Below are 72,089 nucleotides of genomic sequence, written 5' to 3'. Positions count from 1 at the left end.
GAACCTCCACGGATTTCTCAAGCCCCACTTATTCCACAGGGCCCTCAGGCTTCTCAGGCCATAATTACTGCACCAGTTGCCACTCCAACTGCACAGCCAGCCAGAGGTGGAGGTCGGGCAGGTAGAGTTTGCCCTAGAGGGGGAGGTCAGGCCAGATATTATGCCCTTCCTGCTAGGACAGAGACCGTTGCATCCGATTCTGTTAGCATAGGTATTATTTTGGTCTGTCATAGAGATGCATCAGTCTTATTTGATCCAGGCTCCACTTATTCTTATGTGTCATCTTATTTTGCCCCGTATTTGAGTGTATCACGTGATTCCTTGAGTTTTTCTGTTTATGTATCTACACCCGTGGGTGAATCTATTATTGTGAACCATGTGTATCGGTCGTGTTTAATTGTTATCAGTGGTTTTGAGACCAGAGCTGATCTATTATAACTCAGTATGGTCGATTTCGATATTATTTTGGGCATGGACTGGTTGTCGACCTATCACGCTATTCTTGATTGTTACGCCAAGACGGTGATGTTGGCTATGCTAGGTCTACCGCGGCTATAGTGGATAGGTACCTCGGATCATATTCCTAGCAGGGTTGTTTCATTTCTTAAAGCTCAACGAATGGTTGAGAAGGGGTGTGATGCGTATCTGGCCCATGTGAGAGATGTTAGTATTGATACTCCTATTGTGGAGTCAGTTCCTGTAGTAAGGCATTTTCCTGATGTATTCACAGCAGATCTTCCTGGTATGCCACCCGACAAGGATATTGACTTTGGCATTGATTTATTACCGGGTACTTAGCCCATTTCTATTCCACCATATCGTATGGCCCCAATAGAGTTGAAAGAATTAAAAGAACAGCTATAGGAATTACTTGATAAAGGCTTCATTCGGCCATGTGTATCGCCTTGGGGTGCTCCTATCTTATTTGTGAAGAAGAAGGATGGTTCTATGCGGATATGTATTGATTACCGCCATCTGAACAAAGTTACAGTGAAGAACATGTATCCATTGCCACGTATTGATGACCTATTTGATTAGTTTCATGGTGCCAGGGTGTTCTCTAAGATCGACTTGTGTTCAGGCTATAATCAGTTGAAGATTCGAGAGCCAGATATCCCGAAGACTGCTTTCAAGACTCAATACGGTCATTACGAGATCATTGTGATGTCTTTTGGGCTGACCAATGCCCCAACAACACTTATGCACTTAATGAATAATGTATTTCAGTCCAATCTCGATTCTTTCGTCATTGTGTTTATTGACGACATTCTAGTGTATTTTCGGAGTCGAGAAGATCATGAACAACACGTGAGGACTGTGCTTCAGACTTTGAGAGAAAAGAAGTTATATGCAAAATTTTCTAAGTGTGAATTCTGGCTTGATTCAGTGGGATTTTTGGGTCATATAGTTTCATGCGAGGGGATCAAGGTAGATCCAAAGAAGATTGAAGCAGTGCAGAGTTGGTCCAGACCGTCCTCAGCTACGGAGATCCGGAGTTTCCTTGGTTTGGCAGGGTATTATCGCCGATTTGTAGAGTGTTTCTCTTCTATTGCTGCATCTATGACCAAATTGACCTAGAAGGGTGCTCCATTCAGGTGGACCGAGGAATGTGAGGAGAGCTTCCAAAAGCTCAAGACAGCTTTGACTACAACCTTAGTATTGGTATTACCTACAGGTTTGGGGTCTTATACTGTGTATTGTGATGCATCGCGTATTGGTCTCGGCGCAGTGTTGATGCAAGACGGTAGGGTGATTGCCTACTTGTCCAGACAGTTAAAGGTACATGAGAAGAATTATCCGGTCTACGACCTTGAGTTAGTAGCTATTGTTCATGCCTTGAAGATTTGGCGGCATTATTTGTATGGTGTCCATTGTGAGGTCTACACCGATCACCGGAGTCTACAACATCTGTTTAAATAGAAGGATCTTAATTTGCGGCAGCGGAGATGGTTGAAGTTGCTTAAGGATTATGATATCACCATTCTCTATCATCCCAGGAAGGCCAATGTAGTGGCCGATGCCTTGAGTTGTAAGGCGGAAAGTTTGGGCAGCTTAGCATATTTACCGGTAGTAGAGAGACATTTAGCCTTGGATGTCCAGGCCTTGGCCAATCAATTTGCTAGATTGGATGTTTCTGAGCCGAGTCGAGTTTTGGCTTGTATGGTTTCCCAGTCTTCTCTATATGATCGTATCAGGGAGCATTAGTACGATGACCCCCATCTGCTTGTCCTCAAGGACACAATTCAGTACGGTGATGCCAAGGAAGTCACTATTGGAGATGACGATGTATTACTGATGCATGGTAGGCTATGTTTGCCTAATGTAGATGGTTTGCGTGAGTTGTTTCTTTAGGAGGCTCACAATTCGCAGTACTCCATTCATCCGGGTGCTGCAAAGATGTATCAGGACTTGAGACAATGCTATTGGTGGAGGCGGATGAAGAAATACACAGTGGAGTATGTTGCTCGGTGTCTAAATTGTCACAAGTGAAATATGAGCATCAACGATCGAGTAGATTGCTTCAGAAGTTGGAGATTCCAGAATGAAAATGGGAGCGAATCACTATGGATTTCATTGTTGGACTTTCATGGACTCAGCGGAAGTTTGATGCAGTTTGGGTGATTGTGGATATGTTGACCAAGTCAACTCATTTCGTTCATGTGATGATTACCTACTCTTCCGAGCAATTGGCTCGAATCTATATTTGCGAGATTGTCAAACTTAACGGCGTACCGGTACCTATCATCTCCGACCGGGGTACACAGTTTACCTCACGGTTTTGGAGGTCTATACAGCGAGAGTTGGGTACTCGTGTGGAGTTGAGTACAACATTTCACCCTCAAACATACGGGCAGTCCGAATGCACTATTCAGATACTGGAGGATATGCTTCGTGCGTGTGTGATAGATTTTGGGGGCGCTTGGGACCAGTTCTTACCACTTGCGGAGTTTGCTTACAACAACAGTTACCATTCAAGCATTCAGATGGCTCCGTATGAGGCCTTGTATGGTAGGCGATGCCGGTCTCCAGTGGGTTGGTTCGAACCGGGCGAGGTTAGACTATTGGGTACAGACTTTGTTCAGGATGCCTTGTAAAAAGTTAAGTTGATTCAGGATCGACTTAGTACAGCCCAATCTAGACAGAAGAGTTATGCGGATCGGAAGGTTCGTGATGTTGCATTCATGGTTGGTGAGCGGGCCCTGCTTCGGGTTTCGCCTATGAAGGGGGTGATAAGGTTCGGGAAGAAGGTCAAGTTGAGCCCTAAGTATATTGGACCTTTTGAGATTCTTGAGAGAGTTGGAGAGGTGGCTTACAAACTTGCACTACTACCTAGTCTCTCTACAGTTCATCCGGTATTCCATGTTTCTATGCTTCGGAAATATCACGACGATCCATCTCATGTGTTAGACTTCAGTTCGGTTCAGTTGGACAAGGATCTATCTTATGTTGAGGAACCAGTGGCTATTTTAGATAGGCAGGTTCGAAAGTTGAGGTCAAAGAATATTGCTTTCGTGAAGGTTCAGTGGAGGGGTCATCCGGTCGAGGAGGTGATTTGGGAGACCGAGCATGATATGCGCATCTATTATCCACACTTATTCACCAGCTCAGGTACTTTTTCTAACTCTGTTCGAAGACTAATGTTTGTTTTAGATGTGGAGAATGTGATGACCCAAAATGTCATATTTAAAGTTAATAATTAATTATATATTCTAAGACATCGAAAAGCACTATTTATCATTACTCGACTTGCGTGCGCAGTCCGTAAAATTTTCCGAAAAGTTTTTATGTGAAAACGGAGTAAAATATGAATTAGAACTTTAAAACTCAGCTGAGTTGAATTTGGTCAACATTTTGAGAAAACGGACTCGGATCAGTGTTTTGACAATTCCTGCAGGTCTGTATCGTGATTTGGGACTTGGGCGTATGCCCGGAATCAAATCCCGAGGTCCCTAGCCCGAGATATGAAATTTTGATAAAAAATTAAAAGTTTAAGTTCAAATAATGATCGAATATCGAATTATATGAAAACAACCCCGGAATAGAATTTTGATAATTTCAACAGCTCTGTATGGTAATTTTGGACTTAGGAGCGTGATCAAAATTTTATTTGGAAGTTCGTAGTGAAATTAGGCTTGAAATGGCTAAAACATGAATTTAAGTTTGAAAGTTTCACCGGGGAGTTGACTTTTTGATATTGGAGTCGGAATCCAGTTCCGAAAATTTTCATAGCTACGTTATGTCATTTATGACTTATGTGCAAAATTTGAGGTCAATCGGACTTGATTTGATAGGTTTCTACATCGAATGTAGAAGTTAGAAATTTGAAGTTTCATTATGCTTGAATTGGAACATGATTCATGATTTTAGCGTCGTTTTATATGATTTGAGGTTTAAAATAAGTTCGTATGAGGTTTTAGGACTTGTTGGTATATTTGGTTGAGGTCCCGAGGGCCTCGGGTGAGTTTCGGATGGGTAACAGATCAAAAATTAGACTTAAAAAGCTGCTGTAATTTTCTTCGGCTGTAACTGCACAAATCGAGCCCAAAAATCGAGGCCAGGGACGAGGCTCAAGATCGAAAGCCCAGCTCGAGGGCCATGATCGAAGGCAGGATTGAATGCCCAGCTCGAGGGCCGTGATTGAATGCCCAGCTCGAGGGCCATGATCGAAGGCAAGGCTAGAGGGTTAGGGATCGAGGCCCAAGATCGAGGGCTATGACCGAGGCCAGGATCGAGGGCCATAAAGATCGAAGCCATGATCGATACTCAGGATCGATGGCTGCCTCGACAGTTTATAAAACTGAGGATTTCGTCCCTAGTTGCCATTTTTGACGAACTTGAGTTTGAGCAGAAGCGATTTTTGGCAGATTTTCAAGGAGAAACATTTGGGTAAGTGATTCTAACTCGAATTTGGTCAATATACACGAATATATCATTGTTTTCACCATTTAATTAGTGTATTGAGATGGAAATTTGGAAAAATATTTAGAAATCTCATAAAAATGAATTTTTGAGATTTCGGTGTCGATTCAGAGTCAGATTTGAGTGAAACTGGTATGGTTGGACTCGTAATTGAATGGGTTGTCGGATTTTGTAAGTTTCGCCGGATTCCAAGAGGTGGCCCCTACGGGAAATGTTTAGCTAATTTCGGATTTTATTGGAAAATATAGTATTTTCTTATGAAATTGATTCCTATAATTTTTGTTGATTGTATCGAATTAATTAAGACTAGATACGAGTCGATCGGAGTCGAAAAACCGAAAAAAAAGGCATACTACTTGGTTAAATTGGAGCAAGTCGAGGTAAGTGACTTGTCTAATTTTGTGTGGGGGAAATTTCCCCTAAGATTGATAATTGTAATGTGTAGAAAGTCGTGTACACGAGGTGACGAGTATGTACACGGGCTAAAATATGAAAGATTATGCTTTTAAATTGTGTAAATCGTTGTTGCACATTAATTAAATTATTTTATTTTGTTACATTCTTCATTATTGATTTAATGTTTATATTGTAAATTGGTTGACTTTTTCCTGCTAATTGTTTTATCTGTTTAGTTGCAACTTGGTTTCTTTTATTCTGTGCTTTATTTGAAGTTGATTTTCTTTAAATTAAATATTATTAATATGAAGCCATTGACATTTTTAAATTTGGTATTGAAGCAACGTATTAAAAAATTTTGAAATATTATTTTGCTGAATTATTTATTCCTGAATATTTTTGTAAGATTTTCGTACTCATCGTGATGGAGCCGTGAGCTCTTTATTGTGGAAAATATTATTGATAATTTATTTTGGCATGATCTGTGAGCTATTTATTGTGGAAAACATATTATTGATGATTTATTTTGGCATGAGCCATGAGCTCTTTATTGTGGAAGAACATTGTGGTTGAATTATTTTGGCAAGTTAAATTATTTGAGCACTTGAGGTGCAAATTGTGATATATTGTGATATTGATATGCATGCGGTAGTATAAGGTCTGGGTATTGAAACGCATGCGGTGAGATAAGGGTGGCTTGATACGCGTGGCTAGTAGGGGGAACTACTAGAAGTCATGTGGTGTGATAAGGATGGCTAAAACGCGGGATACTATTTCGGAAAAAATATTTTCTTTAAAATAAATTGTGAAGGCTCCCGCTGTGAGATAAGAAAATGAGATATTGTGAATTTATTTATGATTTGGGACTACGAAGCGGTAACTTGTGAGTACCCTTGTTGATATTGATTTATGGTCACAATTGCCTTTGATTAATTGTTGTGATTTTCTTAAAATTGAAAGGAATTCTGTTTTGATTTCACGAGATATTATTTGCCATTATTTTGTGTAATTAAATGGTGACATGATACTTGATTCATTTCCATTGTCATTTTATTTTATTATATTGTTAAACATTTTACCATACCATTATTATTTTCCAGTAGGGCCTGACCTGACCTCGTCACTACTCTACCGAGGTTAGGCTTGACACTTACTGGGTACCGCTGTGGTGTACTCACACTATGCTTCTGCACATCTTTTTGTGTAGATCTAGGTACTTCTTACCAGCCCAGATATCAGTAAATTAATTGTACGAGGAGACTTCGAGGTATATGTGCCAGCGTCCGCAGACTCCGGAGTCCCCTTCTATTCTTGTTATGTTGCTTCCTTATTTTCTTTAGACTGTGTTATATAGAGACATTGAGGGTAAATTCTTAGAAGCTTGTGACTTATTTCTACCGGATTTTGAGAGTTGAAATTGTTTGAATTGTAGTTTATTTATTTCATATATTTACTATTATTCCGCATTGATAGGCTTACCTAGTCTTAGAGATTATGTGCCATCGCGACATCCTACGGAGGAAATTTGAGGTCGCGACATAGTACGTCTTGAAAGGTATTGCTTTTGTTGCAATTCAACGATAATTTTTCTTTTTTTACTCCTCGAGCTTTGAGATTGAGATATTGCGTAATATCAATTTACTTATATTGTAGGTCAATTTAACGTATTACTATCGGAGGAATGTAGTTTTCTAGAAAAAAACTGCAACATTGAGGGATTCTTAGTAAACTTGGTGACAAAATAAAAAGTGGCTAGCGTAATATTTTGGTAGTACGCGCATTTCGATTGAATTAAACTATGTCACTGCATTAGCAAATAGAGTAATTCTTTTTTATATGTTCAATCCTTATTATTGGTTTAAGTGTTTCTTTTCAATTTTCTTTTAAATAAATTATTAAATATTTAATTGACTTCTATGACTTTACTGACATATTGGTATTAGAACACTCGTGCACACATGATTGATTTCAGGTACTCGCAATGGGCATTGATATTGAATTTGCAAATGAATATGTGCTAATTAATATTTTAAGAATACAAGAAAAAATTATTAAAAATACAAGTAGATAATATAATAAATTTCTAAAAGATTATTTATGTATACTAGAATAAATTTAAGTTTACTATATTTGATTGAGATAATTTGAGGACTTTTATGTGAAAAGTTCTTCTTTTATTAAGTTAACTAAATAAGATGAACAATCATAGAAACTTACACTTTTTTCTGTTACTGTTATTTTATAACACAATATAATTTTTAATATAATAATTATATGATTTTAAAATTTTTACTTATTTAAACGGGGTACACTCGCAAAGCACGAAGACCCTTAGCTAAATGTTGTTCGTCTTTTTTACCCTTTAAACATAGAGTTTATACCGGATAAAAAAGTTATTTAATAATTTTTCCCTAATATTTAGGACATTAAAAATAACTAAAATCGTAATTACTAAATCCTTCCTTATTTGAACTATGTAAAAAAGTCCTACAATTTAGGACTTTAAAATTAATTAAAATTTTAATTTATAAATATTCTTTCCTTATTTAAAGTATGTTATTACAAACTATATTTACGAATCTTCATATTAAGACTTTGAAGTAAATTAAGATATTTATTCAAAAGAAGCTTTATCTATCATATATTTATATTTTTCAATATTAGGAATACAATTATATTCCTTAACAAAATAATATCGTGACATACAATTGTCACGATCCGAAATTCTCACATTCGGATCGTGATGGCGCCTAACATTTCACTTGCTAGGCAAGCCAATGTTAGAATAACATTATCCATTTTTAAAATAATTTTAAGTTTATTAATAACAAGGAAGCAAATGCGGAAGCAATTTTGAAATAATCCATAATAATAACGATGTCTAAATACCATCCCAAAATTGGTGTTACAAGTGCACGAGCTTCTAGAATAAATACAAATAAAGGTCTGAATAATATAAAGTTGTCTGGAAATAAACACACAGCTAAAGTACAATAGACGGGGACTTCAGAACTGCGGACGCCATGCAGTTATACCTCAAGTCTCCTCTGATAGCTGAAATCCGAGCAAGTCTATGGTACGTCGCTGGGACCAACTCCAAAATCTGCACAAGAAGTGCAGAGTGTAGTATCAGTACAACCGACCCCATGTACTGGTAAGTGCTGAGCCTAACCTCGACGAAGTAGTGACGAGGCTAAGGCGGTTCACTTACATTAACATGTACGCAATATTTGTAACAACAACAATAATAGGAATAAATCAGGTAATTCATTTATAATAATTGAAGACAACTCAGCAGTCATAACCAATTATCATTTTTATTATTTCTATTGCAGCGTGCAACCCGCTCTCACAATATATTCACATTCAATCAAGTCTGTTGCGGCGTGCAATCCGATCATCCAATATTGACTTTTTAATAAGTTTGTTGCGGCGTGCAACCCGATCCTCCAATATTGACTTTTAATAAGTCTGTTGCGGCGTGCAACCCGATCCTCCAATATTGACTTTTTAATAAGTCTGTTGCGGCGTGCAACTCGATCCTCCAATATTGACTTTTTAATAAGTCTGTTGCGGCGTGCAACCAGATCCTCCAATATTGACTTTTAATAAGTCTGTTGCAGCGTGCAACCCGATCCTCCAATATATTCATTATAATCAATCCTGTTGCGGCATGCAACCCGCTCCTCCAATATATTTATTTACCAATCAATTCTTATAGAAGAAATTCCCCAATAAACGCAACAATTAACATAAAATCATAAGACAACAAGTATACAATAATTATGATTTAATTATGAAGCAAACAATGACAAATAGCAATTTATTATGAAAATCAGGAAGCAAATAGGCAGTTTAATATTTAATATGCTAAATGTCAAATGATAATTAAGGCACATAATTCAAATAACATGTAACAATTAATGCAGGAATTCAAGAATTAATATTTGACAAAAAATAAGAGAGAAATAATTATTATAATATTTAATTTATGATTAAAAACAATTTATGATTTTTCAAGTAAGTAGGCAAACAATTAATTTGACGACGTATACACACTCGTCACCTCGTCTATACGTCGTTCACATGCAATTCACATAACAAATAATTTAAGGGTTTTGTTTCCTCAAGTCAAGGTTAACCCCGACACTTACCTCGCCTTGCAAATTTCAATCAATTATTCAACCACAGCTTTTCCTTTTAAATTTGCCCCCGAAAATTTCAAATCTATTCACAAACAATTCAATATATTCAATACTAATAATAGGAATTAATTCCATATGAATTTAATAATTTTCCGGATAAAAATCCGAAATTCATTAAAATATTCGACAGTGGGACCCACATCTCAAATCTAGAAAAAACTCGCGTAATCCGAATACCCGTTCCGATACGAGTTCAACCATACCAAATTTGTCCAATTCCGATATCAAATGGACCTTCAAATCTAAATTTTTCGTTTTTGAAAAGTTTTACAAAAATTTCAATTTTTTTCATCTAAATCCGAAATAAATGATGAATATAGACATGGATTTGTGAAATATAATCACTTTATGATAAAGAACACTTACCCAGTTCAAAGTCGTGAAAATTTCCCTTGAAATCGCCCAAATCCGAGACTCAAAACTCAAAAATGAGTAAAAATAGCTAAGACCCGATTTTAAGTATTCTGCCCAGTATTTTGGCATCTGCGGTGCCTGGGCTCGCACATGCGAGCTCGCATCTGCGAAAAGGGGCTGCCAGGCGAGGTTCCGCATCTGCGGACAAAATATCGCATCTGCGACGTCCGCTTCTGCGCAAAAGGGCCACACCTGCGAAGGTCGCATCTGCGATGGAAGTCTCGCTTATGCGAGCTCGCACCTACGGTCAAAATTCCGCATGTGCGATTATACCAGAACCCAAATTTCAGATTTTTGCTTAAGTCCAATTCTTGTTCCGATTTTAATCTGTTTCACTCTCGGTGTACTCGGGACCCCGCTAGAATATACCAACAAGTCCCGTAACATAATACGGACTGACTCGGGGTCTAAAATCACATCAAACAACACTGAAATTATAATTCACACCCCGATTCGAACTTTGAGTTTTAAACTTTTAATTTGCAAATCTCGTGCCAAAACATATTAAATGAATCCGGAATGACTTAAAATTTGGCACACAAGTCATAAATGACATAACGGAGCTGTTCAAATTTCCAGAATCGGAATCCGGTTCCGATATCAAAAAGTCAACCCCGTGGTCAAACTTGGAATATTTAGCCTTTAAATTGCTAGTTCCGTTAAATGGTCATAACTTGAGCTAGGGACCTCCAAATTAAATTTCGGGCATACGCCCAAGTCCCAAATCACGATACGGAGCTACCGGAATTTTCAAAATACTGATCCGGATCCGTTTGCTCAAAATATTGACCAAAGTCAACTTAGTTGAGTTTTAAAGCTCTATTTCCCATTTTAATTCATTTTTCACATGAAAACTTTCCGTAAAATTTTACTGACTGTGCACGCAAGTCGAGGAATGATAAATAATACTTTTCGAGGTCTTAGAACACATAGTTACTTATTAAATTTAAAGATGATATTTTGGGTCATCACAACAATATTCTAGAGCAAAAATTAAGATCCAAAAAAGTCATACGAAATCTAAAAGGATTTACATAATCCGAAAGTATTCCTACTCAATTATATTCCTACTCAATCTTTTTTTAAGAACTTTTTTTTATAATTATGCAAATCCTGGATAAATTTATATATATATTTATCTCTCTCTCTCTCGTAACTAAATTCATAAGTACATTTTTGGTTGGACAAAATAGTAAATACAAATACAATTTAATTTTTTCAAAAAACAAAGCTGCCATATGACAAAAAATGAAAAAAGAAAGAAGAGAATAAGTGGAAACTCCTTCAATAACTATATCCCTAACAAAGAGCGATTATCGTTGGTTTACAAAAGGAAAAGAATACTTAATATCCCTATTAAGGAAATTCAAAATTGTCTTAGGTTCAAAAGGAAAAAAGAATAAAAGAACAAGAAGAAAACTTAAATGCAATATATTTATAAAATATCTTTATAGGAAACCGTTAGTTAATATCTCACTTTTTAGTTTGCTCTCTATGGTAACTAAGGTTTAGTTTCCTTGTTGGTCAATATATTCATCAACTTAATTTTATTTTTAGTGAACTTCTTAAATTAGGATTTTAAAAACGTTATTTGCTGAAATTGCGAAGGAAGAATGATAATTTTTGAATTTTAAATGATGAAATTATAAAATTTGAACAACTCTTTGACTGAACACATTGACGAATTATTGAGAACTTCTATGGAGCAGTTTCTTCTTTTATTGAGTTAAGTACATTGGATCAACATTTATCATTTTTAGGAAAATAAACTTTTATTTTATAGCTTAGACACAATATTTCAATATAATATCTATACAACTTTTTAGAATTATTTTATCCATTGAGATAGTGTACACGCGCAACGCGCATATTGTAAGACTAGTATTATATTAAAAACACGAAGGCTCTTAGCGAAGAGTCGTTCGCCTTTTTACCCTTTAAAAATACAGTTCACACTAGACAAAATAGTTATTTAACTATTTTCCTAATATTTAGGACTTAAAATATAGTTTGTATTAGACAAAATAGTCATTTAACTATTTTTTTAATATTTAGGACTTCAAAATCACCTAAATTTTCTACATTATTTTTTTTCCTTATTTAAACTATATAATACCATATTTGTAAAACAAATACTAGCAAATTCAAAGTAGGAAAGTAGCGGGTACTTAGAACTCCTATAAGGTTTAGGAGTGTTGTCTTTGTTATGGAATTATTTCCGGTTTATTCTTTAGAATTTTATTATTTTAGTAAAATAAAAGAAAATTATCTAAAGGAGAGTTACGTAGAAAGCAAATTAAATTCCGTGAAGTTAGAAGTTAGAACTCCTTATTCTCTTTTTCTTAAATATAAGATGTTACTCTTGTAGTGTGAATGTTTCAAAGGTTATCACTATCAACTTTACAAAAAATAATTTAAAATAATTAAAGGATACACATGCGTTGAAATTCACCAATAAAAAATAGATTTAATTTAAAATTCTAAACTATTGAAGTTTCCTATACATCATAAATCAAACCTAATAAGAAAATATCTATAAATAAGTTTACAAAAGACATGAATACAATTTTTAAAACAATTTATAATTATATTATAGTAATAATAAACTATAATATATTTTAAATTTTTTGTTAAACTTATACATGTTAAAGCATCTAAAAACTTAAGCCAAACATAATTTCTTTATTTATTGAGCTAGCTAAATTGGAACAACATTTAACAATTTTAAGAATATTTCTTTAACGTTTATTATATAAATTAGATTAGACAACAACATAGTTTGATAATATTTACGTAATTTCTCAAAAACTATGTACTCATTAATATAGGTAAACGTACAACATGTACCGATGGGTTATTAGATATCCTTTAGCTCAAAACGTACAACATTATTTTCTTGGACTTTTATTGTATAACTCAAAACACATTTTTTTAAAATAATATTTATGTGATTTCTTAAAATCTTTTACTCATTGACACAGGTACACGCGCTACGGTGCGACTAAGAAACCCTTATCGAAATATCATTTGTCTTTTTTATCCCTTTAAAATAGGTTTCAAATTGGATAAATTATAATTGTAAATTAATTATTTTTCTAATATTTAAAAATTTCACATCAACTAATAATATTAGTTATTAAAATGTTCCTTATTTGAAATTATGCAAAGTACCTAATATGTAGGAACTTTTTTCACCTAAGGAATTTATATTGTTAATTGTTTTTATTCTAGTTAGATTATCCAAGACTAGACGTGTGCATGAATTTTCATTCTTTCGTCCTAATTTTTTTTAACAGTAAAAAAATAATAGCAATAATGATAATAATAATTATTACATAATATTTGAAAACGCCGATCAATATTAAACAAATCACTAACAAAATATTTAAGTGGTTCGCACGAGTCAAGTATATTAATAATTTTAAAAACACAAAAATTCAGAAAGTGAAATATCAAATTAATTTTTTCTAATCTTTGATTATATAATTTAGATAACAATATTATTATAATTAATTATTTGAAATTGGATGAGCTAGTATGAAGAATGTGAATCAACAAAAAATAATTATATCCTTTAATGTTGCGAACACATAATTAAGCCTTTGTGTAATGACCCGTCCGGTCATTTCGAGAGTTATAGCCTCATATCCCCCATTTTTATTTTCTTTATGCTCTTAAGCTATATTATGATATACCGGGTTAGTTGGTTCGTGTCCGGAGTGGTTTCGGAGTGGAATGAGACACTCAGTCTCTTATTTAGAACCTTAAGTTGGAAAAATCAACTGGATATTGACCTATGTGTAAACGATCTCGGATTTGAATTCTGATGGTTCTGTTAGCTCCGTTAGGTGATTTTGGACTTAGAAGTGCGTCCGAAATATGATTTGGAGGTTCGTGGTAGAATTAGGCTTGAATTGGCGAAATTGAAAATTTGGCGATTTTCGGTCGGCACTGAAAAATTTGATATCGGGGTCGGGATGGAATTTCGGAAGTTGGAGTAAGTTCGTAGTGTCATTTGTGACGTGTGTCCAAAATTTGAGGTCATTTGGTGTTTCGATGTTGTTTTGAGTGATTCAAAGGTTCGACTAAGTTTGTATGTTGATATATGACTTGTAGGTATTTTTGTTGAGGTTCCGGAGGCCTCGGGTGTGTTTTGAGTGAGTTTTGAGCGAGTCTGGGCATTACCGAAACTGAGGCATGGTTTTGGTGCTTAAAATTTCGCTGAGGGCGGCAAAATTTCGCAGAGGGCGGAGGAGGGGGCGCGAGCTGCGTAAATTTGGTCGCGGAGGCGCTAAATTGGAAATTTAGCGATTTTCGGTAGGCAGTGAAAAATTTATATCGAGGTCGAAATGACATTCCAAAAGTTGGAATAGGTTCGTAGTGTTATTTGTGACGTGTGTACAAAATTTGAGGTCATTCAGACGTGGTTTGGTTAGTTTCGGCATCGGATGCCGAATTTGGAAATTTAGAAGTTCTTAGGCTTGAATTCGAGGGTAATTTGGTATTTCGATGTTGTTTTGAGTGATTCGAAGGTTTGACTAAGATTGTATGTTGATATATGACTTGTAGGTATTTTTTGTTGAGGTTCCGGAGGCCTCGGGTGAGTTTTGAGCGAGTCTGGGCATTACCGGAACTGAGGCATGGTTTTGGTGCTTAAAATTTCGCTGAGGACGGCAAAATTTCGCAGAGGGCGGAGGAGGGGGCGCGTACCGCGTAAATTTGGTCGCGAAGGCGCTAAATTGGAAATTTAGCGATTTTTGGTCGGCAGTGGAAAATTTGATATCGGGGTCGGAATGAAATTCCGGAAGTTGGAGTAGGTTCGTAGTGTCATTTGTGACGTGTGTGCAAAATTTGAGGTCATTCAGACGTGGTTTGGTTGGTTTCGGCATCGGATGCTGAATTTGAAAATTTAGAAGTTCTTAGGCTTGAATCCGAGAGTAATTTGGTGTTTCAATGTTGTTTTGAGTGATTCGAAGGTTCGACTAAGTTTTTATGTTGATATATGACTTGTAGGTATTTTTTGTTGAGGTTCCGGAGGCCTCGGGTGAGTTTTGAGCGAGTCTGGGCACTACCGGAACTGAGGCATGGTTTTGGTGCTTAAAATTTCGTTGAGGGCGGCAAAATTTCGCAGAGGGCGGAGGAGGGGGCACAGACCGCGTAAATTTAGTCGCGGAGGCGCTAAATTAGAAATTTAGCGATTTTCGGTCGCCAGTGGAAAATTTGATATCGGGGTCGGAATGGAATTCCGGAAGTTGGAGTAAGTTCGTAGTGTCATTTGTGACGTGTGTGCAAAATTTGAGGTCATTCAGACGTGGTTTGGTTGGTTTTGGCATCAGATGTCGAATTTAGAAATTTAGAAGTTCTTAGGCTTGAATCCGAGGGTAATTTGGTGTTTCGATGTTGTTTTGAGTGATTCGAAGGTTTGACTAAGTTTGTATGTTGATATATGACTTGTAGGTATTTTTTGTTGAGGTTCCGGAGGCCTCGGGTGTGTTTCGGGTGAGTTTTGAGCGAGTCTGGGCATTACCGGAATCGAGGCATGGTTTTGGTACTTAAAATTTCGCTGAGGGTGAAAAAATTTCGCTGAGGGCGGAGGAGGGGGCGCGGACCGCGTAAATTTGGTCTCGGAGGCGCTCCAGTGCAGATCTGCAGATTCGTTGGTCCGAATTCGGAAGCCTATATCTTTTGATCTACAAAGAAGTTTGAGATGATTCAAAAATAAAAGTTGTACTCCTTCGTGTCTAGTTTCCATAAAGTTAAAGAAATCATCATTTGGACATCTGTAGCGAAACTTATGGACAAAACACTAAAGTATGTCACTACAACCACCATAAGCGCCCCGCAAGGGTTGGATTTTCGCGGCCGCGCCTGGATTTTTGCGGTCAGCGTAGTGGAGATTAGATAGTGCACTATATAAACGGGGTTTAGGATATCATTTCACATTTTAGACCTAGGGAGCTCGGTTTGTGGCGATTTTTTGAGGGTTTTTCAAGAAATTTATCGGGGTAAGTGATTCTAACTCGGATTTGGTTAATGTACATGAATATATCACTAATTTCATCATTTTATTAGTACTTTGGGGTGGAAAATTGGGGAAAATAGTATAAACTTCATAAAATGGGTTTTGAGAGTTGAATGTCGATTCGAAGTCGGATTTTGACAAATTTAGTATGGTTGGACTCATAAGGGAATGGGTTTCCTAGTTTTGTAAATTTTATCGGATTTCGAGACGTGGGCCCTTGGGCCTAGTTTGAGCCAATTTTGGTTTTGGGGCTAATTTGATAGTTTTTTTTGTGGAATTTATTTTATTAACGTATATTGATGGTATTGTAATGATTGTGAATAGATTCGGAGCATTTGGAGGCCGCGTCGAGAGGCAAGAGCATTTTGGGGTAGAGATTTGACCGGTTTGAGATAAGTAACGATTGTAAATCTAGTCCTGAGGGTATGAAACCCCGGATTTTTGTATCATTCTACTATTTTGAGGTGACGCACATGCTAGGTAAAGGGCGTGTGGGCGTGCACTGTTGAGGATTATGACTTGGTCCGTCCTGTAGCACTGTAAAGTTGCATATTTTGTGGAAATTATATGATACTTATATGTTTTAGAAAGAGTTTCTGTAAGTTGGACTGAATGCCATGTTTGGGCCTTGTGTCAGTGCTGTTTGGACCCTTAGGGGCCTTTTCTTACTATCTACTCACTGTTTTCGATTAAAAATCTATACTCAGTCATGGTTATACTTGTTTACTGCATAACTCATTTTTATGACTCTATTTTGATGCATATAAATGTTGTTTTGGGCCGAATGCCCTGTTTTTACTGAAATGCCCGAGTGGCTTGAGAGGTTTATGACTGAGTGAGGCCGAAGGCCTGATTTGTGAGGATATTTATGGGATCGAGCTGCACGCCGCATAATGTTTGATATAGGTCGAGCCTGAGTGATTTATGCCATGATTTGGCTTGATATAGCACTTGGGCTGAAGGAGCCCCTCCGGGATCTATACACACACCCAGTGAGCGTAGGTACCTACTGACTGCGAGTGCCGAGTGCCGAGGGTTGAGTGACTGTGAGGCATGAGTGATTGTGAGGTATGCCCGAGTGGCACGAGTGACTGCGAGGCTTACCCGAGGGGCTGTTTATGATTTCATCATTTTTGCTCACCTTTGCATTGAGCCTTGTTTGAAAAACTGTTGAAAAATATATTTAAATAATTTTTACTGGAACCAGGTTTAAACGAGATGATTTGATTCAAACACTGATTCTCAAATCATGCTGTACTTTATTGGATTTTTGTGATATGAACTTGATATGCTTTATTGCTCGTCACTACTGCTCAGTCTTTATTTATTGTTGTTACTTACTGAGTTAGCGTACTCACATTACTCCTTGCACCTTGTGTGCAGATCCAGGTGTAGCTGGATAAGGTAGCGGTTGTTGATTATTCTGGTTGCAGATTTTCTCGGGGATAGGAAGGTAGTTGTTTGGCGACTGCAACCCCTGCTCTTCTCCCTCTTATCTTCCTTTAGTTATATTTAGCTATTTTCCAGACTATGTTAGTCTTGATATTGTGAGACAAATGGTAGTAGATGCTCATGACTAGTGACACCCCGATGTCGGGCTTTTCTTTTCCGCACTTTTTGTTTTGATTTTAACTCATTTACGAAGTATTTTTTATGTTAAATAGCATTGAAATTATCTTTGAAATAAAAATATCGGTTTGTTTTGGAAATGAGTCGTCTTGCCTAGTTCCACAATAGGCGCCATCACGACATGGATTAGTTTGGGTCGTGACAGATTGGTATCAGAGCCTAAGTTACATAAGTCTCACGAGTCATGAGCGGGTTTAGTAGAATGTTGCAGATTGGTAAGGAGACGTCTCTATTTATTTTTCGAGAGGCTGCAGAACCTTTAGGAAACTCCACATTCTTGAATTCTTGTCGTGCAAATCTGTTGATTCTAGTAAATAAGCATCTATTGTTTCATTCTCTCACAGATGGTGAGGACTCGTGCTACCGGTCAGGAGGGCCAGCCGCTAACACCACCAGCCAGGTCCGCGAGAGGCTGATGTCGTGGTAGAGGCCGTAGTAGGGGAAGAGGTGCAGCTCGTACCACAGCTGGGGCAATACCTACAGATCCACCAGTTGTCCCAGATCAGGACCAGGTTCCAGTTGTTAATGCACCAGCTCAGGCACCACTTGTGCCTATTGTGATTCCAGGCCTTCAGGAGGCCCTAACTCATATTCTGACAGCGTGTACCGGCCTTGCTCAAGCGGTCTCTATCTCGATGGCCGCAACCACTTCTCAGGCCAGGGGAGGCACTCAGACTCCCGTCGCTCGCACCCGAGCAGGTTCTTCAAGGACTTCAGACATCGGAGGTACCACCAGCCTAGCCGGTTGTCGCTGCACAGGATTTATGTGGTTCCTGTTGTACCTAAGGATGATCAGTGTAGGTTGAAGAGGTTTGGGAGACTCCAGCCACCACCTTTCAGTGGCACAAAGAGAGAGGATGCTCAGGATTTCTTGAATATATGTTAGAGGATACTTCGTACCGCTGGTATTTTGGAGACTTGTGGGGTCTCATTCACTACTTTTCAGTTCTCCGGGGCTGCACTCAGATGATGGGAGACTTACGAGAGGCGTAGGCCTGTTGGCGCAACACCCCTTACTTGGCAGCAGTTCTCTGTGGTCTTTTTGGAGAAGTTCGTGCCTCGATCCCGTAGAGAGGAGCTGCGCAGACAGTTTGAGTGGCTTCGCCAGGGTGATATGTCTATGACACAGTATGAGATGCGGTTCTCTGAGTTGGCCCGTCATGCTATCTGGTTGGTTCCCACGGACAGGGAGAAGATCATGAGGTTTATTGATGGTCTCACTTATCAGCTACAATTGCTCATGACCAGAGAGAGGGTTTCGGGTGCTACTTTTGATGAGGTTGTCGACATTGCTCGAAAGATTGAGATGGTTCGCGGTCAGTAGAGGGTTGAGAGGGAGGCCAAGAGGCCTCGTGGTCAGGGTGGAATCAGCGATGCTCCTTTGGGGGGTCAGTTCCAGCATGGTATAGGTCGTCATTTCAGACAGACTCAGTTAGCTCGGCTATTTCACCGTGGTGTATCATCTGGCCATGGTTCTCACAATTCTCATCAGGGCCACTTATCACTTAGTGCCCTTCCAACTCAGAGTTCGTCCCGTGCTCTCCCTGTTCAGGGCTCTTCCATGCCAGATTCTTCTACCAGTTATCCCGGTGCTAGGGGTTCCCTTCAATTCCCGCCACCAGCACCAGGGAGTTGTTTTGAGTGTGGGGAGTTTGGGCATATGTGGAGGCATTGTCCTCATCGTCATGGAGGTCTATCTCAGCAAAGGAGTCAGTCCTTCGACTTCAGCAGCAGTTACTTCACCACCCGCCCAGTCAGCTCGGGGTAGAGGTCAGTCAGCTAGGGGTCGCCCTAGAGGGGGAGGCGGATTAGGGGGTGGCCAGGCCCATTTCCATGTCCTCCCTGCCAAACCAGACACTATTGCTTTAGATGCTATGATTACATGTATTGTCTTAGTTTGTCACCGAGATGTCTCAGTATTATTTGACCCCGGTTCCACGTATTCATATGTTTCCTCGTGGATATGCCCCGTGAGTGTCTAGTTTCTTCTGTTCATATATATACTCATGTGGGCGATACTATTACTGTGGACCGCGTATATTGGTCATGTGTGGTGACTATTGAGGTCTGGAGACCCAAGTGGACCTTTTGCTGCTCAGTATGGTTGACTTTGATGTGATATTGGGTATGGATTGGTTATCTCCATATCATGTTGTTCTAGATTGTCACGCCAAGACGGTGACGTTGGTTATGCCGGGACTTCCGAGGGTTGAGTGGAGCGGTTCTGTAGATTATGTACCAAGTAGGGTGATTTCATATTTGAAGGCTAAGCGTATGGTTAAAAAGGGTTGCATATCTTATTTGGCTTTTGTGAGGGGTGTTAGTGTAGAGACTCCTGTCATTGATTCTGTTCTGGTGGTATGCGATTTTCCGGATGTGTTTCCTGTAGAGCTGTCGGGCATGCCACCTAACAGGGATATTGACTTCGGTATTGATTTGGTGTTGGAAACTCAGCCCATTTCTATTCCAATGTATCGTATGGCATCGGAGGAGTTGAAGGAATTGAAAGAACAACTTCAGGAACTCCTTGATAAGGGGTTTATTCGTCCTAGTGTGTCACCTTGGGGTGCACTAGTTCTATTTGTGAAGAAGAAGGACGGTTTCATGACAATGTGTATTGATTACAGGCTGTTGAACAAGATCATAGTCAAGAACAAGTATCCTTTGACTCATATTGATGATTTGTTTGACCAGCTTCAGGGAGCGAGGGTGTTCTCCAAGATTGATTTGAGGTCCAGTTATCACCAACTGAAGATTCGGGATTCAAATATTCTTAAGACAGCTTTCAGGACCCGATATGGCCATTATGAGTTCTTAGTGATGTCTTTTGGGTTTACCAATACCCCAACATCGTTCATGCATTTGATGAATAGTGTATTTCATCCCTATCTGGACTCATTCGTTGTGGTATTCATTGATGACATCCTGGTGTACTCTCGTAGCCAGAAGGAGCACGCTCAGCATTTGAAGATTGTATTACAGAGATTGAGGGTGGAGAATCTTTATGTAAAGTTCTCCAAATGTGAGTTTTGGCTCGGTTCAGTAGCATTCTTGGGGCACGTGGTGTCCAGTGAGGGTATTCAGGTGGATCCGAAGAAGATAGAGGCGGTGCAGAGTTGGCCTAGACCGTCCTCAGCCACAGAGATTAGGAGCTTTCTTGGTTTGGCCGGTTACTACCGTCGCTTTATGGAGGGATTTTCATCTATTGCTTCGCCCTTGACCAGATTGACCCAAAAGGGTGCTCCATTCAGGTGGTCGGATGAGTGTGAGGAGAGCTTTCAGAAGCTCAAGACTGCTTTGACCACAGCTCCAGTGTTAGTTCTACTATCAGCTTCAGGTTCTTACACCGTGTATTGTGATGCCTCGAAGATAGGCATTGGTTGTGTTTTGATGTAGGAGGGTAGGGTGATTGCCTATGCCTCGCGCCAATTAAAGGCCCATGAGAAGAACTATCATGTCTGTGATCTTGAGTTAGCAACCATTGTTCACGCCTTGAAGATTTGGCGTCATTATTTGTATGGGGTTTATTTGTGAGATCTATACTGATCATTAGAGGCTGCAACATCTGTTCAAGCATAAGGATCTTAATTTGCATCAACGGAGATGGTTGGAGCTTCTTAAGGACTATGATATCACTATTCTGTACCATCCTGTAAAGGCCAATGTGGTGGCTGATGCTTTGAGTCGCCGGGCAGAGAGTTTGGGGAGTTTAGCATATCTTCCAGCAGCAGAGAGACCTTTGGCATTGGATGTTCAGGCCTTAGCGGGCCAGTTTGTCAGATTGGATATTTCGGAGCCTAGTCGGGTATTGGCGTGCGTGGTCTCCAGGTCTTCTCTTTATGACCATATTAGGTAGCATTAGTATGATGACCCTCACTTGATCGTTCTTCAGAATAGGGATCGGAGAGGTGATGCTAGGGATGTGACTATTGGTGATGATGGCGTGTTGAGGATGCAGGGCCTGATATGTGTGCCTAATGTAGATGGGCTTCGAGAGTTGATTCTTGCAGAGGTCCACAGCTCGCGATATTCCATCCATCCGGGTGCCGCGAAGATGTACCAGGATTTGAGACAACACTATTGGTGGAGGCGGATGAAGAAGGATATAGTTGGGTTTGTAGCTCGGTGTCTCAAATGTCAGCAGGTTAAGTATGAGTATCAGAGACCGGGCGGCTTGCTTTAGAGATTAGACATTCCGGAGTGGAAGTGGAAGCGGATCACCTTGGACTTTGTAGTTGGGCTCCCATAGACTTCGAGGAAGTTCGATGCTATTTGGGTTATTGTAGATCGGCTGACCAAGTCCGCGCACTTCATTCTAGTTGGTACTACTTACTCTTCAGAGCGGTTGGCTGAGATTTACATCCAATAGATTGTTCGCCTGCATGGTGTCCTAGTTTCCATCATTTCAGATAGGGGCACTCAGTTTACATCGCAGTTTTGGAGGGCAGTGCAGCGAGAGTTGGGTACTCAAGTTGAGTTGAGCACAACTTTTCACCCTCAGACGGACGAGCAGTCCGAGCGCACTATTCAGATATTGGAGGGCATTTTGCACGCTTGTGTCATTGACTTTGGGGGTTCATGGGACCAGTTTCTGCCACTCATGGAGTTTGCATATAACAACAATTATCAGTCGAGTATTCAGGTGGCTCCGTACGAGGCTTTATATGAGAGGAGGTGTAGATCTTCGGTTGGATGGTTTGAGCCGGGTGAAGCTAGGCTCTTGGGTACAGACTTGGTCCAGAATGCATTAGATAAGGTGAAATTGATTCAGGAGCGACTTCGCACGGCGCAGTCTAGGCAGAAGAGTTATGCGGATAGGAAGGTCCATGATGTATCTTTCATGGTTGGGGAGAAGGTTTTGCTGAAGGTATCACCCATGGAGGGCGTTATGAGATTTGGGAAGAGGGGCAAGTTGAGACCCCGGTTCATTGGGCCTTTTGAGGTGCTTCGGAGGATTGGGGAGGTGGATTATAAGCTTGCCTCGCCACCCAGCTTGTCGAGTGTGCACCTAGTGTTTCATGTTTCCATGCTCCGGAAGTATATTGGAGATTCGTCCCATGTTTTGGACTTCAGCACGGTGCAGCTGGAGGGTGATATGACTTATGTTGTGGAGCCGGTGGCTATTTTGGGTCGGCATGTTCGAAGGTTGAGGTCAAAGGATATAGCTTCAGTGAAGGGGCAGTGGAGAGGTCAGCCTATGGAGGAGGCCACCTGGGAGACGGAGCGGGAGATGCGGAGCAGATATCCACGCCTATTCGAGACTCCAGGTATATTTCTAGACCCGTTCGAGGACGAACGGTTGTTTAAGAGGGAGAGGATGTAACGACCCGGCCGGTCGTTTCGGGAGTTATAGCCCCGTTTTCCCCATTTCTATTTCCTTTATTCTCTTAAGCTATATTATGATATACCGGGTTAGTTGGTTCGGGTCCGGATTGATTTCGGAGTGGAATGAGACACTTAGTCTCTTATTTAGAACCTTATGTTAGAAAAGTCAACCAGATGTTGACCTATGTGTAAACGATCTCGAATTTGAATTCTGATGGTTCTGTTAGCTCAGTTAGGTGATTTTGAACTTAGGAGTGCGTCCGAAATGTGATTTGGAGGTTCGTGGTAAAAAATAGGCTTGAATTGGCGAAATTGGAAATTTAGCAATTTTCGGTCGGCAGTGAAAAATTTGATATCGGGGTCAGAATGGAATTCCGGAAGTTGGAGTAGGTTCGTAGTGTCATATGTGACGTGTGTGCAAAATTTGAGGTCATTCAGACGTGGTTTGGTTGGTTTCGGCATCGGATGCCGAATTTGGAAATTTAAAAGTTCTTAGGCTTGAATCCGAGGGTAATTTGGTGTTTCGATGTTGTTTTGAGTAATTTGAAGGTTCGACTAAGTTTGTATGTTGATATATGACTTGTAGGTATTTTTTGTTGAGGTTCCGGAGGCCTCGGGTGTGTTTCGGGTGAGTTTTGAGCGAGTCTGGGCATTACTGGAACTGAGGCATGGTTTTGGTGCTTAAAATTTCGCTGAGGGCGGCAAAATTTTGCAGAGGGCGGAGGAGGGGGCGCAGACCGCGTAAATTTGGTCGCGGAGGCGCTCCAGTGCAGATCTGCAGATTCGTTGGTCCGAATTTGGAAGCCTATATCTTTTGATCTACAAGGAAGTTTGAGATGATTAAAAAACAAAAGTTGTACCCCTTCGTGTCTATTTTCCATAAAGTTAAAGAAATCATCATTTGGACATCTGTAGAGAAAGTTATGGACAAAATACTAAAGTATGTCACTACAGCCACCAGAAGCGCGGACAACACTACTTTTTCGCTACCGCAAGGGTTGGATTTTCGCGGCCGTGCCTGGATTTTTGCGGTCAGCGTAGTGGAGATTAGATAGTGCACTATATAAATGGGGTTTAGGACATTATTTCACATTTTGGACCTAGGAAGCTCGGTTTGTGGCGATTTTTTGAGGGTTTTTCAAGAAATTCATCGAGGTAAGTGATTTTAACTCGGATTTGGTTAATGTACATGAATATATCACTAATTTCATCATTTGATTAGTACTTTGAGGTGGAAAATTGGGAAAATAGTATAAACTTCATAAAATGGGTTTTGAGAGTTGAATGTCGATTCGAAGTCGGATTTTGACAAATTTGGTATGGTTGGACTCGTTAGGGAATGAGTTTCCTAGTTTTGTAAAATTTATCGGATTTCGAGACGTGGGCCATCGGGCCTAGTTTGAGCCAATTTCGGTTTTTGGGCTAATTTGATAGTTTTTCTTGTGGAATTCATTTCATTAACGTATATTGATGGTATTGTACTGATTGTGAATAGATTCGGAGCATTTGGAGGCCGCGTCGAGAGGCAAGAGTATTTCGGGGTAGAGATTTGATCGATTTGAGGTAAGTAACGATTGTAAATCTAGTCCTGAGGGTATGAACCCCCGAATTTTTGTATCATTCTACTATTTTGAGGTAATGCACATGCTAGGTGACGGGCATGTGGGCGTGCACTGTTGGGGATTATGATTTGGTATGTCTCGTAGCACTGTAAAGTTGCATGTTTTGTGGAAATTATATGATACTTATATGTTATAGAAAAAATTTCTGTAAGTTGGGCTGAATGCCATGTTTGGGCCTTGTGCTAGTGCTGTTTGGACCCTTAGGGGCCTTTTCTTACTATCCTCTCACTGTTTTCGATTAAAAATCTATACTCAGCCATGGTTATACTTGTTTACTGCATAACTCATTTTTATGACTTTATTTTGATGCATATAAATGTTGTTTTGGCCGAATGCCCTATTTTTACTGAAATGCCCAAGTGGCTTGAGAGGTTTATGAATGAGTGAGGCCGAGAGCCTGATTTGTGAGGATATTTATGGGATCGGGCTGCACGCCGCATCATGTTTGATATAGGCCGAGAGCTTGAGTGATTTATGCCATGAATTGGCTTGATATAACGCTTGGGCTAAAGGAGCTCCTCCGGAGTCTATACACACCCCCAGTGAATGCAGGTACCTACTGAGTGCAAGTGCGAGTGCGAGTGCGAGTGCCGAGTGCCGAGGGCTGAGTGACTGTGAGACATGAGTGATTGTGAGGCTTGCCCGAGGGGATGTTTATGATTTCATCATTTTTGCTCACCTTTGCATTGAGCCTTGTTTGAAAAACTGTTAAAAAATATCTTTAAATGATTTTTACTGGAACCAGGTTTAAACGAGATGATTTGATTCAAACACTGATTCTCAAATCACGATATACTTTAATGGATTTCTGTGATATGAACTTGATATGCTTTATTGCTCGTTACTACTGCTCAGTCTTTATTTATTGTTGTTACTTATTGAGTTAGCGTACTCACATTACTCCCTGCACATTGTGTGCAGATCCAGGTGTAGCTGGACACTGTAGCGGTTGTTGATTATTCTGGTTGCAGATTTTCTCGGGGATAGGAAGGTACCTGTTTGGCGACTGCAACCCCTGCTCTTCTCCCTCTTATCTTCCTTTAGTTATATTTAGCTATTTTTCAGACTATGTTAGTCTTGATATTATTAGACAAATGGTAGTAGATGCTCATGACTGGTGACACCCCAATGTCGGACTTTTCTTTTCCGCACTTTTGTTTTGATTTGTACTCCTTTACGAATGATCTTTTTAAAATTTTAAATAGCATTGAAATTATCTTTGAAATAAAAATATCGGTTTGTTTTGGAAATGAGTCGGTTTGCCTAGTTCCACGATAGACGCCATCACGACAGGGGTTAGTTTGGGCCGTGACACTTTGAATTAACTAATTAACAAGAATCAATTTAATATTTTTCATATTCATCATATAAGTAATATTATTTTCAAATTGACAACTGTGTTAGGCATTCCCAAATTCCGTGGTTCTAGAACGGTCGCTCAACTGTCATGTTCGGCTTGATTATATGATTTTTATACAAATATGAGCTTATGTGCAGATTTTAATTCTTTACCGCTTTCATTGTTATTTATTATTATTATTATTATTATTATTATTATTATTATTATTATTATTATTACAGGGAATTGCAACTGTTATTTTACAAATGACAACTCCCCCTATGTTCTATATTAAATTATTTGCTGTAAAAAATATTAGTCATTTAGACTTTACATTTTTCCTTATTAATTTTTTATATGAGCATAACACCAACCTTTTCATTCCCAAAAATGATAGAGAAATTATTATTTTTTTAATCTTATTTGACAAATTTGTGTCGATAATAATATTTATATATCTTTTAGATAATCCGAAAAATGCTTATAAGCTAGTTATAAAGTTAGCCAAACAGCCTCTTACTTTTTGACATCCCTGCCGTGGCAAAATCTAATAAGATCTCTCCGCTTCCTTTCCAAGATTCCAACTCCTCGTTTTCCCTTTCTCCTTTTCTATTAAATTTATATAAGTATATAAAGTATCTTCGGTCGATGAAACCCCTCTCTTTCTGCCCAATCCGATTTTAACAGATCGGAGATTTTCAAGTGTATGTTAAGATCTTACGAAACGCTAAGACGGCTGACGGCGACGGCGCATTCGAGGAGAGCAGAGTCCAGGGAGAACTGAGAGATGACGCGATTCCAAGTGGGCGGGAAAGTGGTGGAGAGTGTGGATTTGCTGAAGAAGAGACACTGGTCTTGGCGTTTCGATGTTTGGCCCTTCTTTATTCTCTACGGCGTTTGGCTCCTAACTATAGTACCTAGTTTAGACATTGCCGATGGCTTCATAGTTCTTGGTGCCCTTGTTGCCTTTCATGTTCTCGTCTTCCTCTTCACTGTTTGGTCCGTTGATTTCAAGCGCTTTGTTCACTATTCCAAGGTATTGTTAGTATTTATTTACTTGTTACTACTTCAATTCGTGGCACACTCCTCTGTGGGACTGTGGGAATGTTTATGGTACTGAGTTAAAGTAAAATTAAGTATCTTTAAGCAAAAACAAAACTAATTATGGGGAAAAGTCTAATTTTGATCATGTTGTTGAAGTTAGAAGTGAGAAATTGGGAACAATTTTGACTATCTCCACTTTTTACTATTTTGTTTTATCGCCAGATTTGCCACGACCTTTTTCTACTACATTGGGCTTAGCGAATTAGTGCAACACTTTGGCGGGCTGAACTTGAAATAGGTGGGAATCAACTTCAGCTAGAATATTTAAAAATATTCTAGTTGATTGTTTAACAAGTATACCTATTAAGGATGAAACTTGACCTAAATACAAAATGACATTACAAGTTAAGCCTGCATAGGAGACTGAAGTATGGAACAATTTAAGCCTGCATATGTAATTACATCTATGTGTGTGGCCTAGACGTGGGGTCCACACATTACTTTGGTTTCCAACTGACGGTTCCATCTCTATGCATCACTTAAAGTGGAACTGCCTTTCTCCTCCAGCCACTTTGTATTGAAAAAAAGAGCTGAAGCTGAATTAGGGACATGCACAATTCAATAGTGCCTTTTGTTCTTATGTTTTCAGTCAGATATCTCATTGATGGTAAGAATTATGTCAAAGTAAGAGTCCGTAGTCACTCATGTGTTTGCTTAAATTTTTCTTCACTTGATTACCAACTTTTGTCAATTTTATCCTTGTGGGAGGGGGATCGGTAGCTTGTGTCTTAAGTAAAATATCTCCCCATTTATGAAATTCAGAATATGAATTTGTTACTTATGGTTATACTTATTCATGCCGTCCTACTTGTTAAGAATTCTGAAATGAGATTTGAGATGGCCTATGCAGTCCCTTCTCTATGAACAGATTTTTCTTTTTAATAGATAGTGCATTTGTTTGTTGCTTCGACACCAAATTTAGGAGCCCTATTTCGTCAATTGGAATCCTGACAGCTAGTTTTATGGTTTACATTATATGTAGTGTTAGTGATTTGTAATTGTGCTACTCAAGGGGGCCTCACAAGGTAGGGGTAAGGCCTGCGTACACACTAACCTCCCCAGACCCCACGGTGTGGGATAATACTGGGTATGATGTTGTTGTTGTTGTTTTTGCTACTCAAGGGGGCTAGACTTCTTGACTTCACCAGTTCTCTTTGTTAATTCTTTGGGTACACTAAGAGCGACAAGGATTTTGAATTTGTACTCTTGGGTGATACTGGCTGAGCTACAAGGCTTGTGGAACAGTAGTGTGCTATTTGGTTATTGCATATCATGATTCCCCAGAGATGAGTTGCAGAGAGTTCGGTGAAAATATGAACCTAATTTTATCCTTTTTTCTGGACAGGTGGATGACATACATCAAGCAGATTCTTGTAAAGTCACTCCAGCTAAGTTCTCTGGAAGTAAAGAAGTCGTGCCTCTTCACTTTCGAAAGGTGCATATGCCGTATCCTTTTTTTCCTTGTTTTTTGGAGAGGGTTTGTTAGATGTATTCTTTGTATTTTTTTCTTATTTTGGTAGCTTTATCTTGACTAATTGGACTATGACTTGCCAAGTAATGAAAAAAAGGTAGAAAGAGTTTGAACCGCCAGGCTCAAACTCTATCAGATTGTGTTTTTCTTTTGATAAAGAAGTGAACCCTATATAACATGTTAGCTTTTATCGCCTCCTTTACCTTTTGCTTTCTTTACGGCTGTGATGGTGGCGTACTCCATTTCCGACTTATGAAAGGAGATATTTTCTTTGTTGCAAGATCCTAATCAGCCTGCTCTTGTAGGGTGGTGATCCATTGAAAAATCTAGTATTCTCAAGCTCTGTACTGCTTCAAAGTTTTGAAGCTTCAAACTGTTTTTCCTGTTCTCAGTCAAAGAGGAAAAAGAAAAAAGAAAGACTCTTTATTTTATCTCCTCATTGTGTCAAACTGTTCCTCTGTGTATGCAGTTGGCTGGTTCCTCGTCCTCTGAGGATCTGGAGGAGATTTATTTTGATTTTAGGAAGCAACGGTACATCTATTCAAAGGAGAAAGGAACTTTCAGCAAACTTTCGTATCCTTCAAAAGAGACATTTGGATACTACCTTAAGAATACTGGCCATGGAACTGAAGCTAAAATTGTTGCTGCAACTGAGAAGTGGGGCCGGAACGTGTGAGTTTTCCCTCTTTTCTATGCCATTCCCCTGGCAGACCGTATGCTATCCTTTCTCGAGCATTCTTCACATATATCATTTATAGTATTTACAACAGCATTATGTGGTTCTCCTGCAATGCCCCTCTGGCCCCCCCCCCCCTCTTCCCCCGGCGCGCGTGCGAAGGAAAAAAAATATAAGGCAGGGAAAGAAAGAGGAAATACAGTGAAATAAAACATTAAAGAAACAGAGAACCCAGTTCTTCTAAAGCTTACAGAAAAACCATTATCCTCTCTGATTTGAAGTCTCTTTAACTGCTATTCATTATGTGGATGGTCCTACTCCAGGTCTTGCTTTAACCTGTGCTGCCATCTGCATAGGTCGATAATGGGTGCTGGTCATATTTTATGATGTTTGAACAATAAGTTTTACTTAGAATGGAAATCTTGCTTTTGTATTCTAATCTTATATTTGTTTGTTGAAATGTAAATATAAGAGTTTTTTCATAATTTATAGAAAAGAAATGCCTGATGCTGTAAATTTTATTTGGAGTCCTACACTAAGGCAGTAGACTCACAAACTCTTCAATACTGTCAGACCTCTCTATAACAGCCTCGCTTGTTCCAAATTTTTTTGGTTGTTATAGCGAAATGATGTTATAAAGAACATATATTATAACATAGCATGCAAATTGGTTCCAAAAGAAACTTGGCTTTTAGAGTGAATTGTTGTTATATAGCGATGCTGTTATAGAGAGGTCTGATTGTACTACAAATTGTAATAACTTTTTGGACAGAATTAAAAAATTATTTTAATTCTAATTGATCGCTTATCTTGTTTCCCTTCTTTTATTAGGTAAATGTAATCAAATTAATATTGTTCTTTATTTAGTTACCATTGCCAACTTGTTGATTTCTAATGCAAGTTCGATGAACTAATTGTGCTTTGCTTTCCTGACCTCGTAGGTTCGAATATCCTCAGCCAACATTTCAGAAATTAATGAAAGAGCAGGTCATGGAGCCTTTCTTTGTATTCCAGGTTTGTTCTGATTGAAATCATTTATCAGTTGATTGGTTTCCTACTGCAGTCACTGCCCTATGGTGTATTCTGCTTTCAATATGTTCTAATAGTGCTCATTACATGCCAGGTCTTTTGTGTGGGTTTATGGTGCTTAGATGAATACTGGTATTACAGTTTGTTCACTCTCTTTATGCTGTTTATGTTTGAGTCAACAATGGCTAAGAGCCGGTTGAAGACCCTGTCTGAATTAAGACGCGTAAGAGTTGACACCCAGACCTTGATGGTGTATCGCTGTGGAAAGTATGTCAACACAAGGATTGCTCCCTATAGTATATTGTTTTTCACATTTACTGCAATTCTTAAATCAATAGGTATGCATGTTCTTTGTCTGAGTGTTAAGAGATGTTCATGGTAGGTGGGTGAAACTCTCTGGCACTGAATTGTTACCTGGAGATGTTGTGTCTATCGGGCGTTCTGTTGGTCAAAATGGAGAAGACAAGTCCGTACCTGCTGACATGCTTTTGCTAGCTGGAACTGCTATTGTGAATGAAGCTATTTTGACAGGCGAATCTACTCCACAGTGGAAGGTAATCTTCCTGTTCTGTTCTCTGTTTGCTGTTTTTTTATCTACAAGTAAATAAAGCTGCGCTGGATCTATTTCTTTTTCTTAGACAAGATGCTGTTACTGTTATTGGTGACAAACTGCTCTTGCAGACGACATTCATCAATTTTCTCATATTTACTTTTCAAAGGATCAAAAGGGCATCTTTAGTAAAATTTTGTATTTCTTGTGTCATTGTTAAGGGACATTGACATTTCAATCAGATTTGGGTGTGATAATCATTCTTTGGATAAGTTGATTGTGAGGGACAATGCCACCTTTATACCCGTTTTCCCAGTCTATTGGGAAAATGACTTGTAGATTTCGGCTGAACTTGCTTTGCCTCCACGTTTGCACATTTTCAGCTTCCATTGTCTAATTGATGTAGCGATCCTTCTCTCAGAGTTCAATGCTTTTCGTGTCAGCTAGAAATCGACGCTAGGACCGCCCCTAGTGCTTAGTTCAAGTGGCAACAGTTTGAGGGACTTGTGACATGGGTCACATGTTTGAGCCCTATGCAATGCGACCTAAGCCTGGGTATTTAACTGTAGAAGGGTAGAAGCCGGGGCCAATTATCCCCGAGTTCGGAGGCTGCGGTTGGTCCTAAGGGTTGGCCTCAGACGCATTTCTCGGTCACAAAAAAGGAGGAGGAATTGATGCTAGGAGCAGCTATTGCTGCACAGGGCCCTTTTCAAATTATGAGCTTTCAGTTATTGAATTTAAGGGGGTGGGGATGGCAGAATGATTGGTGTCTTAGTTCGTCAAGCAACATGCGGCACTCATGCTTCTAAGCCTTTCTTATATGCTGGGTGTATAACTTTTAGTTGTAATTGTTCCCTCTTTATTCGTACAGGTTTCAATCATGGCTAGAGGAACAGGGGAGACATTGTCTGCTAGGCGAGATAAAGCCCACGTACTTTTCGGTGGAACCAAAATTTTGCAGCATACGGCCGATAAGGTTGTCAATGGTCGATAACTCTTTTTTCGTAATGTTTAGTTGCTTCTAGAATTAATCTATTTATTATATCCTTTTCCTTTTTTGTCTTCCTTTGGTCGTCATCATGAGTAGACCTATCCAATGAAGACCCCTGATGGTGGATGCTTGGCTGTTGTTCTACGAACTGGGTTTGAAACAAGTCAAGGCAAACTTATGCGGACTATTTTATTTTCAACGGAGAGGGTAAATGCTGTTCTACAATCTGCTTCCCAGGATTAGCAATATTTTTTGGTGTTTTCTACAAGATGGTGCTGTCACTGGATTTTCAAAGTACCATGATATCTATATTACTTTTTTGTAGGTTACTGCTAACAGCTGGGAAAGTGGGCTTTTTATTCTTTTCTTAGTCGTATTTGCATTAATAGCAGCCGGCTATGTTCTTAAAAAGGTACTGTCTTGATTCTGTGTTTCCTCATTTATCTGTCTCTTTGAAATCACTGTGGAAAGTAACTCAATGGTCTGCAATAACTGACCATGCTTCTAGAGTGGAACGAAATTGTGTTGTGGAATTCTAATTTATTTTCCTTCTTCTTTTTGGCATGTGCTCTCTTACAGGGGCTCGAGGACCCAACAAGAAGTAAATACAAACTGTTTCTGAGTTGTTCATTGATAATTACTTCTGTTATCCCTCCCGAGCTGCCAATGGAGTTATCAATAGCTGTTAATACATCTTTAATTGCTCTAGCACGACGAGGGATATTCTGTACAGAACCTTTTCGGATTCCATTTGCTGGGAAGGTGAGTTTTGCTGTCTAACGGTATTCATAGTTGATAGTTTTTCTCTGTTTGAAATTCTTAACCTTTTGGGCAGGGAGTAATTTGAGGGTCTTATCGGGTTGCACGCTTTCTCTCCTCTATTTTTTTCTTCATGTTTTGGGCAGGAGTTGGTGGTTCTGTGTTTCATCAACATAATGCAAATCCAGAGAAACACCTGCTTTTAGATTGTACTCTGTGAGAAAGCAGGAGAGAAAATATGTTATTGATATTGGATGATAAATACAATACAAGAGGTCCCTATTTATAACTATACACTACAAGGAGATATTACTCCTCTTCCAATGCGGGACAAGACTACACTATACATATCTGTAAACTAACACTCCCCTTCAAGCCGGTGCATACACATCATATGTACCGACCTTGTTACACATGTAGCTAATACGAGAACCAGTAAGAGACTTAGTGAAAATATCTGCTAGTTGATCATTCGACTTTACAAACTTTGTAACAATATCTCCTGAAAGTATTTTTTCTCTGACAAAGTGACAGTCGATCTCAATGTGTTTAGTCCTCTCATGGAACGCCGGATTTGACGCAATATGAAGAGCAGCTTGGTCATCACACACTAGTTCCATCTTGCTGATTTCTCTGAACTTTAACTCCTTGAGCAACTGCTTGACCCAAACTAACTCACACGTCGCCATAGCCATGACCCGATATTCGGCTTCGGCGCTAGATCGAGCAACTACATTCTGTTTCTTGCTCTTCTACGAGACCAAGTTACCTCCTACTAGAACACAATATTCAGACGTAGAACGTCTATCAAAAGGTGATCCTGCCCAATCAACATCTGTGTACCCGACAATCTGCTCGTGGCCTCGATCCTCGAATAGTTATCTTTTGCCTGGAGCTGACTTTATATACCGAAAAATGCGAACAACTGCATCCCAGTGACTATCACAGGGAGAATCCATAAACTGACTTACAACACTCACCGGAAAAGAAATGTCAGGTCTAGTCACTGTGAGGTAATTCAATTTGCCAACCAACCTCCTATATCTCGTAGGGTCTTTAAGAGGCTCCCCCTGTCGAGGCAGAAACTTAGCATTCGGATCCATAGGAGAGTCAATAGGTCTGCAACCCATCATTCCAGTCTCCTTAAGAATGTCTAAGGCATACTTCTGCTGTGAAATAACAATGCCTGAGCTAGACTGAGCGGCCTCAATACCTAAAAAATACTTCAATCTGCCCAGATCCTTAGTCTGGAAGTACTGAAAGAGATGTTGCTTCAGATTATTAATACCATCTTGATCATTGCCAATAATAACAATATTATTAACATAAACCACTAGATAAATACACAGATTAGGAGCAGAATGCCGATAAAACACAGAGTGATCAGCCTCACTACGAGTCATGCCGAACTCCTGAATAATTGTGCTGAACTTACCAAACCAAGCTCGAGGGGACTGTTTCAAACCATATAGTGACCTGCGCAATCTGCACACACAACCATTAAACTCCCCATGAGCAACAAAACCAGTTGGTTGCTCCATATAAACTTCTTCCTCAAGATTACCGTGGAGAAAAGTATTCTTAATGTCTAACTGATAAAGAGGCCAATGACGTACAACAACCATGGACAAAAAGAGACGAACAGATGCTACTTTAGCCACGGGAGAGAAAGTATCACTATAATCAAGCCCAAAAATCTGAGTATATCCTTTTATAACAAGACGAGCCTTAAGCCGATCAACCTGACCATCCGGGCCGACTTTGACTGCATAAACCCAACAACAACCAACAATAGACTTACCTGCAGGAAGAGGAACAAGCTCCCAAGTGCCATTCGCATGTAAAGCAGACATCTCGTCAATCATAGCATGTCGCCATCCTGGATGAGATAATACCTCACCTGTAGACTTAGGGATAGAAACAGTGGACAAAAAAGATATAAAAGCATAATGAGGTGACGACAGACGATGATAACTTAAACTGACATAGTGGGGATTAGGATTAAGTTATCGTACACCTTTGCGGAGTGCAATTGGTTGACTAAGAGGAGACAAGTCCGCAGTAGGTGCAGAATCTGATGCGGTGGACGACAATGATAAGTCAAAAGTGGTGGAGCTGCAGAAGGTTGAACTGGATTATGTGGAGGAACTGGAGCTATAGGTGGTGGAGCTACAACTGGAGCTGTAGGTGGTGGAACTGGAGCTATAGGTGGTGGAGCTGGAGTGACTGAATCTCCAAAAGATGAAACTGGTAGTACCTAAGAAATATCTAAGTGATGACCTGAACCTGTGAAGTATTATTGGGTTTCAAAGAAGGTAACATCAACGGACATAAGGTACCGCTGGAGGTCAGGAGAGTAGCATCGATACCCCTTTTGTGTTCTCGAGAAACCCAGAAATACGCACTTAAGAGCACGAGGAGCTAACTTATCTGTTCCTGGAGTAAGGTTATGGACAAAACAAGTGCTTCCAAAGATACGGGGTGGAAGAGAGAACAAAGGTAACTGGGGAAATATGACAGAGAATGGAACTTGGTTCTGGATAGCTGAAGATGACATACAATTAATAAGATAGCAAGATGTAAGAACTGCAGCTCTCCAAAAACGCAACGGAGCATGAGATCGTATGAGTAGGGTACGAGCAGTTTCAATAAGATGTCTATTCTTTCTTTCAGCTACCCCATTTTGTTGAGATGTATACAGACAAGATGTTTGATGAATAATCCCATGAGATTTCATAAACTGCTGAAATAGGGAAGACAAATACTCTCGGGCATTATCACTACGAAATGTGCGAATAGAATCCCCAAATTGATTTTGAATTTCAGCGTGGAAGGTCTAGAAAATAGAAAACAGCTCAGATCGATTTTTTATCAAAAATATCCAAGTGCATCTGGAATAATCATCAATGAAACTGACAAAGTAGCGGAATCCCAAGGTGGAACTGACCCGACTAGGACCCCAAACATCTGAATGGACTAAAGTAAAAGGTGACTCTGCTAGATTATCAAGATGCTGAGGGAAATGGGAGCGAGTATGCTTACCGAGTTGACATGACTCACACTCTAGAGCTGGCAAGTGAGATAAACCAGATACCATTTTCTGAAGTTTTGACAACACCGACGCTGGAAACACCGTAGCTCGTCGGAATCTACCGTAGCTGACGGAAAAATTCAAAGTGGTCGAAATGAAACAAAACCAGTGAGGGTAGGATCAGAATTACCAGGCGATCCTACTGTTCGGAACTTTTTCAAAATCTGGCCAGAACAGTGCTCACGCGCCGGCGCATGGGTCAGATCTCGCCAGAAAATTTTTTCTTTTCCAAGCGCGTGAGGGCGTGTGGACGTGTGTTTTCTGGTGGGGTTGATTGGAGTTTGGTCGCCGGAGCCTGAAGAGTCTTGTGGTGGTGTTGGTTTTTGCACAACACCAACAGAAAGTGATTTGCTTACGGACAACCTTCTAAGTCGCCGGAAAATTACATGGCGAAGAGGTCTGTTTTCCCGGAAGTAGCTGGAATGATGCACAACGACGGGTTTCTCACTAATGCTCTGATACCATGTGAGAAAGCACGGGAGAAAATATGTTATTGATATTGGATGATAAATACAATACAAGAGGTCCCTATTTATAGCTATACACTACAAGGAGATATTACTCCTCTTCCAATGTGGGACAAGACTACACTATACATATCTGTAAACTAACATACTCATTTGACTTGCTTAGGGGGTACTGCAAGACCAACCTTTACAAGAGAAAAATTAAGGGTGGATTTTTTGCCTGGTCATAAAAAAGATACAGCAACAACAAACCCAGTGCAATCCCACATGTGGGGTCTGGGGAAGGTAATGTGTACGCAGACCTTACCCCTACCTTATGAAGGAAGAGAGGCTAAAGAAATAAATAAAAGTTAAGGATGGGTTCTAAGGTCCCTAGTGGGTTGGATAATATCATGACCTGTGTTATTAAAAGACATCACTTCATTGGTAAAGCCATGCGCTTCAACTAGTGACGCATAAAGTGATTCCAATGAGAAATGGTTTGATTCTTTGAATCTCAACTTTGAGTGGTTGGATTAGTATCGACATTATTGCATATTGGATGTTCAAATAATTATTCTAATTGAACTTGATTATTAAAATACTAAATATGTGTATATATATGTGTGTGTGTGCGCGCGCGCGCGCGCATGCGAATTGGTACTTTTAATTTTCCGCCTCATTGAGAAGAAACGTGCTGTTCACTTCTTGCTTTTTCCTTCAAGCCCCATGGATTTTGTTTTTCTTTTTTTTCCGCTTTTCTCTTCTAAAAACACCGATCATGACAACATTCCGGCGTGTAAAGAAAATAGACCTTAGGCATAATTCCAAAATCTTGCTCATGAGGTGAGGATTACCTAAGACCATAAAAAATAAGAGCCAACCTATCCCCTCAGCTAATGTGAGACATTCTAACACCTCTGGAGCATGGATACCAAGAACAGTGGTGAATCTGGCGCTATTTTTGGTTTAACCAATGTTGGGCATGCTATATTGTCCAAGCTCCAGATTTCCAACTCTAGGCGTGGAGGGGAGTGTTAGAATGTCCCACATTAGTTGAAGGAATATGGACTATTGTCTTCTTATATGGTCTTGGGCAGTTCTCACCTATGAACTAGCTCTTGCAGTTAACTTAGGTCGAAGGTTCATTTCCACTCACATGGTATCAGAGCCAAATGTGGTAAGCCCATATTTCATAACTGTTTTCTCTCTACATGCTATATTGCTTTTGGCTTCTCTCTATCAACTTACATGGTCAAGCGCTCTGGGCTTCTCTCATCTTTCTCAATTCGTCCCATCGAGCCACTAATTTTGCTCCAGGTCCTCTTCTTAGCTTGTTGAGTCGTGTCTCTCTCTCACACACAACTCCAGGCCCAATCCTCAGCCTATTGAGCTGCACTCTTGCTTCAGGCACAATCTTCAGTCCGTTGTCGCTCTCCCTCTCTCTCTCTCTCTCTCTATATATATATATATATATATATATACATCAGGTGAACTCTTCAATCTTCTAGAAAAAGACATAAAATATAAAAGGTCTACAATCCACGCATAAACTCTAGAACTAGGTTACACTTGTGAGAGGTTGTTAGAGAATGTCTTGTCCCTCATTGGTTGGGCAAGGATTTCCAGAGATTTATAATGTACTAGGCTGCTCCACCCCTCAGATTCTTTCTCATCATGCTTTCCTTGTCTTACATGAGATTCCGGCATTGGCCACAAGTTTGTGTTTTAAGCATTTTGAAATCCACTAGTAGCATTTTGATTGTTCAGTGTATGTTTTTTTTTCAATACTTTGTTTGGATTAAAGACTCTAATTTTCTTCTGTGTTTTGGTTTTTACTCGTTCATTTTTTCTCTCTGTGCAGGTTGATATTTGTTGTTTCGATAAGACTGGAACCTTAACATCCGATGACATGGTATGGCAGTCATATATTCTTCTGTGCTACCTTAGTTGCTGAGCCCTTTGAATTTGATTTCTTTGATTTTCCAATTTTCAGGAGTTCTCAGGGGTTGGTGGATTGACTGACAGTGAGGACTTAGAAAAAGAAATGACTAAAGTTCCAACTCGTACGCAGGAAATTCTTGCTTCTTGCCATTCTTTGGTTTTTGTGGACAATAAGCTGGTAACTAATTTTGCTTCATAGTTTTGTCCCTGAACCTATACTATATTATTTGGTCTACCAAAGTAAGAACGACGTCGATTTTGTTTCTTCACTACTTCTTCCTTTTGGTTGGTGAAGAGGGGTAGGCCACTGGTGTCTAACCTACATGTGTCACATATGTTTGCTTATGTTGTATGTCATTTGCTTTGATATAATAGTCACTGAGATAACACTTTTTGTTTTGACCTCTTTCATGTATTTTATATTAGCCATTTGATGAGGTTTTCTCTATTCAATTATTGATTTTCTTAAAAAGTGGGTATAAAACTTAGAATTTTTCTCAGGGAAATAATATTTTGTAACGACATTGACTGTGGTGTTCAGATATAATAAGGTTTTGTTTACCTATTAAAAAGAAGAAATAATTGAATCCTGTTTTTTCTTTTGTTTTTGATATACAATATTCACTACTGTATATGATTTGCATCCCCCATAGTTTAGTGTAATTTTGTCAGAAGGAAGGAAAAAGTGAAATAAATCTTTCATTTGCTTGGTGCTGGGTTGTTACTGCTTTCTTTTTGCTTCTCCACTACCATATATCTTTTTCAAAACTGCTTTGATTTTGCTTTCGTTGAGCCAAGGGTCTATCGGAAACAACCTCTCTACCTTCACAAGGCTTGGTGCTGGGGTTTTATTTGGTGTTTATATGCCCTCAATATTAGCATTAGAAACATCCTCACTTTGATGACCATTGCTGTTGCGTTGGCCACTTGTTGCTTTTATTGTTGCAGCACCATATAAGCAAACGACCTTATTTGTTGCTGGAACTGTGGGTTTAAGCTTTATCATTGAGACTTTTACGCCTTTCTCTGTTACCAACGTCCTTTTTCCTTGTAGGTGGGTGATCCTCTTGAGAAGGCCGCCCTTAAAGGGATTGATTGGGGATATAAATCAGATGAAAAAGCCATGCCAAAAAAGTAAGCTTTGCCCGGATGTCATTTTCTTACTGCTATTAAAAGAGAGTAGTTCTGGCCTCAAATGTCTACTGTTGATCCTTGTTGCCGCAGTTATTCCTTTCTTTGCTTGTCCATTTTTGCCCATGTATTATATTTTGATTTTCCAAGTTAAGAGTTCTTATGTAAAGGGATAAACAATTACGCAAGTCTATAAGTTAATATTTGACTTATTTTGGTAGAAGAAGGTGAATGAGTTTGAAGAATTTTTCTTATTGTTTTAATTTTCCATGACGAAATATATAGTCGGAGAATCCAACTTCCATTGCCTGGTAGTTTTTAATACACTACCTCTATTAGTTCCACATTATTCTTTTGTTTTCACAATTCTGAGGTAACCGTAACCTTTCCAAAAAGTAAATGGTCTCCGTTTCTGTATTGGAACCAAATCAACTCAAAAGTTTATATTCGTCAAATCATTGACAATGATACTAGCTCCAATGCATTTCACCTTTGTTTGTGATATTGAAGACTTCATTTGTTATGTTAATGTTAGAATCAGTTTAGCTGGATTGATAACTCCTTAGGACCATAAGCTGTTGTGCTCATGCATTTCACCTTTTTTTTTTTTTTTTTTTGATTTCTTTGACTGATGGTCATGAGCATAATAATTTGATTGCCACCATGCCTCACCATCCTTATTTGCACAAAGCCAAGTGTCTTTCTTGGATTCAATGTCATGTTTTTCACTCTTTATTCATCTAACGCTGTTTGAATAATGTGGAGAAAGAATCTTGATAAAAATGGCTTAATAGAAAATTATAGTTTGCTTATTTACGTATAACAACACCAACAACAACGACCCAGTGAAATCCCACTAGCTTGCTTATTACGTATGTGCAGCGAATTTGATTTTTTTTAGATTTCATTCCTCCTTGGACTTCGTTTAAAATAAAAACAGTTGTCCATCTTTTATTTATTTAAAAAATAAACAGTTGTCAATCTTGTTCTTGTTAACATTTGTTTTCCCCCTCTTAATACTGGACACTGCAGGGGTGGAGGTGATGCTGTTCAGATTGTGCAGCGACATCATTTTGCATCTCACTTGAAAAGAATGGCTGTAGTTGTTCGTGTTCAGGAGCAATTTTTTGCTTTTGTCAAGGTTTGATGCCTAGGTCCTTATCTAGCTAGCTTTGTATGGTTGAATGAGGTCAAGCGTATAGCAGATAAGATTTAGAAGTACTTCTGGTATAGTCAAATTCGTAAAATGCTTGTTTCTTAGTATTCTTTTTTGATAACATTACACATTTGTTTATACTTTATACTGCTCATTACTTATTTCAGTCCATGAAAAGAGATGATTCCTCTAAAACCATTTTGGTGTATAACTGGCTGGCTTCTTCATTGGTAAATAAGGAGTGGATACTTTACTTTTTTTGATGAAGTAAAGTAGTTTCATTCAAAAAACGTAAGATGCAGCAAAAAATCACAAGAAGTAAAGATAAACATCTGCTCCTATATAACATATTACACTAGAACTAGAGAGCAGATGCAGTCCAAAAATTGTTCATAGCTAAAAACAGGGGCCTTACTAAGCCAGCTGAAAAGGCTCAACAAACACTTAGCTTTAAGAGCATGATTAGGAGTTGAGAAACCATCAAAACATCTTTGATTTCTTTAATTCCAAATGGACCAAAAAATACAAGCAGGCACCATAATCCAGACATTCTTGATGGACTTCCCAACTCTCCTAGAGCACCAGCTCTGATAGGCATCCTTCACACTGTAAGGCATGACCCAGGCAAGACCAAAGCTGGAGAGGAACATATTCCATATGTCTGCTGCAACTGCACAATGAACAAGAAGGTGGCTGACACTCTCTAATTTCATCTGGCACATGTAACACCTATTCACAGTCGGAATGCATCTCCTAGATAGATATGGGTTAAGCATGCTTCATAGAGGGCAGTCCAACAATAGCACTTCACCTTGGGAGGTAATGTAGTCTTCCGGATGAGTTTCCATGGCCATTTATCAATTAAGTCTTTGTTTGAGCATAGCTGGTAGTAGCCTTCCCTTACAGTATATACGCCTTCTTTTGAACTTCCCCAATATCAGTTTGTCCCTCTCTTGAGGATTGACCACCACCCCTGCCAATGTAGCAAGTAATTCCTGAAGCTCTTCTGCCTCCCAATCTTGTATATTCCTTCTGAGCTGAGGAAGCCATGTGTTATCCTGCCTACTGGCTGCTTATCTGTGAGCTTGTCTTTTTAAACTCTCAGGACATGTTTTTATCAAATGTCCCTCCTCTCTGTCTGCCCGTGCTTGTGTGCAGACTTAGCTGAATGTACGAGGGGCATCTCTCCGAGTTGATGTAGTAAATATGTGGTCTTCTTGAATACAACTTATTGCAGATATATGCCTGAAATAGTTATAGATATCTTTGCTTAGCCCTTATGATGGTTCATCATATGTTGTTCAAGGATTAAGAGGATGAAAAAGATGATTATGTGCGCTGTTTGGGGCTGGAAGACTCTGGCCAAATCTGATGAGTAGGAGAAACGGATAAGATAAACTATTGGAATTGTATTACTCAATCTGAAGAAAGTCTATTTCTTTTGGGAGGTTCTGTATTAACTGAAGCCCCATTGATGAGAAGCTAATTATGCTATTTATAGACTCTCAAACCTATGAACAGATACCGGAAAGTATCCTGCTCTCTGCTTGGTTAACTCTCTGGCAGTTTAGACCCAACCCCTACCACCATGATAGATGAATCTTCGAGTTCTCTTGTCGAGAGATTGTTGTTTTGGGATGGATTTTCTTAGTAACTGTTTTGTTTTTTGGTAAAGCAATTTCCTTTGAAACTTAGGCCTGCATTATTTGACGAAGGGAAGGGGAAATTGATCCAAAAGATTGAGAGAAGAACAATGATAGTTGCCCAACAGAAGACAAATAGTGGATTAAAACGATGAAAGCTTGCACTGGTTTGAGCTTATCAAACGAAAGAGGAACTTAGTCAGCAAAATCATGATAGAGACATATTCTTTGGTGAATTTGCATTATCCTTGGACTAGCATAGGAGGATCTGGCAAACTGTCGAAGATGAAAAAACATCATAATTAGAACTAGAGATCAAACATTTCTCAGAAATTCAGCATATGGGGGGGGGGGGGCAGGCAATTTCCTCAGCTATTGCTTGTACTGAGGAAATTTTACACCTAGTTATGTATGGATTAAGTTGTTGGGGTTACTTTACATCTATAGTTGGAGAACAGACATTAGGAGAAAATGAACTATACTGAAAATGCTCATTGGAGGGTTGGCATTTATTGCTTTTAGTAAACTAAGATTGATTGGTGAACAACCGATTTGATGAAGCAAGAGAACAAATGGCTGAGATTGGGGTGAGTTGGGTCAGTTGGTCCAAGTGGAGGCATTAAATTCTTCGTGTACTACATGAGCTGTTTAATAGGGAAGGAACCGTAGAAGGATGCCCTTTGACTTGTTGTTCTTGATGACGATGATATGGTAAAACTTTTTGTAAGTTTGTTCTTCTTGTCAATTGATAAAGAAAGTTCGATGTTTCTGTCAAAAGTATTTTCTGGTGATGGTTGAATTGTTGTTGGAAGCTCTTTGGTTCAGTTGAAGAGTACCGTGTGCGCATAGTTCTCTGACACGTCCTTATGATTTAGTGTGTTTTGCATCACATGAGGATGCAGATTGATGTGCCGGTGCATTTACAGGATATATATATATATCCTTTATTCACCTTTCATTGAGCCGAGGGTCTATCGGAAACAACCTCTCTACCGTCACAAGGTAGAGATAAGGTCTGCGTACACACTACCATCCCCAGATTCCACTTGTGGGATTATACTGGGTTTTTTGTTGTTTTTGTTGTTATTGTTGTTGTTGTTGTATATCTTTTTGTTTCTTAGCAACTCTTTTTGTGTTTGTTGGTTGGCCTGATTATTTTTAAGCTAAAGTATATGTGTTTGCGAACAGTTCTGTCCTCAAATACAAATTATTTTGCTTCACTCAAGCACATTTTTTGGTTTCCATTGTACATTTAATTGTTTAATTTCCTACTTGCTATGAAATCAGTTTCATTTCTTACTAAATATTTCCAGGGTGCACCAGAGACAATTCAGGAAAGACTCATTGATGTCCCACCATCCTACGTGCCAACCTACAAGAAATACACCCGTCAAGGATCACGTGTATTGGCTCTGGCTTTCAAGTCTCTGCCAGACATGACAGTAAGAACCCCTCCATGGGCAAATATTTTCTCTAAGATGTCTCCTAGTGCTGTGCAAGCCATATTTGTTTCCTACTGTCATTCAATGAGGATGGCTCTATTTGTTTAGGAACTGAGTTGAGGGAGCAGGAATGACTCTATTTGTTTAGTAACACATATATATGGCAGAGGGAGCGGGGATGGTTTTATTTGTTTAGTATCACATATATGGCAAAAAGTTCATTCATGGGTATGAAGCACGGGTACTAGATTTTATACTATGATTTGGTCCCAAGTATGATATTCAATATATGGCAGGGATATGCTTGGGATACGGTACCTGTACAGTATCTAAAAGTGCATCATTAACTAGAGGAATAGTTAATTTCCCTGTTTCATGTACTTTACACTATCTAGTCTAGCATAATACAATACGCAAAAGAGCAAAATCATAAAAAATCTTTTTGAACTTTGTAGGTAGTTGTCAATACATTATTGACCCAAAAATGTCAGGAAACATCACAAGAATTATCTAAAAGTGCATCATTTTTTTTTTATTTTTCTGTATACGAGCATCCTTATTTTGGGATACAAGTTTCTGGAAATTGGATGTGTTAGAGGTCTCGAATTGGATATGTTTGGGGGTTAAATTCAATTTTTGGAAAGGAGATGTGCTTATTTTTATTTAATAAAATTTACTTACATTTGATTAAGTTGGGACTCGTTGCTGTGATCCTATTATCTAATGCTTTTAGATAATATCTTCTATTGTTCAATTATGAGGTTAGGTGTGACATCACTTCGTATTTATAAGTTTTGAAGTTTGTAGAATTATCGAATGTGTTATATGTCTTGTTTTTGTTCCCAAAGATAGCGGTTCTATTTAACATATAATGAACACAAACTTTCTTAGATATATTTATCGTGCCCAAGTTCAAAATTTTTCCCCCAGTTCTTAAAAATATTCTATTGCTGTATTCCACACACCAAATAGCTATCATTTTTTGTTTGTCTGAGATACTGTTAAGACTCAGGTTCTATGTGATTAAATATTCTTTCAGGGGCCACTTTAAAATGTACTGGATATGCTTAGCTGTATTATTTCTAAACTGAAGCCTTGTGTTCCTGAAATGTATCTAATTATCTGAATGTGGGGTCAAAATGTTTTATTATACTTCCGTAAAGTTTCAAGGATTAGCAAAATCTGCTTATAAATTATAGTTACCAAGGGTCCCTGCAGCAATCTGGTTGTGTATTTGGAAAAAAAGGAACAGAAGATATTTGAGTTGTAAATCAGAATTAGTTGAAGATGCTGAATCCTTGTACAGTTCATAGAAAATCTGCTTAGATGGACTGGGTAGACATTCTTTTGCAACTGTTGGATGTAATCACAGCACTTTCTTAGTGCTATTTTATTCATCAATGATACTTTCTTAAAAAAATATTGTACTTACCAAGGAAAAAAGATAACAACAAATTACATTTGAATAGTAATGTAGATACATGTCTGAGAATTGGATATTTCAATTATCTAACTGGATGATGCACCAAATCATAGTTACTGATGTTGCTCCGATTTTGTTGAGCTGTGAATGTTCTTCACAGTCTCTCTCTCTCTCTCTCTCTCTCTCTCTCTCTCTCTCTCTCTCTCTCTCTCTCTCTCTCTCTCTCTCTCTCTCTTTCTCTCCTTTTTCGGAGCAAACGATTTTTTCCTGTCGGTTGTTTGCTTTTTACATGGTATCCAGTTTTCAATCCTTATTTTTTCTATTTCTTTTCCAATTTTTTTGAAGTTTTCTCGATTTTCAATTTGGTGAAGGTTAGTGAAGCCAGAAGCCTGGAGAGAGATATGGTGGAAAGTGGGCTTACTTTTGCTGGTTTTGCGGTAAAGCTCAATTTTCCTTGTGTTATAATGGATCTGATGTTCACACCAGGAAAATTGTACTTAGCCTCTTGAACATGTTTGGTATTACTTCGTGATGATATGTAGGTGTTCAATTGCCCCATCAGAGGAGACTCGGCCACTGTCTTGACTGAATTAAAACAATCATCTCATGACTTGGTAGGTGTGGTTTGGTTTATTTTTTCATTTACTTGCTTTGTTTCTTGTGTTCTCAGCCACTTACTGTTTGTAGGCGTTAACCAATTGCGTAAAGCTTCATGAAACTTATCAGAAACTAAAATTGCAGAAATTATATTCATGGTCTTTGTTTTCCTAGTCAGGCAATTTGTCTTTGGCACATTATGTTTTGAAGTCTCTCAAGGTGCCACTTCTTAGAAGTTTTCTTAGGCAGGGAATCAGTTACAAAGAGCTAGAGGGACATAATATTCTCATGACGTGACTCTTTGAATAGAAACACCTAATTTGGCTTGTTCAAGCCTGTACTTCCGAGAATGATAGCCATCTTCCTTTTAATGAAACCTTTTCGTGGCAACTTTGACAATCTAAGTGCGATAATGTGCCAGATGTCATATAACAGCCTTCTGAGCCATCAATTGAAGTGGTTTTAGAATATTTTGGAAATTAATTTCCTTCCAGGACAGCAAGGTTGAGAGAACACACAATATTAGCTCCCTGTCTTCCATGTAGGTATTTTAGATTAAATGATTAAATGTAGAGGCTCCTTTGGTCTTTATTTATTCATCTTAAATTGTTTCTTATCCTATTCTAGCTGAATTCTTAACACCAAATCAGCCCCTATGTTTCATAAATTCAACTACATCCCTCGACTACTCATCTTAAAAGAAACATCCTTAAGCTTTTTTTGATAATTAAAAACAAACATCCTTAAAAATATCAAACATAACAACTTTTGTCCAAAGCTAATGCCCCCTAGAAAACCCTATACCTCCCCATGTTTCATCATAAACTTCCCAGAGTATATGCAGCACTAATCTCATTTTCTTCTCTTCTACTTTGGCTATAGACAGATACATCCCTCCCCCCCCCCCCCCCCCCCAAAAAAAAAAAAAAAGGGAAGGAAAAAACAACAGGAATATGTTTCCATAAGCAAGTATAGACTTCGTTGAAGTTGGGTAGAACTGAATGTCCTCAAGTGGCTTCATGACTCTTGTTCTCTTGCTGATAGCCATTTTTGAAAATGCAGAAATTGATACGTCTTTCTTCCCTGCAAAATCTGGAAGGTTCTCCTTGTACCTATTTCTTCAGAGAGTGAAGGAACTACATTTCTTAAAAAATTCCTGATTCTAACTTTAAATGGTTTTTGAGATGGCAGCAATTCTAGCCTTTAATGAAACAAAGGGGTAAACAATCAAATCGTTGCGGATTGTAAATATAACCAAAATACTATTTTCACACTTCGAAATCCAAACTTTCCAATAAGTGAGCATCTAATGACGAGGAATAAATAGTGGGGAATGTCACAATTGAAGGAAGAGCTGCGGTTCTCCTTGGGATGGTAGTATTATGGGAGAACAATGCGTTTGGTGCCGTGAAACAGTCCAAGGAGACATGCAGTAAGCTTCGCGCTTTCTCTGGAAGATCTTCTCTCTGTTCTCCATCCCCAATATTCTGGTGCCAGTTGCTAGGAATTCACTTTTGATGTAACAGGAACAGGTGCTTGGTTTTTTGACAGATGTTGGGTTAGGATGAAAGTTGTTTAGTTTAGAAAGTTTAAGGACGTCTTTTTGTTAACATGAGTATTTAAGAGGCTCTTTATAGTCATAGCAAGAAGTTTAAGGACGTCTTTTTGTTAACATGAGTATTTAAGTGGCGCTTTATAGTCATAGCAAGATAAGGGGTTTGTTATGTTATTTGTCAATTCATACTAAAATAAGTAGGTTCAATGTTGTGGTTTAATTATGATTTGTACTTGAGTAAAGAATGAGGCAAAACTCAGATATTACTCTCTTTGGTCGATTTTATATAATGTCGTTTGAATGAACATAGTTTAATGTTAATTTGATTTAAGTATTATATTAGTGATAGTGGAAGAAATTTTTAAATGGTTTAAAAATTAGTTTGATAGAGAAATCATCACATCAAATTATAAATTAGAATAACTCAATAAGGTGAATTCTTAAAAGTTGTTAAAGTTGTTTTAAAATGCAAAAAATTTAATATCTTGAAATGTCCCAAAAAGGAAAGAGTGTCATATAATTAGGGAAAGTGGGAGTCTCATTGTGTATCAATGGGATATATAAACACAAAAACTATCAGCAAATGAAGATCGTGTATCACAAGAACATCCCACGTTAAAAAAATATCAACCATGATGCAGATGTCTCAAGTAGCTCATATTGAATAGAGTTGTTCATAAAAAAGTCAAAGCTCTCGAATAAGGTTCGAAGTATTGCGAAAGACACATAACAGACATTAGACTATACAATTTGATGTTTATTTAGATATGTGGTCTTATCACTTTCATGCTTCAAGTACTCATCTATAACCTTGGTTTGATAGGTCATGATTACTGGTGATCAAGCTTTGACAGCTTGCCACGTGGCTCAACAAGTACACATTATCTCAAAACCAGCACTGATTCTGGGACGTACAAAAAACAAACAAGGATATGACTGGGTTTCTCCTGATGAGACAGAGATAGTCAGCTACAGGTAGAAAACGACTGTTTGATGCAGTATTGCACTCTGCTTTTATACAGTTTAACCTGTAATTTATATTTGTTGAAGATTTTGCCGGTTAGAGCCGTCCACAATTGCTTTATATTCTTTGTTGCCGTACTAACAAGATTGGAAATCTGCATTATTGATCTCAAACATTATTTTGCGTTTCCTTCTATTGAAGAAATAGCTTAAAAAAAAAGAAAAAAAATAACAAAATGGATTTGCCAGAGTAGTAAATATATTGAGTTATATTCTTCATGTAAATGGATTTAACTTTTTACTCTGAAATTGTAAAGATTTTTTACACAATCTTTGTAGTCTAACCATTTATAGCAGGTAAGTTACTATTTTGACCACATTACTAATTCATGTTTACCTTATAGGTGACCTGATTGTATTTTTTTACCCGTCTGTGCTTAGTACTAAATTCTACATAGATTAAGATGAGTTACTGAGGTTTTCTGTGCCATAAACAAAACATTGCTCAATCATATTCTTTTTCAGCTTTTCATAATCTTGTCATATAAATTTGTAGTGAGAATGAAGTTGAAGCTTTATCAGAAGCTTACGATCTCTGTATTGGAGGCGAGTGCATTGAGATGTTGCAGCAGACATCTGCTGTCCCCAAAGTTGTTCCTTATGTGAAGGTTGGAAATATGTGATTGATCGCTCTCTAAAACACACACACTCTCTCTTTCTCTCTCTCGCATCCTGACAAAGGTATCACTTTACCCAGGTATTTGCAAGAGTTGCCCCTGAGCAAAAAGAACTTATATTAACCACCTTTAAGTCAGTGGGAAGGATGACGTTGATGTGTGGTGATGGGACTAATGATGTTGGAGCTCTAAAGCAGGTATTACATCGTTTTTACTTTAATAAATTTGTTTTTGTTTTCAAATGGGTTGACACGAGTGGGTTGCTCTAGTGGTGAGCACCCTCCACTTCCAACCAAGAGGTTGTGAGTTCGAGTCACCCCAAGAGCAAGGTGGGGAGTTCTTGGAGGGAGGGAGCCGAGGGTCTATCGGAAATAACCTCTCTACCCCAGGGTAGGGGTAAGGTCTGCGTACAAACTACCCTTCCCAGACCCCACTAGTGGGATTATACTGGGTTGTTGTTGTTGTTTTCAAATGGGTGCAGTAACCTGTGGAAATTCTGTTAGACTCTTCAGAAAATGAAAAATTTAAACATATTGGAGGCTACTTTAGCACCTTGATCCATGGCAGGAAAAGAGCCCCATTTATCTTATGCTTAGGTACAAGCTGGTATGGTGTTGGTAATTATCCTTTAGGTGTGCATCCAAGTTTTTCAGCAAGTTTTGTGTATCTTGAAAGATCCACATGGAGTACCCATACTTAATGTAACACTTGTTTGACATGAGCACATCTAGAAAAATGAAGTGTTCGTCTGCCCATGTTATAAAAGGTGTGATCTGCCATAGCCTAGCTACTTCGTGATACATAAATAAAAGATTGATCATGTGTAGTTTATAAGTGCATTTGCTGTTAATTCCTTTGTAATGATGGTATTTTGTGTGAGCAGGTACTGTCTATGGTCTGAGCTCTCCTCTCTGCCCCTCTTTTCCCCTCACTTTCTGTCCCTTGCATCTCATCTGAAGGGGTTTAACTAGAAATCTTCACTGTCCGACTTAAGCTATACTAGGAAGGAGATGCTGTTTACTGCACTTTTTTTAGGCATTGCTTCTTGCCTGCTTTGTGGTTTTGCTGTACTGTATTATGCTTCTTCCGTCAATCTTCACTGTCCCAACATAAGTTATACTAAGAAGGAGATGCAGTTTATTGCACTTTTTTTAAGCATTGCTGTTTGGCCTGCTTTATGGTTTTTCTTTATTGCAATATCCTTCTTCCTCCTTTTTTTTGTGTGAATACTTTTTCCGATATTTTGAGACTCGTGGGATTTGCTTCTTTCAGGCACATGTGGGAGTAGCTCTTCTTAATGCAATACCTCCCCCTAAGAAAGAAAAATCATCTGATGGATCGTCTAAGAATGATACTACAAAACCTGCCAAGGCGAAGAAACTTAAACCTGCTACAGAAAATGGAGAAGGCACTTCAAAAAGTAGAGCTACCAGCAGCCAAGCCACTAATCGCCATCTTACACCTGCAGAGATGCAGAAGCAGAAGCTCAAGAAACTTATGGATGAGCTTAATGAGGGAGGAGGTGATGGTCAGGCACCAATTGTGAAACTTGGGGATGCCTCGATGGCATCGCCATTCACTGCAAAGCATGCTTCAGTGTGCCCTACCACTGACATCATCCGTCAAGGTCGTAGTACCCTAGTAACCACTCTGCAGATGTTTAAGATTCTTGGACTTAACTGCCTTGCTACTGCCTATGTCCTGAGTGTAATGTACTTAGATGGTGTCAAGTTAGGTGATGTTCAGGCTACAATCAGTGGGGTCTTCACAGCAGCCTTCTTTCTATTTATCTCACATGCTCGGCCCCTTCCAACCCTCTCAGCCGAACGACCTCATCCCAATATTTTCTGCGCCTATGTCTTGCTCTCCCTCCTGGGACAATTTGCTATCCATCTGCTTTTCTTAATTTCTTCTGTTAACGAGGCTAGCAAGTACATGCCTGATGAGTGCATTGAGCCAGACTCCAATTTTCATCCAAACCTTGTCAATACAGTTTCATACATGGTGGGGTTGATGCTACAGGTAGCAACCTTTGCTGTGAACTACATGGGCCACCCCTTCAACCAAAGCATACCCGAAAACAAGCCATTCTTATACGCCCTTTTGGCTGCTGTGGGCTTCTTCACAGCTATCACCTCTGATTTGTTTAGGGACTTAAATGACTGGTTGAAGTTAGTTCCTATGCCAAGAGGTTTGAGAGATAAGCTGCTGCTTTGGGCATTCCTGACATTTTTGGTCTGCTATGCCTGGGAGAAGTCATTGAGGTGGGCTTTCCCTGGTAAGATGCCTGCCTGGAAGCAAAGGCAACGTCGTCTTGCAGCAAATTTAGAAAAGAAGCGCAATTAGTTCTTAGTTGTATCAGTTTTGAACGACAGAGATTTGGATCCGGCTGGTGTTCAGCAACTTCATTTTATTGGCAATACAGCTATCACGGCCTGCTGGATGGTATATTATTGTACTGAAAGATCATGACTAAAATTTTGCTGGATTTTGTCATCTCCATTCATGAAGACCCCAAGGATAGGGGGCATACCGCAGCAGCTCACTTTTCCCCCCGTCTTTTTATACAAAAACTAGACAGAACTGTTGCTTTATTTATGGCTACTTCCAACAGAAAGGAAAACAGCTGAACTTCGTTTTTCTTCGATTGTACTAGTGTATTGGAATAGATACAACACATTCTGTCTCAAGACATTTTGTCAGGATCATAAAGAAATGTTACTATTTTTCTTTCTCAGGTCAATAATGCCGTCTCCTCTCATGTTGGCTCTCAAACGTTGAAACTGCTTACTAGATTAATGTTTAAAAATTGAGTCTCTAACAGAAGCGTTTAGGAACAGATGTTTGTTGTGTTTTCACTGAGGAGGCTTTAGCTGCCATCTTTTGCGTTGAAAAACGTTCGGTTAATTCAACATTTACAAGTTTATCTTATAAAAAATGCTGGTTTTGCGTAAAATACATTAGAAAATCATTTTGTCCAAGTAGGGTTGTGAATAATATGGGAAATACTGAATTACCGTACTAGTAGTTATAGTAATTTCAGATATTCGATTCGTATGAGTGCCCTCACTTCCTTTCCGAAACCGAAAATTTTGGTATATGGTATTCAGTATAGCGGTATTTGGTTTAAGTTTTTAAAATATATTGGTATTAGGTATGATATTTGATATTTAAAAAAATAATACCGAAATACCGATACCGTACCGATATATATATATATATATATATATATATATATATATATATATATATATATTAAATTAAACATTACATATATTATTGATTAACATGTAAGTTACACAATACTTCTTTTTGGTATTCATATTGAGGTTGGTAGTAAAGCTTATTGTCACAGGCCAACTTTTTTACGCTCGTCAGCGGCACCGAATAGTCCGTGCGGCGCCTGCAGTTCCCCTCGCTGCAGGCGAGCCTTTTTCCTTTCCCAGGTTTTCCAAGCACGATCCTGTGCCTATAGTGAAGCTTGCCTAGAAGGCCTTCTTCAGTTGTGCCGCCCGTATGATGTCTAGGTGCTTCAAGTATCCAATCGACACGGAGGTCTCAATCCATCACTTCGGCAGCCCGCGGGGCATACCCATTCCACATATCGAGCACCCGTTTGGTGCCCAACGCTAGCCCGAAGGCGTCGCACCGTCCTTAGAGTTCCCTAACTCGTATGGATACCTATGACACTCCTTTGAGTCGTCCAGGCAGGCCCTTGAGGTTCCCCCTCAAGGTCGCTCATTTGATACGGCTTGGTGGCAGCACGTATGGGGGAGGCAGGTTGAGCTTCAACACATATACCCTCCTTATATATGCTTAAAATTAAAAAGCTCAACTTTCGTGAGTAGCCAGGTCTACGTCAGAGAATCACAAGGATCTTTTCTCACCAGTTCCGAATGAAGTCACAACCCCAAAATGCGGGTTATGACATCCTCCCACACTCATTCTGTTATCGTCCTCGATGACACATCAAGGCCTACGATATCCCGGAGTCTGCCCCCTCAGGTATGTGCATTGCGGCTCCCTTAATCCTATGGGTTGGACTTCCTCGAAGTCCTGCTAAAAAGGAGTCGTGCCCCATGCACTTCTCCCCCAAGTATCTTCCAAGCATGCCTCTGCACTTCACCTCCTTTCGGTGTTCACTTGGAAAGTGCCTCCGTACTTGCACCCTCTGGTGTCTAACTTTGTGGTGACCTACACTAGTCAACCACACCATGACCCTCATGGCCTTCATGTCCGTCTGGAGCTCTTTCCTGCAATGGTAAGCACATCAGCATGCTCTTTGGCACGACTCTCGTAGCTCGATCGCTCACTTATCCTTATAACTCCCTCTGGCATAGCTCCCGTAGCCTTTCGCTTCCGTAGCTTTTCCTTTTCCTCAGTACCTTTGAAGATGTGTTCGCTTCCAGACTCACAACTTCGCCCTTATGCCTTTGCATAGGTGGATCCTCCCACACTCAATGTGGAGGATACTTCTTAGCGCACTCGTCCCACTTGGCATTCAGCCAGCTCTTGGGACGTACTCTTGGTGAGTACTACATTCTCAAAGTCATAGCATCGCCACATTCACGAACAAAACTCTTTGTTTTCCAATTGTCACTTCCTGAGCAAGTACCCAATATTCCCGGTAGTACGTCTGTACTCGCCCTATAGTTAAGAACTCTCTTGGTTCTTCTAGCACGACTTCCCAGTCCGGTGTGCTTCGCACTTGGCCCCATCTCAATGGTCCCCGATCATTCGGCGTACCCCTTTCCAGAATGACACCTTCCAACTTGGAAATCCGCCCAATCCTGAAGCTTCGTTATTTCCTTTGAATTCATCTCCTCACCTTGTCAATGCCCTCAGGCAGTTCACAAGTCTATCCCGCAGGAAAGACACTCAACTGATGCGCTACCCGCATCTTCGGCAAGATCTCTGCTGCGATCATGCCCAAAGTTTATAGTCTACGGCTCCCACTCTTTGCAATATGGTTGCTCGACCTAACAAACATGGCCTTTTCTTGAACACCCGACTCATCAGCATATCACCACATTCAATAGAAACCCATACTTTCGAAAGAAACTGGAGTCACCCATTTCTTTCTTCGACTAGTAGTATCGGGTTCTCGATCTCTTGTGGCATATGAACATCAATCTCTGCTTTGACGTGATCTCCGCACTGACATCCAAAATGCCCTCGCCATCTCAACTGCTTGCCTTGACATCATGTCATGGCATAGTATGGCCTTTATCAGCTCTGATACCACGTGTTACGGGCTGACTTTCTTACGCTCGTCAGCGGCACCGAATAGCCCGTGCGGCTCCTGTAGTTCCCCTTGCTGCAGGCAAACCTTTCTCCTTTCCGAGATTTTCCAAGCACGATCATGTGCCTGTGGTGAAGCTTGCCTAGAAGGCCTGCTTCAATTGTGCCGCCCGTATGATGTCTAGGCTCTTGGCCTCGACTAGTTGTGGCGCTTCTCGTCTTAGGATCATAATTCATGCGCGCCCTGGGGTTGGTTAAGGACATGTCTTGTCCCTCACTTGACACTGAGCATCGCTCTCGCGTGCACAGTCCATTCCTCAAGCTTTAAACTCTCCTCGTGCATCCGCACCCGGCTTGTGCTTCGCCCGAGTAAGGCAACCTTTAGTCCTTGGCCATTGTCATGTGTGTCTTTCATGGCATGACCATATATAGCCTTCGCGACACACTTCCATCCCATATAGTGCAATGTCGCCCCACAACTGCACGTTTAGGCCAACGGACCCTTGCTCGCATAGCTGAACCCAAGCTATTCTCACAAGTCGACATATAAGGCCCCTAAGATAGGTGCTTCAAGTATCCAATCGGCACGGAGGTCTCAATCCATGACTTCGGCAGCCCGTGGGGCATACCCGTTCCACATATCGAGCCTCCAACACCCGTTTGGTGCCCAACGCTAGCCCGAAGGCGTCGCGCCATCCATAGAGTTCCCTAACTAGTATGGATACCTATGACAGTCCTTTGAGTCGTCCAGGCACGGCTTGGTGGCAGCACGCATGGGGGAGGCATGTTGAGCTTCAACACATATACCCCCTTATATATGCTTAAAATAAAAAAGCCCAAGTTTCTTGAGTAGACAGGTCTACGTTAGAGAATCAGAAGGATCTTTTCTCACCAGTTCCGAATGAAGTCACAACCCCAAAATGCAGGTTGTGACATTATGTACTTATTTAGAAAAATGGAGGAACAACGTAGGATGCAAATTCTAATTCTTACTCTCTAGGTTGCCAAACAGTTTAACGTAATATTTCAACGATTTTAGGGTGTTTCTTACTCTGTTATTCTTGTATTGTTGTTGTATATGTTGGATTAGTTCTCGTTGTATTCTGTAATTTCAACAATTAACTCTAAGCAAGTAACATGATATTTTCAATGATCAAATGTATTCCTTTATGTACCTCTTTTCTCCTAATTGATACTTGATGGTTTTGGACAAAGATTTTTTTAACAGTTAGGTCAGCTTAGAACATTTTCATTGAGTACTTAAATTAAGAATATTATAGCCTATGGTTCTATGCACTAGTTAATATTCAACCCGAATAATAAACCGAAATCGAAAGGAGAAAAGCCGAACCATGCCGAATGTAATTAGGTATGATATTGGTATAGCATTTTAAGAAACCGAATACCAAATCGAAATAACTAAATAAAATACCGTACCGACCGATGAACGCCCTTTGTGCCCAAGCATTAACTTCTCACAAAATCGTGGATGACACATAAACCAAAAAAAAAAAAAAAACAGACTAGAGGAATAGTTAATTTCCCTGTTTCATGTACTTTGCACTATCTAGTCTATCATAATACAATACGCAAAAGAGCAAAATCATAACAAATCTTATTGAACGTCGTAGCTAATTGTCAATACATTATTGACCCAAAAACTTCAGAAAACATCACAAGAATTAGCAAATCTAGTATATCCATGCTCTGTTGCCAAAGTTACATCAAAGTTAATTGTCAATACATTATATTGACCCAACTTTTTCACCAAAAATTAAAAAAAAATCATAAGAACTAGCAAAATGTAGTATGCCCATGTTCCGGGGGCAACAGTGAGAAGATATCGTACTGGCATTCATCTTGCCACAATAAATCAAAATCAAAATCAACATCAGCAGGATTATTTTTATTCCCAAATAGACCATAATGTCCATTGGAGCAAGGCTGTTCAATTGGATCAAGTTCAAGTTGTTGAACATAATTAGCAGTAGAAAACCCAATCTCTCCATCCCAGTAAGCACATGGCTGTATTTCAGTATTAGCAGAGTTGCTAACACCTCCAATAATATCCCTCAATATTTCAGCAAATTCTTCTTTTTCTCCTTCCCCATCACAATTCATACGAGTAATTGATTTCCCTTTCAACAAGTCAATTCTCCTCTTTACAGCCTCAATTTTTGAGTCCAATGCCAACAAAACATCCTCTTTTCTGTTGGTATTCTCAACATCAACAACAACAACAACATTGTTGTTCTTCTTTTGCTTTTTCAAAGAATATTGTCTGTACTGATCAAGAATTGGGTTGAGATCAGTGGGATTTTTGGGCCAAGATTCTACGGTTCCGTCGGCATCAACGATAATGGCACAGGCCTTGATGTCGCAGAGAATGGAGAGCTCCATTGCCTTCTTCATAACACAAGCTTTTCTCTTTAACAGTGCTCTTGCAAGGAAAATCCAATGGGACAAAATCTTATAAGGGAAAAAGAGCACAACGCATATTAACTTCCCCTGATGAGAATATCAATTCAGATATTTGAATCTTTGCATTCCAATCTTGTGCATCATCTTCAAAAGTTTATTGGTAGATATTTGATAAACAAATCAGCCATATTAACTTGAATGAATATGTTGCACCTTAAAATCATCATTCTTGATAGATATGTAATGTCGTCATATAATGTCGTGGGCTGGTTTTTTCAATATCTCTATAAAGGTAAAAATTCTCGCTATCACATTATCATGCTTATAGTTATAGCAAGATATATATGTGCACAAATTGCACTTAGGATGTGGTACTTCAGGACCAAGAATTACATATGCTTTAAGCGATTTAAATCCTTCAGGGATTGTCGTATAAGTTAAGTCATATAAGCCATATAAATAGACTTTAGATGCATACCAAGTTTTCATGTCATGCTAGACATATAAGATAGATAAAAGTGATTGCACACACCATTTACTTTATACTTTCAAGTGTTTGAACTACATGGCCAAAACTACATGTCTTTCATATGAAACCAATTCTATTTGTATTGTGTCTCTTCCATTTGACAAATATTTTTGTGTCTGTATTCGACAGACTTAAGATCCTCATCTATACTTAGCGCTATGATAGATATTGTCGACGAACATTTTATATCGGTTTCCAATATTTTTTCATAAAGACATAACATAGAGATCTCTTCATTCATATTTTCAGGTACCTTAACCTCTATTGAGATTTTATGAAGTGTTATGTCATGTGACCTTCTAGATTACTTGCCTCCTTATTATGATCCTTTTGATCATTTGCTCATCTTCTTTATCAAGAAGTTTATTAGAAACTGATTTGTCTATATGCTTTAGGCATACCATGACATTATCCTTCTAGGACTTAATCTAATGGAAGTATTTGCAGTGAAAATATAATTACTTTCTTTGGGTCAGCAAATGCGTCTGACATATTTGTAATATATTGTAGATGAATTATCTTTTTATGAACTTCAAGTTCGTATTATTTTATTCGAGGATCTAGATGTACAAATGATAATTCATTCCACGTAACTTTTTTTTAACTGTTTATCATTTCTCCTCCTCATGTTAGAAAAACTAACTTGCTTCCTCAACTTTGAAAATTCACCTTTGTGCGTTATGATGCTAATCAAAATATACACCGCACATCAATACTAATAAGATAAAATTATTTGGTTCCTGACCCTGAACCACTTGTGAGGGGAGAATGTAATATACTTTCGAATATAACGTATATCAAACTGATATAGATAACTTTATTCTCATAAGCAATAGTTTAGCTATTAAGTGGAGGCACTCAAAAAATTATTTTGCTAAACCAACTGTGATGTAAATCAACTTATCAAGATGAACTGTCTTGAATAGAAAATCTGAAAATTATGCTCTAAATTAAATTATTGAGCAATGTATCTCGCAAAATACTAGGTTGCGGGTTAATAATAATCACACATGTAACCATCTCATAGATGCATATTATGTGGTATACATGGCAGGTGAATGAACCCATATTCACCTTTGATATTTCCAGCATTCATGGGATTCAATCTCAATTTTAGTTGATCTATTAATCAATGAGAACAAACAACATAAAAGAATCCGTAAAGAACTTTCTAGTTCTTTAATATTTATCCATGTAGATTCTCTTTTATTTTTCTACATCATACTTAAATTAACATTACTAAATCAATTATCTCAACTTAATAAATTATCAATATTGATAAACTTCAGTTTTACACAATGACGCGTGCAATTATCAATAAACTCCAAGTTTATTATGATATGGATTTTTATATCAATAAACTTCTACTTTATTGTGTCATTCGTTTATTTGCATAATACAAACTGGAGAATAAAGCGGGTAGCTTTTCACATACATATTACCTTGCTACAAGTTGTAGTAATAGAAGATATTAAATTTTTTCTTTATTTATAGTCTCAATATAACCAATCGCTTTCGCGAATACTTTAGAAACGCAATAAGTTTCTTTGAGACTTACTACGACACATACCTTATTAATAATCAATTGTATTCCTTTAAAATAGTAATAATTAGCTCTTCTAGATCTCTCAATTAATTTTGTACTACCATATATTCATCAATATTCATATAGTAAATATCTCTCTCAAAGAGAAAGTTATACCATTATGGTCATGGTCAAAATTATATGCAAGATCAGTTTCTTGCATTACTGTTATCCTTTAATAATCACATTGCCAAAATATTTTGGTGTGCAATAGGTACATGACCAATGATTATTCATGCCATAATAATGACATTATTTTCTTATTTCCTCTCAAACCTCCTTTTAGAGGTGAGTGTGGTGTGTTCATAACCACTAGTACGTTTATATTCTTCCAAGAATGAATATGTATTCATAAATCACATGTTGTCACATTCACATCATGAATGGACCATAATCATCTATATGTTCTTTATAATGTCTCATGCCATATCGATAACAAACATTATTTTCACAGAGTGAAGAATTATTTTGAGAATTCTTATTGTTCTCATTACCACAATGATGACGATTATAATTTCATCTATTGCCACGCCCACATCCACTGATACATTTACGGTAATAATTTTGTCTTCTTTCAGACTTATCACATACTGCTACCACATTCTCTTAAGGGAATGAGAATGAAACAAATTAGTCAATGAGATGAGTTTTCACTTCTTGTGCCCACATTCGTACATGAATTTGATCATGGCAAGACATAAAAATTTTATTACTTTGGATGATCATAATTTCTTATAAACTCCATTAGAGTTATAATCAAATTTTATTGTCTTTGCTTGTATTTAAAATTAAATTATAGAATTTTAAGAATTTAAAAGAGAAATAAAGTAAAATACTTACCTTAAATCCAGAAGAAAGTTCATGGAACAACTGACAATCATTATGCTCAATATTATGTACAAGATGAGTACCATGCACGTATCCCAAAGCTATGGTATTGAAGATTTGCGTGAGTCCCTCTGAATTGGCAGGAACTAGTCCGTGAAAAGGATAGAGGGGTAGTAGGGAAATAGAAAGATGATCAGAAAATAATACATATAGGATGAAAATTTGCAAGAAGTTTTATAACGGGAAGGAGTGTCCTTATGGAGATAAAGTGTAATTTTCTTCATGAACATCCTCCGAAATTTAAGATTGACATTCCAAGGCAATGGGAGAGTTGTGCAATAAGCATTGGAACTACGGTAACATAAGTGATCTTGAGCATAATGAGATTAATAAGCATGGAATTGCAGATTCAGCTGCTGTCGGAATTAAGCCTATATATTCCATGGGTGGTTTAAATTCTCATACATTAGACAACTATTTAATAGTAAATCTATAAATTAAAACAACTGCCCTCTACTCAATTGGTTAGAGTCTCGTGCTGATAACGTGTTATAAAATAATAAAAGAAGAAGAAGAGTATTGCAGAGAAAAGTACAAAGAAATGATTTTTATTGATTTGGGATGAATTACAATGGAATAGAACCCCTCTATTTATAGGGAAAAAATGACTTAGCCACAAAGTAACAAACCTTAAAATATCTCTAAAATATAGACATTCATCTTAAATACAATTCTATTTATAACAATTATTATTTTGTTTTCTTTTTTCAACTCAAAGCCCATGAATATTTACTCAATTGAAAGTTTGAACAAAATATATTCTCTTCTTGCTATACTGAAATTTTAAGAGATTTTTACCTTCCTATACACTATTTGAAATTTTATTGCTCTCCATACTCAAGTTTCAATTTAATTACATAGACATATATAATTTACCAATTATATACATTTTAGGAATTAAATGAGTATCCCTTTATATTAGGAATTGAATAAGGAACCAATTATCTCCCATCCTTATTCTCTCTCCCTCATGCGCTCTCTCTCCCTCTCTCTCTCCCCGTCTCTCTCTCTCTCTCTCTCTCTCTCTCTCTCTCCTGCGTCCTCTCTCTGTCTTTCAATCTCTCATTCTCTGTTCTTTCCCCAATTTTTCTTCCTCTGATGTTCTCTATTTTTATCCTTTCATGTTGTATATATTTTTAATGGAATTCATCAATGGATTTCAATCATTTTACTATAGAGTTTTAACTTAGCAATTTTCTTTCATGTTGCACAATTGGTGTTCAAATTGAAATTGCCAATCAATAAATTTTGAAGGTGTTTGACTCTCCACCATTGACAACCATTAAAAAGCTTTGAAACTTTGAATTCGAATTTGGGTTTTCAAAAACCATTATTTGTTTGGATTGGGTGTTGTTGCAAATAATTGGGAATATTGTTTGGAGTTTATATCTCAATTTTGAGGGTGTTTGGTGAAGATTAGACTTGATTTTGGCTGAATTTCAAATTAAAACTCGAAAAAGAAGAAGAACACATGACATACTATATACTTACGAAATTATAGTAAAGTTGTAGTATAATTGTATGTAAATTGTATTCTGTTATAGTTGTATATTTTTTATTATTTGAATGTTGTATGAAAGTTGAAAAATAGTTGTATAATGTATGAATCGTTGTATAAAATTTGTATTTAAGTTGTCAATACTATCCTTTTTACATAAAGTTGTTGATATGTATCAAAATTGTATTAAGAGAGAAAGTTTTGATTGGAATTTTAGAGAGGAAAAAGCACACACCACATATAAGATATATACAAATCAGATACAAAATATATACAAAATATACAAAAGACATATTGTATAAAATTTGTATGAAAATTGTATTTAAGTTGTATGATGTTGTATTTGTATTTAACCGGTAAGAATGATGTATGAAAGTTATAGATAAGTTGTAAATAAGTTGTATATTGTATAATTAGTTGTATGAAATATATTTTTATTATGTATGTTGTTGTAGATATATCAAATTTTGTATGAAATTTATTTTTAATTTGTATGATGTTGTACCATGCATTATTCTTTTCTTGAAATAGGATGTGTTGATTAAAGGCATTAATTTTTATAAACCGGGGCTTGTGTTGTCATGAAAGAAGTCCCCACTGAATAGGTTGTGTTTTAGTTTTCTTTTCTTTCTTTTTCTTATTAACCTTGTGCCCACTTTTGCCATAGCTTATAGATGTCAGTTGATTTCTTTTGTTAGTAAATTAAGAGGGTCCTCCTTTTCTAGCCTATTTGCCACCAATTTTTGTTTTATGAGAAGCATAATATGATGTTTGTATTATGGTTAAGTGACAGAAGATATCAAACTAAATTCTAATGAGATGAGATTTTTGTCAAAATCATTAGAAAAATTATTGAAATGTTTCCAGCTTCACTTGTCTGCATCTTAACATTGCTACACGATCATTGCACAGTTTTCTTTCTTCTTTTGTTTTCAAAATTCGACAATATGCTTGTCTACAAAAAAGATTTTAAAGAAAGAACAATTAGGGTGACATTTGCTTAGAAGTATTATTTATTTTGTACTCTCCCGTCTGTTTACTTTCTTTTCTTTTCTTTTTTTAAAATATAGTTGATCAGGGAAGGGAAAGGTGGTTAACACCACTATTCCCTTCAGTTCCGCCTTTTTTCAAGCAAATAATTCCTTAATTTAAGGCAATGGATTGGAAGCATTTTAAGGTGGAATGTATATAATTTATAAGTAATCCTTGTTTAGGACAGGTAATATACAAAATTAGAAATTTTAATAATTAGTTCCATAGCGATATTTGTAATTTTTTTATCCCCCACTATTACTTTCGCCTAAGTCATTTTGCTCCATCACTTGCTCTCTGTAACTCTGTAATAACAAAATGTGCATCAACCCGATAAATCATCTTAATAGTTGTACTCTTAATGATGTTATATGAAGCCTAATTAGATAATAATAAACATTATTTCAAAACTTAAAATCAATATATTAGTTCATTTTGCATGTTAATATAAAGGTCGTTCATTTTGACCTTGCTTCTAATTTAGCAAACGTGATAAACCTTGTAACCAGAAGAGAATTCAAGATTTAAATTTAACGATTCAACTTTTTAATTTTTTTCTGTTGAACTCATTACAATTTTAAAATTATGAGTTAAAATACACCCGCCACCACAATTTAAGCAAAAGAGTTTGTTTGCAACAAAAAAATTTCTCCCTATAAAGCCAAAAGAGTGAAAGACACATCAAGAATTCCAGGAGTTTGATCTTCCAATTTGTGAAAGACGACACGATTATGAAGTTGTAATTAAGGATATAAACTAAAAACAATGGAAAAAAAAGGATACGTACCATAAAGGCTTCCGAATTAATTAAAGGATCTTTTACGAGTAGTGATAAAAATAATAAATCATTGTCATAGAAAGTTAGAGATATTAATAGAATTAGCGTGTTATTACAAATTAAAAGAGGAAAAATTCAATAAAGGAATTAATTAAGAGGGACGAAGAGAAGAGAGGACTACATCTTGAAGGGAACTATCTCTTTGCATAGCAGCTTTGAACTCATCAAAAGTAACTTTACCATCACTGTTTGCATCCATTAAATCAAATATCTCGTCAAGTTTTCCTGGTTCTGTTATATTAATTGGAAGGCAGTCTTCAGGAAGTGCCTACAAATATTAATTTATCAAATAAATAATTAATACAAAGTATTATTAAATATCTATAAATAAAAAGGGGAAACTGTATTACTCTCAACATGGACGCAACTTCTTCCTTGCTAATGCAGCCTGATCGATCTGTATCATACATCTGATTACCAAAAAGTATCAACATTAAAGTCTAAATTGTGTAAAAGATTAAACAAACAAAAGAAATATTTAAGTCTTGTTTAAATTGTACTACTATTTTACCTGGAAACAAAGACGAAGTGCGTCATCCCCTTGGGAATACTTGAGGCTTGAGAAGCCACCAATTATTTCTCTCATGTCTACTGTTCCATCACGGTTATTGTCAAATAGATCAAATATTCTGGGAGCTAAAGGCACTAAAGATGACATTTCCATAGCTTTGAGGACCTCTTCGAATTCCAGTAAAGTTGCATTTTCTCCATTTTTGCATCTGTGTTCATAGGCCAAATCTGATATGTAATTATTGGGATACTTGTTGGAGTCTCAAATGATGAATAAGCATGTAGGATATGGGTGAACAAAAGATTCTACTTATATAAGGAGTTGGATACGCTACATGTTTTGAGGCTTTTGGGAAAATGGTCCAAAACAGACAATATAATACCATGTTAAGAATATCTTTGGACCATTTTAGTCTAAAAATTGATTTCCGTGTTAATAATATGCGGACTATAGAGATGGCAGCGTGTGGCATGAGGGCCCGACTCTTGTGTATTTACAACATTTACCCAACGCTTTAAAGACGCATATATAGCCTTTGAGCTTCGTTGACTATAAATACTCAAGATCATGTGAGTGATTAACGAAACCCATGAATGATGATGGGTCATGTGTGTGAACAAAGTTTCACTTGGAAAGAAAAAAAATTACTTACAAGGAGTTGGATACTCTTAATGGCGTGAGGCTTTTTGGGGAAATCGTACGGGATTGAACAAAAACAAACAATATCACGTTATGTTAAGAATATCTTTGCGTCGTTCTAGTCAAACAAAGCAAGCATGATAATTGGTACTTACATTTTCTTGAAATTGTGGCTAAGGTTTTGTAATTCTTCAGGCTTCAAGTCATATGAACCAACCAATTTCTTCAATTTCTTAGTTCGCAAGGAAAAGCTGCTGCTCAAGACACTGGCCATAGCTGCTGCCCTGAACTTGCGCCGAGCGTTGAAGCTTTGGAGACGGGAAACAATCTCGGCGTCCATCTGTTCTTGCTTTGCCAAATCTCCTGTCACCCATGGATGTTCAAGTATCTACATCATAGATAAGATAATATGTTAGAAAATTTGGTATGATTAAGCAAGCGTGATTTTTTAAAAATAATTTGCGTAAATTGATAATTAATGTTATTTGTCTTCTTCTCTTCTGCAAATAGTGACACCGTTTACTAAAATTCCTGCGATACGCTACTGCAGTCAAATAAGCAATACCTAGAACGTTGTTGTAGTTGTCGTTGTAAGATTTTCACAGCTTCTACTAAGAAATAACATTGAAGTTGTGATTATTAAATACCCTTATTATAATTAACAGTGCATTACGATATACTCTCATCGTTTCATTATAAAATAGGACAAAAAAGGATTGGATTTGTTAAGAAAAAGGAGCAAATTAAAAAACCTCTTGAGCAGTAGGCCTCATGTTAGGATCAACTTTCAAGAGACTGGAAATTAGTTGTTTTGCCGATGAAGATATGTTTTTCCAGGTTTTCTCATCAAAACTGAACTGCCCCTGCATGAAATTAAAATTTTCATTTAGTTACTAGAAAGAAAAGAGAGATAATTATTATGAAATAATTAGAGGGAAAATATGTGAAATAGCAGGCCGAGGACTTACATTTAATATCATTTGTTGCTTTTGCCGATTGGACGGCGCGATGAAAGGTGGGTACCTGTTATGGGACAATAATGGAAAATCAACATTGTATGCATTAATTATCGAGGTACAAGGAAAATCTACATAAAACCCCATAATATTCCCGTAAAAAAACTTTTAAAAAAAATGAGTAGACAAAACTTGTTTTCTTCCAACAAAAAGAACTTAAATCCTTCAAGTGTATAATTCATATTTCCCTTAATCTACGAATTAGCAAGAAAGAAAATACATTAAGAGATAAACATAATGAGAGCTTTTTCTTTCAAAGTCAACAAATCAGTGAGTTCGACAAAACAAAACCGCAAATTCAGCTTAATTAAATAAATAAAGCAAGCTGGCTACTTCTTATATAGTCCTTAGTTTTATTTTTTATTTTTTTTGGGGGGGGGGGGGGGGTGGGGTTGAAGGGAGAAACTGGGGAAGGTATGTTCCCTCATCCAAGTCAAATAACTAAAATGTAGCTCATTGAAATTTTAGGAATTGAGATCATTTGTATATTTCCAGCTTAGATAGGATACCATAATCATTTAAATATATATGTAAATTAAGCAATATAATAAAATTCTGTACCTTCCAATAATTGAGGTGGTGATTAGTACCTAATGAAGTCTACCCAAATTAATCTTCAAACCGAACCTTGATATGAGATTATGAGTTCAACTCCAAGAATATCACTTTTTGAAACACTGAAAGCTCTTCGTTACTATATACCGGAGTACTTTAACACCTTTTTGCAAGTAAACTAAACTATTAATTTTTGGAGTTCATTGCTCAAATGGTCACTCAATTATCCCAAATTATCTGTTAAAGTCACTTTTCTTTCTTTTGTAACAATAAAGTCACTTAACTATGCTTATAGCACTCAGAATTTTACTCAATTAGATTTTTCAAATTTTGGATTGTCAAATACCGATTTTATCCTCTAAATTATAAACATTTATCTTCTTTTTATTTTTTTTAACTTTTTAATATTATGATTTTTTCCTTTTTAATTTATATTATGGATTTACCTATATAATAAATAAATTTTATTTATAAATTAAAAAAATAAAAATTATTTAAGCATATATAATGTTCGAATAACAAAATAATGAGCATAGTAAAAAAATTAATTAGAATAATTTCTTCGTAATAATTAGTATTAACAACAAAAATTAAAAAATTTATTTACACAATTGAGAATGAAAGAAAATAAAGGTTGTAAAATATATATTCCATGCACGTAATATAAAAATAATTATTTAAATAAAGGTATTTTTATAATATACATTATATATGGTTGAAATTTATGCTTATATTATTATTCCGTCATTATATGAGCTGAAAACTAATTTTTTATTTTTTATTTTATAAATAAAAAATATTTTTCTATAGGTAAGTCCACAATGTAGATTAAAAAGAGAAAAAACTTATAAAAAGTTTAAAAAATTGATAATTTAGAGGGTAAAATAGGTATTTGACAATTAAAAATTTGGAAAATCTAATTGAGTGACATTGTGAGTGCTATATGCAAAGTTAAGTGAATTTGTTGTAACAAACGAAAGAAAAGTGACTTTAGCAGATAATTTGGGATAGTTGAATGACCAGGAATGAACTACTAATTTTTGTTCCAACTTTCATAAATATATTAACAAGTAATTTGGAACATGAAAGAAATTCTCAACCTGTTTGGTTAGTTAATTTATAAGTCTCAAATCCTCTCTAGTTTAAAGTAAAGTTCGGAGACAAAAGAAAGCATACTAACCCAGAGAGGAGAATGTAAAGGATAACACCAAGTGACCAAATATCACTTTTAGTGGTGATATTTTCCCTTGAAAGTGCTTCTGGTGATACATAATCTATGGAACCAAACAAACCAACCACTGGATTTGCAAAATCCTCAATAGAACTCAGCCCAAAATCCATAATCTTCAACGGTGAATTCTCATCCTTGTTCAAGAATAGACAGTTCTCTGGTTTCAAGTCCCTGTGAACTATACTTGCCCCGTGTAGCGCCTCTAGCCCCTTAGCTATCTGTCTCACCACAGCAGCAGCCCCAGCCTCATTATACCTGTTAGAAAAATTACCATATTTCTTAAAACTCTGCGTCCTCAAACACCTAAAACACATATATATAAACAACTTCGTTATTTTTTTGGTTGTTACGGCGAAATGGTGTTATAGAGAACATATATTACTATACCTTGCTTGCCCAGCAATCCGATCAAAGAGCTCACCACCAGAGCAAAGCTCCAAAATGAGATGAACTCCAGAAGGATCCTCACAAACGTCGTAGAGATGAATGACGTTAGGATGAGGAGAAACATCTTCGACGATCTTCCTCATGACTAACAGCTCGTTCGTCAGTAGAGTTTCGGATATCAAAGCCGCCTGTGGTACTCGAGATTTATTAAGAGACTTCTTCTCCGGCGCCGGTGGTGGCCCGAACCGCCGGAGGGTTTTAATGGCAACAACTTCATGATGTTGACCCGAATGTAGTGTTCTTCTTCTTGTTCCTCTCCTCACTACTGAAAACCCTCCTCTTCCAAGTATATCTGTCACTTCATATTCATCACTTAGAGTTTTTCCATCTTCCCTTTGTCCCATGAGAGAGAAAGGTTAATTGTGTTTAATGTATGACGGAATTAGGAAGGAAATGAGGTGCAGTACTATTTGGAAAATAGAGGAAATGAGGTGGGTAAACACGTAGTTACATCAGCAAATTAATCATGAGTTTTATAAGGTTTTTATTTATATTTATTGTTGGCCGGGCGGGGTGGGCGTGGGTCATGAAATAAAAGCAAATGGCAACAAAGGGGAGAGGCTAAGAAGAAGAGACAATTGACTAAGTCAAACTAATATTCTTTGAGATTAATTATGTTAATTCTCTTTGTTCTTGAGATGTATATCTCTCAATAAGAATATAAGATGCCTCCAGTTCTGCAGATAGGCAAGTACAAATTTTCTTGTTTTTTACGCATAATTTACCTTTACGGTTTGGTCTTAATTTGGTCATCGTCCTCTTTAGTCTTTATTGGGGGGCTCACAAAATTTCTTTGTAGTCTTTGGTTCATGTACTAAATCACAAGTAAAGGTGTGATGGATAACAAGCGTTCCATGATCAAATAATAATTTCTATCGTCTAAGTAATTTAAAGTTAAATTGAATTAAAGAAAATACAAGATGTTATCAATGAAAAAATAGACAAAATATTATCTACTTTATGTAGAAGAAAAAATAATATTGTAATAAATATTGAAAAGTTAGTTTGAAAGAGAGGATTTTACTTCGAATATAAATCTGGCGACTAAGTAAACGAACTTAAACTTTTAAAGCGTGTGAAAACGTATATCAAAATATTATTAACTTAAAAATAGTGTCAAACAATATAATTCGCAATTTCTTAAAATTATAAAGAGGGTCAGACGGATCAAGAAAAACGAAGTTATTTTAGATTGCAATACTATGTTCTTTATCCATTTCAGAATATTCGCACAGGTTTGACTTTTAGTTCAAACTAAATTTGAATTCTCTTTTTTTCTTAGGGGAACTTAATGACTATTGTTCGGCGTAGCTATAATTTAGCTAATAACATTCCGTAGCTACTAATTGCTTGTCATGGAATGTATGTCGATGTATTCAATTCGAATGTATTCGTTCTTATATATTTTACATTGTATTCAATTTTTCTGTATTGAATTCAGTTGTATTCAAACAACAAAAAATCAAAAAATAGGGTGTATTCAATTCGGCTACAATTCGGTTGTATTCATTCTTAATTATTTTATATTGTATTCAATTCGACTGTATTCAAACAACAAAAAATCACAAAAACAGTGATATTCGGATGTATTTAATTCACTATATTCATTTGTAGTTGCTTTTACACTGTATTCAATTCACTGTATTTAATTCGGCTGTATTACAACTAAAATTCAAAAAATACAGGGATCTACCATAAAAATAACCTTCGGAATACATAAATACATGCGAAAATACAAAAAAATAAATTGTATTTGCATTGAAAAATACAATATCTACTCAAATTTGTGTGCATTTGTACATAATATAATGTATTTGTATCGTCAGAGATCGCGTCTTCCGGCCAAGCAAAATATTATATATATTATATTAGAATTAAAAATGGAGACGAACAAAAAATCCGGATAGATTTGAAAATGCATTATGGCATTTTCGCTGCCGGTAATGAATATTCTAGCCCAGATTTCAACGCCTCTTAAAGTCGCAGTAAGATCACACTTGTAGTTCTTCCTTGAGAAAAAAGAAGTCACTTGCTTTTTCTTTTGAAAATTACAGTTAGTCAAACTTGAAAAAGATATATATGAGCAATATAATGGACCTATCATGATTTCGTGATTTTCAGATTTGGATCTAACAGTGGAGATGACAGAAGAGAAGAGAGAGAGGGGTGGCTGGTGATGGTAAGCTAGAAACCCGTATTTTAGCCATAGTATTGCACTCTAATTACTGTATTTTACTTGTGCTTGAGCTTAAATGATAGTGAATTACACTTATTACGTGTTTTATGTCTTGCAAGAAATGATCCCGAGTTATTAAGGTAATTTGGAGCTAAATCGAACAAGTTGGATCTTTGAAGTCTTGAGTAGAAACCCAAAAAATTAAGTTGGGATCACGTTCGGGGGTCGAGGACCAAGTATGGATGTCAAAAAATGGATGAAATAATTTACTATAAGAAAAAGACACAGTCGCGCTGCGGCAGTGTAAACTGGGTCTGATAGGCGTTTTGCATGCTCTCTAAATATCCTTACAAGTGTGCCGCATGGCGGGAGTGTACAATTTTGTCAGGGTTATTTCCTATTTCGGCTAGGAAAGGGTAGTTTTATCCGGACCCATTCCTACAGGGTATAAATATACCAAAATATATTTTTGAAGGGACTTTTGACCTACGAAAGATTTGAGAACCAACCAAGGCAAGAAGACTCAAGAATTCATCAAGATTTCAACCAATGGTGCAATACGAGAGTTTGTATCGAATCATTATCATTGATGTCTTCTATGTTTTTAAATCCCATTGAGATGATTTTTTCCATTGCTATGGAGTAAATTCCATTAGGGTATTGACAGATATGGTGTTTTGATAACTTGATTAAGGATTCGATTCTTGATAATCGTTAAAATTAATTGATGGAGTTTTAATTCGTATTGTGGAGTTATTTCTTATTTTGCTTAATAGAAAGAGGAGCTTTGATATTGAATTGCTTTACATCTTATAATCTAGTTTAAATTCGTGATTCAAATAGGTAATCGAATGAGCCTCTTGAATTATTAATCGAACTAGAACGTAGGAAAATATTCGTGAAAAGTTACCCTTTAGATCATAACCATCATTTTATTGTTGCAATTGTTTACCATGCTTCAATTGGATTAATTACTGAAATTAACATTTATTCGAAAGAGGAACATTAACTTCAAGTGTAATCTGATTATCTATTGAATTCGTGAGATTCAACTGTATTATAGAGTGAACTAACTCAAGAATTGGATCCCGAGTCAATTATTTTGCACCTATCTAGTCAGTTACCCTTATTTCTCTCGTTGATATTTCGTCGTTGCTCATATGCTGTCCTTTGTGGTCAATTGTTACTTGCTTAATTTTTAATAGTAATAGTCATCAAATCAAGTGTTAATTTTTCTGGATAGTAATCAACTGAAAATTATTCAAACATTATTTAAATTCAATCCATGTGGAGACGAAAATTAAACTATACTATCTTTGACTAGCGAGCAATAATTTTGTGTTGTGTTTTGCGCTCGTAAAATTTTGGCGTTGTTGCAAGAGATTGGCAATCAATAGTATTTAAAATAGTTTTTAGTACTAATTCAGGAACCAATTTTTACTTTAGTTATTCACGTTTTCTCACTTGTGTGCAGGATATATGTTTGATTTCTCTGGTGTATGACTCGATCTTCTTCAGAAAGTGATACCTTATGAACCAGAGTTGGAGAATCACCTGCGACAATTGAGAAAAGAAAGAGAATTAACAGAAAATTTCTTGGGTCATACTTCGACTCAAGATAACATGGAAAACAAAGAGATTGATGGATTAGACTTAGCTGCAAGAGAGGCAGCACAACAAGAAGCTGCACGGATAGTAGCTGAAGGAGCCCTCAGAGCTACTGAGAACACTATCGAAGATGCTAGGGGTCAAAGACTCAATCTAAACCGACCCTTGGTTGAAAACCAGTTTGAGAATACAACACCAAGGCCTGAAGATCATTGGGTGACTATGCCAGACCAGTCTACAATCAAGAACTGTCAAGTGTCAAACCTCCATCCATAGCAGCAAATAACTTCGAGCTGACGCAAGGCTTGCTTCAAACCATCCAAAACAACTTTATCTTTAGAGGGAAGGTAAATGAAGATCCTAACACTCACTTGATGGACTTTGAAAAAATCATTAACACCTTCGAATACAGTGGAGTATCAAAAGATGCGGTTTACTTAAGGACATTTCCTTTTTCATTGAAAGATGACGCGAAACACTGGCTTCGTAGCTTACTCACAGGTTCGATCAGGACATGGGAAGATATGACCAAAAAGTTTCTTGACAAGTACTTCTCAGCTGCAAAAACAGGGAAATTCAGAAGGGAAATGCATAATTTCTGCCAAAAGGAGACAGAAACGGTTTTCGAAGCTTAGGAAAGATTCAAGGAGATAGTCAGAAAGTATCAGCACAACGGAATTGATTTGGAGATGCAACTCCAAGATTTTTGAGATGGACTGACACCTTCCTCGCGACGAACTTTGAATACTGCATATGTAGGTCCACTAATGAAGAAAACTCCGAAGGAAGTTGTCTTAATCCTTGATGAATTATCTGAGGATGTTAACCAGTTGCCGACTGAGAGTAATGATAGAAGAATATCAGTTGGGGTTCACCAGGTGGACTCTAACACATCCATGCAAGCCCAGCTAAACATCATGACCAAGGATATAAGAAAATTGACATTGGCCAAGGTACAGAGTGAGCCGCAAGCAGCATGTGACTTTTGTGGAATGGGACACCCTACACATAAGTGTCAATCTTCAGCTGAGGAAGTCAACGTTGTGTGGAACTATAATAGAGAAAACTACCAAGGTGGGAACAACTATAATGTTATGGGGCAAAGACATCCAGTGTGATGACCCAAAATGTCATCTTGAAATTTAATGATTTAATTATGTGATCTAAGCACTATTTACCATTACTCGATTTGAGCGTGCAGTCCGTAAAAATATTTCGGAAAGTTTTCAGGTGAAAAATGAATTAAAATGTAAATTAGAGCGTTAAACTCAACTAAGTTGACTTTGATCAACATTTTGAGCAAACAGAGTCGGATTAGTATTTTGACAATTTTGGTAGGTCTGTATCGTGATTT

General features: G+C 37.7%; 2 protein-coding genes across 4 annotated transcripts; one reads left to right on the top strand and one right to left on the bottom strand.

The window, feature by feature from the left end:
- The first annotated feature begins 26,382 nt into the window (after positions 1–26,382).
- LOC107786766 (putative manganese-transporting ATPase PDR2) lies at positions 26,383–51,263 on the top strand. Of its 2 annotated transcripts, XM_075238419.1 has the most exons (21): positions 26,383–26,908; positions 28,322–28,411; positions 28,917–29,119; positions 30,065–30,137; positions 30,247–30,419; positions 30,535–30,706; positions 31,574–31,678; positions 31,790–31,900; positions 32,019–32,105; positions 32,273–32,455; positions 37,854–37,904; positions 37,986–38,111; positions 38,988–39,067; positions 40,097–40,205; positions 43,177–43,305; positions 45,100–45,165; positions 45,271–45,342; positions 47,704–47,855; positions 48,400–48,511; positions 48,601–48,717; positions 49,793–51,263. In XM_075238419.1, exons 1-21 carry the CDS (start codon positions 26,660–26,662, stop codon positions 50,864–50,866), a joined length of 3,534 nt encoding a protein of 1,177 aa, XP_075094520.1. In that variant the 5' UTR covers positions 26,383–26,659; the 3' UTR covers positions 50,867–51,263. The 2 variants fall into 2 exon arrangements, with proteins under 2 accessions (XP_075094520.1, XP_075094521.1); XM_075238420.1 differs by lacking the exon at positions 30,065–30,137 and having other exon boundaries at positions 26,540–26,908; positions 28,917–29,160; positions 30,230–30,419.
- An 11,235-nt stretch (positions 51,264–62,498) lies between these two features.
- LOC107817421 (calcium and calcium/calmodulin-dependent serine/threonine-protein kinase-like) lies at positions 62,499–67,409 on the bottom strand. Of its 2 annotated transcripts, none has more exon segments than NM_001325998.1 (8): positions 62,499–62,820; positions 62,903–62,962; positions 63,064–63,271; positions 63,858–64,090; positions 64,455–64,565; positions 64,671–64,725; positions 66,454–66,759; positions 66,892–67,313. In NM_001325998.1, coding segments are annotated over 8 exon segments (1,554 nt in total). In that variant the 5' UTR covers positions 67,296–67,313; the 3' UTR covers positions 62,499–62,643.
- Between the last annotated feature and the right edge of the window lie 4,680 nt (positions 67,410–72,089).

The sequence above is a fragment of the Nicotiana tabacum genome, chromosome 19 (genome assembly GCF_000715075.1).
Source record: "Nicotiana tabacum cultivar K326 chromosome 19, ASM71507v2, whole genome shotgun sequence".
Lineage (NCBI taxonomy): Eukaryota > Viridiplantae > Streptophyta > Magnoliopsida > Solanales > Solanaceae > Nicotiana > Nicotiana tabacum.
The sequence above is the reverse complement of the archived record's forward strand: the minus strand, read 5'-3'. Positions and strand labels throughout refer to the sequence as shown.

Excerpts from the sequence above, each read along its gene's own strand:
- LOC107786766 (XM_075238419.1), top strand. The coding sequence starts at position 26,660 with ATGACGCGATTCCAAGTGGGCGGGAAAGTGGTGGAGAGTGTGGATTTG. Across the intron at positions 31,679-31,789 it reads TGCAGCATACGGCCGATAAG|ACCTATCCAATGAAGACCCC; the intron begins GTTGTCAATGGT and ends CATCATGAGTAG. Across the intron at positions 40,206-43,176 it reads AATTTTTTGCTTTTGTCAAG|GGTGCACCAGAGACAATTCA; the intron begins GTTTGATGCCTA and ends AAATATTTCCAG.
- LOC107817421 (XM_016643249.2), bottom strand. The coding sequence starts at position 67,295 with ATGGGACAAAGGGAAGATGGAAAAACTCTAAGTGATGAATATGAAGTG. Across the intron at positions 64,726-66,453 it reads CTTTACATTCTCCTCTCTGG|GTACCCACCTTTCATCGCGC; the intron begins GTTAGTATGCTT and ends GTCCCATAACAG. Across the intron at positions 63,272-63,857 it reads AGCCACAATTTCAAGAAAAT|ATGCAAAAATGGAGAAAATG; the intron begins GTAAGTACCAAT and ends CTATGAACACAG.